General features: G+C 33.0%; 5 protein-coding genes, 1 long non-coding RNA gene and 1 pseudogene across 8 annotated transcripts; 3 read left to right on the top strand and 4 right to left on the bottom strand.

The window, feature by feature from the left end:
- The first annotated feature begins 8,777 nt into the window (after nucleotides 1–8,777).
- LOC133317629 (protein PIN-LIKES 6) lies at nucleotides 8,778–14,254 on the top strand. Of its 3 annotated transcripts, none has more exons than XM_061519488.1 (12): nucleotides 8,778–8,912; nucleotides 9,007–9,156; nucleotides 9,251–9,541; nucleotides 9,635–9,714; nucleotides 9,861–9,985; nucleotides 10,159–10,280; nucleotides 10,499–10,693; nucleotides 11,262–11,342; nucleotides 11,936–12,036; nucleotides 13,083–13,135; nucleotides 13,262–13,450; nucleotides 13,778–14,254. In XM_061519488.1, the coding sequence occupies exons 3-12, from the start codon at nucleotides 9,344–9,346 to the stop codon at nucleotides 13,897–13,899; spliced, it is 1,266 nt and encodes a 421-aa protein (XP_061375472.1). In that variant the 5' UTR covers nucleotides 8,778–8,912; nucleotides 9,007–9,156; nucleotides 9,251–9,343; the 3' UTR covers nucleotides 13,900–14,254. The 3 variants fall into 3 exon arrangements, with proteins under 3 accessions (XP_061375472.1, XP_061375473.1, XP_061375471.1); XM_061519489.1 differs by having other exon boundaries at nucleotides 8,841–8,917; nucleotides 11,268–11,342; XM_061519487.1 differs by having other exon boundaries at nucleotides 8,844–8,917.
- A 519-nt stretch (nucleotides 14,255–14,773) lies between these two features.
- On the bottom strand, nucleotides 14,774–17,452 carry LOC133317631 (uncharacterized). Its single transcript, XM_061519491.1, has 2 exons — nucleotides 17,325–17,452; nucleotides 14,774–16,604 (listed from the first exon to the last, which is right to left on the bottom strand). The coding sequence occupies exon 2, from the start codon at nucleotides 16,602–16,604 to the stop codon at nucleotides 14,991–14,993; it is 1,614 nt and encodes a 537-aa protein (XP_061375475.1). The 5' UTR covers nucleotides 17,325–17,452; the 3' UTR covers nucleotides 14,774–14,990.
- A 6,843-nt stretch (nucleotides 17,453–24,295) lies between these two features.
- Nucleotides 24,296–32,696, bottom strand: LOC133317633 (uncharacterized). The gene is made up of 7 exons (XR_009752347.1): nucleotides 32,463–32,696; nucleotides 29,692–29,795; nucleotides 28,386–28,426; nucleotides 27,369–27,495; nucleotides 27,176–27,281; nucleotides 24,494–24,598; nucleotides 24,296–24,425 (listed from the first exon to the last, which is right to left on the bottom strand). It is a non-coding gene; the product is annotated as an uncharacterized LOC133317633 (long non-coding RNA).
- Nucleotides 24,385–27,584, top strand: LOC133317632 (uncharacterized). Its single transcript, XM_061519492.1, has 6 exons — nucleotides 24,385–24,618; nucleotides 24,752–24,925; nucleotides 25,122–25,262; nucleotides 26,134–26,307; nucleotides 26,718–26,894; nucleotides 27,198–27,584. The coding sequence occupies exons 1-6, from the start codon at nucleotides 24,385–24,387 to the stop codon at nucleotides 27,582–27,584; spliced, it is 1,287 nt and encodes a 428-aa protein (XP_061375476.1).
- Nucleotides 32,697–35,660: 2,964 nt separating the features above from the next.
- On the top strand, nucleotides 35,661–39,737 carry LOC133317648 (uncharacterized; annotated as a pseudogene).
- A 912-nt stretch (nucleotides 39,738–40,649) lies between these two features.
- Nucleotides 40,650–45,654, bottom strand: LOC133317634 (uncharacterized). Its single transcript, XM_061519493.1, has 9 exons — nucleotides 45,261–45,654; nucleotides 44,552–45,171; nucleotides 44,276–44,352; nucleotides 43,990–44,158; nucleotides 43,388–43,476; nucleotides 43,006–43,170; nucleotides 42,255–42,332; nucleotides 41,325–41,428; nucleotides 40,650–41,108 (listed from the first exon to the last, which is right to left on the bottom strand). Exons 2-9 carry the CDS (start codon nucleotides 45,144–45,146, stop codon nucleotides 41,003–41,005), a joined length of 1,383 nt encoding a protein of 460 aa, XP_061375477.1. The 5' UTR covers nucleotides 45,147–45,171; nucleotides 45,261–45,654; the 3' UTR covers nucleotides 40,650–41,002.
- Nucleotides 45,655–53,016: 7,362 nt separating this feature from the next.
- On the bottom strand, nucleotides 53,017–54,225 carry LOC133317649 (uncharacterized). Its single transcript, XM_061519510.1, has one exon. It carries the CDS (start codon nucleotides 54,223–54,225, stop codon nucleotides 53,017–53,019), a length of 1,209 nt encoding a protein of 402 aa, XP_061375494.1.
- Nucleotides 54,226–72,089: the final 17,864 nt, after the last annotated feature.

Raw genomic sequence — 72,089 nt, forward strand, 5'->3', positions numbered from 1 at the left:
TGTGGACGCGAGGGTGTAGCGTATGCAAATGCAACCTTACCATTTCTCACTACTTTTTCCAAAACAAATAAATTATCTTTTCTTTTTCCTCTTTACGCTACTGGACCTTTTTCAATTAAATAAGTTTTTTTAATTTTAATTCTTGATGAAGGTTGTATTTACCATGGGCAAAGACAAGGTAATCTTGCTTCCTTTTCTCCATTAACTTTTATTGCAGATTTTTTTTCGTTGGAGGTTAGGATTTCTTAGGCTTCAATTTGTGTTTTTGTCAGATTAGGTAGAATTTTGATTTCATGATGGGTATAGTTGATAATGCTTGAGAATTTTGACTCCTGTCGCTAGCATTGTAGTGGGTAGCCCTTCTAAGACCATTTTTTTTGAGTTCCCAGTCTCCCAACGATTTGTTGAATGTCAATGGGAATACTGACATCAAATGAAGTCTTTTTATTTTTTGATATCTCTCGTTGTAGTTTCTTGATGTAAACTGAACTAGTTTCTTGATATTTGCTTATCCTCATACCTTATATTTGCCTTGTTGAAACTGCAATTTTTGTTTCACTGCAATTGTATTCATGCTTTAACCATTTAATTGAATTGAACCATTTTGTCTTACATCTGTTGTGCTTCTGTCTTTGGCAATTGTGTATTGAACCATGTTGGAATTTTCTCTTGCTGCCATTGGTATTCATAATAACAATGCTGGGTGAATTGGCATTACTAATTTTGTTTGTTGTGTATTCCAGGTTTAGTCCAGGTTTGAGGCGGATATAAAGCAACTTCCTGAACAGATTGATACCTCTACCTACAGTATGTTCCTCCTCATCCATTAATTTTATTTCTTATACTGGTTATTTGAGGTCGTTTAATATTATGCTTTAGTTAGATCCTTCACCAGTTTCACTCAATTGTGTATGTATGTCTTTTTCGTAGTGTTGATTTGCTGTGTTTCATCCATGATAAACTGGGATTTTCCAATTAATCATATAGCATGTTTCATGCTAGTTCATGCTTTAGTATGCATGTTTTTTTTTTTTTTTTTTTGCAGAACTAGTTTTAACAAAATGGAAGAGGGAGAGGAAGAGCTGGATGTTGGTGAGTCTGAGCTTAACACTCTATTAGATGAGGGACTTGACGGTCTTGATGATTTAGATGTTGCAGGTCCAGCAAAGAAAAGGAAGAAGTTCACATCACAAGTATGGAACCATTTTGATCATATTCCAGCAACCACAGATGGTGAGAAAGACCACTGCAAGTGCAAACATTGTGGAACGACATATATATCAGACCCTAGCTATGGAACTGGTAACATGAGAAGGCATATAGATAAGTGTGTTAAAAGGGATAGCAGAGATATTGGACAGTGCATGCTTTCTACTTCTAGTAACTCTATATCTGTTTGTCCTAGATTTGATTATGATAGATTCAGAGAGTTGTTGGTTCAAGCAATTATTATGCATGACTTTCCATTTCAGTTTGCTGAACTGCCAGGAATTAAGAATTTACTTTTGTTCTTGCGAGGAGATTTAAATCTAATCACTAGGAACACTGTGAGGGCTGACTGTATGAAAATGTATAAGAAAGAGAAAGAAAGATTGCATGCTTTGTTGAGGGGAAACTCAAGTAGGGTAAGTTTAACTTCTGACCTGTGGACTTCTATAAACACGGATGGTTTTATTTGTTTAACGGCACATTTTGTGGATCGTGGTTGGCAAATCCAGAAAAGAGTTTTGAATTTTAGTCATATGCCTCCTCCTCATAATGGAATTTCCTTGGCTGAAAAAATACACACTTTTTTGATAGAATGGGGCTTAGAAAAGAAGATATTTTCAATGACATTGGACAATGTATCTGCAAATGATTCATGTGTTGAGTTCTTGAGTAGTCAATTAAGGCTTAATGATGGACTTTTGTGTGCTGGAAAATTTTTCCATCTGCGTTGTTGTGCTCATGTTCTAAATTTGATTGTTCAAGATGGTTTAAAAGAGGTTGACACTTCAATTCTAAAAGTGAGGGAAAGTATTAAATATGTGAGGGGTTCACAAGGTAGGAAAGAAAATTTTTTTGAATGTGTCACTCAAAGTTCAATTTTGTCTAAGAAGGGTTTGAGGCAAGATGTTCCTACTAGGTGGAATTCAACATTTATCATGCTTAACAGTGCTTTGTATTATAAACGTGCTTTTGCGCATCTTAGATTAACTGATTCTAACTATAAGCATTGTCCATCTATAGAAGAATGGGAAAGGATTGAAAAGATCAACAAGTTTCTTCAGGTTTTTTATGAAATTACTTGTATATTCTCTGGCACTAAGTATGCAACGGCTAATCTGTATTTTCCCTTGGTATTTAAAGCACACTTGACATTACACAATGCTTTGCAAAGTGATGATGATTATATTAAGGAGATGGCTACAAAGATGTTCAATAAATTCAACAAGTATTGGTCCCAATATAGTATGGTGTTGGCCATAGCATGTGTTTTGGACCCTAGGTACAAGATGAATTTTATTGAATTCTGTTACGGAAAGTTGTTTGACGAAACTTCTGCAATCCAAGAAAGTGGAAAGGTGAATAGCAAGTTGTTCAAGTTGTTTAATGAGTATGCAAAGCATGGACCTGATCCTTCTTCAATATCTTCCTCAACACAACACACAGGAGGTGCAAGTGCAACCACTGATCCTAGCTTAGCTTCATTCTCAGAGGTTGATGATGATGTCTTAAGTGTAAGTTGACATATTATTATATCACCTTCTATTTTATTTGTTGCTTTATTTCTTTTTCTTTTTTACTTTAACTTAGCTTAATTTGTGTTTTGTTTTTGTTTAATTTTATTAGGAATACATGTCTTCTAATGTTGTTACTGTGCCCCTAAAGTCACAACTTGAGCTATACCTAGATGAGCCAAGGGTTGATGCAAAGTTCAAATTAGATGTATTAGCATATTGGAAGGGTAATCAATACAGGTATCCACAAGTTGCTTCAATGGCCAGAGATATCTTTGGCATACCCATCTCTAGTGTTGCTTCTGAAAGTGCTTTCAGTGTTGGGGGAAGAGTTCTAGACCAATATAGAAGTTCTCTCTCACATGATGCAGTGGAGGCTTTAATTTGCACTAGAGATTGGCTTTATGAAGCCATTGGTAATATTTTTATCTTATTAATGGTTGTGATGATATCTTTGGCTATCTAACTTTTTTCTCTAATTATTTTTATCACTTGTTTTATAATAGATGGTGAAATTTTACCTGTGGAAGATTTAACTGAAGACTTGATGAAGGACTTGATGGTGGAGGAACCCTAAAATGAACTTGATTCGTAAACTAGTGTTTAATGGAATTTGTGTTTAATTTAGAATATTTATTGTATAATTTTATTTTGATGAGTTTGTACTTTGCACAAGCCATGAGATATTTAGATTGATGATGGTAGGAAGAAATTATGAGGTTGATGATATTTGTTATATTCTCTTTTGGATTATTTAAGGTTGTTGATGTTTTTTCAGGTAGATGACAATTCATGAAATTAACTCATCATGTTTTTTTTAATTTGATTTTGGTTTATTATGTATGTATGTTATTATTATTATTATTTACTTTAGGTGCATATTTGTGTCACAATACAATGAATAAATAGATAATAAGAGAATATAGCTATTTAGAATATTTGTGTCATTTACATAGAAGGAACAAAAAATCTCATAAATCAGAAGCTAGTCTTTTTTTGATTTTTTGATTGTATTTAATTTTAAAAAATCGCATTTTTTTTAAATTTTAAATTTTGCGGGTCGTGTCGTGTCGACCCGTGACCCGTAGCGGGCGTGCCCGGGTTCGTGTTTTTTGACCCTTTTATAAAACGTGCCGTGTCCGGGTCGTGTCGAGTTCTTCACGTGTTGGGCGCGTGTCGTGCCGGGTCGTGCCGGGTTGACACGTATTGCCACCCCTATTGACGGGAAGCCTGAGTATGTAGCGCCATACAAGACGGTGTACCGGGGTGAATGCAAATGATACTTGCACGGTGTGTAGGTGATAGACGTATACCTGCACTGTCTCTGGCCAGTAGATTAGTATTGACACACATGACATGATTATCTGCTGCATTGCATTGTTTTTGAAATGATAAATGATAAACTGCTTTTGAACTTATATTGCATATGTAAGTGAGCTTGGGGTGGAAGATCCTTGAGGACTCACTGACTTGCTGAGATTTCTAGATTAGAGATCTTACCCCACGTTTGGGGAATGCTTATTTCAGGATCAGGTAGTATGGGTACTGATGCCTCAGGCGGCGGGAGGCCGGAGCTTAGCTGATTTTGTTGTTTCTGCTTATTTGTTAGCATGACTGAATTTGGATGCTGTTTATGTTTTCCGCTATTTATGATATGATGTTGTTGAGACTGATGTTGGGCATGTTGCCTTATTTGAGTGAGCATGGGGATTGTCCATGACACCTTCTGTTAGTACTTGTAGTTTGGAGTTGTATAAACTGTTAGATGGTCCGGTCTACGTTGTTGTAGTTCCGTGACTAGAGCCACATTTATATTATCTATGTTATGAGGTATTTCAGTTAGCTGTCTTATTGCAATTACATACAGACGATGTTTTATTAATTGATTATTAAGCAAGTTGGTAATGTTAATGGCATCATAATTGAAAAGAAAAAGTAATTCCGCATTTTAATTAAGCGCAGCTTAATACGATATTATGATAACATTACCGGATATATACGGGGTGTTACACATGCAATTTTGAGAGATTATGCAATGTTAAGCTCTTGAAAGAAAACACCATGATACCCTTATATAAAGATCTAAGTCTAGGAACTAGATATCATAAGAGCTTGGACTTGATCTTTATTTTACCATTGCTTGTGTTGCGATTCCATGTTTTGTTGTCCTTCATTATAGCCTTTTTTCTCATAGTTTTGCTCTTTAAATCTCTTCATGATTATTGGCCAAGTTTGATGCTTATTGCTTTTGGATTGTTATCTCAATGCTCTTGATTCATTGCTCTTGGTTTATTCTTTTTGCATTGTTATCACCATGGCTCTTATTTTATATTGTTGCCACTTTATTATCATCAAAACATATCTTTTATCTACATACATAAATGACAATAATGTGTTATGATCATGTGCATTACATATTGTTAGGGGTGATAATTTATGACACGACAAGATACGATTTTGACACAAATGCGAATACACTCAACGCAAAATACAATACAAATAAAAAAAAGAGTCAAAAAAATTCGACATTAACACGACTCACTTATTTTACGGGTTGACATAACACGACACGAATAACTTATCAACCTCAAAATGTGTCATTTATTATGCGAGTTGACATGACACAACACAAATAATTTGTTAACCTCAAAGTGTGTCACTTATTATGCAGGTGGACACAACACAACATGACATGAATAACCTGTAAAAAAATTAACGTGGGTCAATTTCGTGCTAGCGGGTCGACACACGATATGACATGAAGTTTTTTGTGTCAGATTTTGCCAACACACGCATAGCACTAATTTGAAAATGGGTCAACCTGAATATGAATTTTTGGTGTCATGTCGTGTAAAAATTTGCCACCTTTACATATTGCATTTTATCTAATATTTCATGAGAAAACTTATTACAAGTTATGTATTGAACCCATATTGGATCTAGCTACCAATCGGCCTAGTTACAAACCTTAAACCTATAAATACAAGGTTTTCACCCTTAGGTATGTACCTTTCTCCTATTTGCATCCCTCACCTCATTCATATATTTAGTTGAGCATTAGAGTCCTTGCAGGTTTATTGTTCCTTTGTTGCCCATCAGAACATATAGAGGAGCCTCACTCAGCAATTCAGCCACCAACAAAGAAAACTCATAAGCAACATCACAATTCGTCCACGTATTTCTAGATGAACATCTATGCTGCTTGTGGGAAGTCATAGACTTCAAATCCTACCTCCAAAATGGTGAACAAAAGAAGAGTAAACGTCAGCAAGAAAAACATGACATAAGGGAAGTTTACCCCTTATTTGGAAGGCCCTTACCAAGCTATTGGCAATAAAACTCTGAAACATACACATTGGAAAGCCTTTTCGGTGAAAAAATTCCCAGGAATGCGATCAACATGTGAGGATATTATAACTAACTAGGCCAGACTCTTTTATGCCTTTTCTTTACTTATAAATTCCTTTTTATGTTTCCAATTAATAAATAACAAATTTTTTCTAAGACTGTGTGTTTTTCAACGTGTCTACATCAACCCTCAATATGTCCGCTATAACTTTTCAAACACATTACCTTCAAGCTCAGCTAGTCACTGACTTGTTGCGATCTAAGAACTTGCTCGGCTGGGCCACGATCCTGAATGTGCAGGACTTATCAACATAATCCTTAAACCCAACCACTATGTCAACTTAACATGGTTAGGGGGACACCTCCTCAACTAAGGATCATTGTCCCAATGTGCTTAGGAGCTTCCAATTCTCACTTTGAAGGGCTCACAAACCCACGAGACTTACTAGACTTACCACAGTCCCAGTTCACTCTAGGAGATTCCTACGAATTGAAGTATCTAATTATAATCTTGAAGGGCTTCCACACTTAATGAAGGCACACACAAGACAAACTTTGGAAAATAAAATAAGAATGAGAGCATGTAAGTATCATAAAGCGCCATCACATTCGGCGAAAGCACACTCTGGACATACTTCAACTAATAAGAACGACCTACCATATTCTCAATTCACGTGTTGAGAACCTCATGAGCTCAATAACATCCAGTGGTGGAGTGAAAGGGGGCTTAATGGGAAATCGACCCCCCTTCACTTTTAAAACCAAGTATTGGTATTTTTTAGTGCTTGACTAGTCATGCTTAACACGATACCCATTATATTGTTACAAAAGTTGTTTGCTATGTTTTGCCATAATTTTGTTAAAAGGTAATGTTAATAGTATTAGTTTAAAAGATATAAAAATATGAAATATATTAAAAATGTATAGAAGAAGTAAACATACAGAAAGTATATTTAAACATAATAAAGTTGATTATGTTTTCTAGTCAATATCAAATAAATTTGATATCTATCTAAATATCAATATATAATAATTAAATAAGTAAGATAAAAATAATTGAACTATAATTCAAAAATTGGATAAAAAAAATAGATTTAAATATGATAAAATTAGTTTTTTTTTCTTCATTATCTCAAATAGATTTTATGTCTATCCAAATATTAATATATAATATATAAATAAAATAAGAAAAATAGAATTAGGATTTGAAAATTAGATACAAAGTAAATTTAAACATAAAAGTAAATTTATTTTCTAATCAATATTAAATATATCTGATGTCTATTTAAAAATCAATCTCAATATATAATAACTGAAATTGATTTTGTTTTGTAGTTAATCCAATTGAATTGAGTATTTATATTTATATTATTTTACATTTTTTTTTATTTATGTAATGAAGTTTATGTATTATAAGTATTTGTATTTAATTATACAATTTTTTATATTAATATTGAATTTTAAAATAATTATAATTTCCCCCTCCTCGTAAAAGATTTTGGTTCCATCATTGACAAATGACAACATCAACCACGATTTCTACGAAACCGAAACTTCCAAGTAAAATCTTCAAGCAAGTCCAATTAAGGCAAAGAATATAAGTCAAAAAAATAAGCAACCTTTCTTTCTTTTTTTTGTAAACAGCAACCTTTCTTACTATGTAGCGTGAACGCAGAATCAAATGAAAGTATCTTTTTCTTTTTTAAGCATCTTTTTTTTCTTTTTCTTTTTTGTAAGCATCCAACAAATTTGTAAGCATCTTTACGAGATAATATATATATATATATTGGTGAGCAGATAATATATATAATTATCAAATTTTAATGTTGACTCTGTACCCAAAAAAAAGAGAGTTTAATGTTGACTCACGGTCAACTTGAAACTTTTTATTACAGTAAAAATACCTTTTTATTATCTATTAAAAAAACCTTTTTATTATTATAATTATATGTTGCTAAATTATTAATATATATATATATATATATATATATATATATATATATATATATATACAGGGGCATTAACTGTTGATTTTAATGAATCCGTTGCTTATAATTTATTGGTGATACTTATTAATTAATTATTAATTATCAATAATTTACCTTCATCAGATTGACAGAAATCAACAGTTCAGACGGTATCAAATGATCATGTCTTATATATATATATATATATATATATATATATAGATAAATTATTCTATCTATTTTTTTTTTTTGCTTATCTTTATCTATCTTTTTCCAAAACCTTTAGATCATAATCTCAACAACCTTTATTATTTCTCTCTCTTATTTAGATTTTGATCTAATACTGTTGAGGTTCTGATCTAATAATGTTGAAGAGTGGTATAACCTATCCTATATAGATATACATGGCTTTAATATTTCTATAATAAATGTAGGTAAGCTATCTACGTTCACTCTCAAAACGACTTCGTTTTTGGTTGAAAGATTTAAAAATTATAATGATAAAGACTATTATAAAATTAAAATAAATTATAATTATAAAAATATTTTAATTTTCGTCCCAAAATAATATTGTTTTAGGTTCAAACCTAGATAATTTATCTATTGCTGAAAAAACGTGTATATTTATATTGCCTGTGAATACAAACATTTATATTAATAAATAAATCAAAATTACGTTGTTGATATTAAATTTATAATAGGGTAGGGAAAACAAAGAAGAATAGTTTAGGTAAAGTTCTAGTTGGGGATGGAATATTGATTGTTAACAAGGGAAAAAATATGGAAAATTCGTATAAATATGTGGGGTTCCGTGCCATTTTGGAGTGTTGTTGGTAACTACCAGTCCTTTTTCGTCAACACAAGTGAAGAAGTACAGGTGAGGTAGTAAATTACAGTTAGATTTCGATTTGGTTTTAGATTTAGTGGATTTGTGTTTGGTGATGTTGTGTCTCCAAATTTTGTTGGAACAGAAACAGAAACAGAAATTTGGAGACCTACGAATAGAATCGTATTCATATGCTGGTGCTGTTGATGTTGCTGCATGCCTACGCCTCATAGCATTAACGTTATATTGTCGTGTTCAGGACCGACAATAATCTTCTGCGGTTATTAATTTCAAGGTTTCATGTTTTTTTTTTTTTTTTTTTTGTAATTTTTGTTCTATCATATTGTCAAACAATTTCTTAAGGGGAAGATCTTTCAATCTTTGTGCAGTTTTTTCAAACAATCGAGTGTTGTCTTTTTCTTCTTCTCTGGAAAGGGTTTCAGATTGAGTTGTTTGTTGAACAAAAGCTGCAACAAATAACAATGGCAAAGATGGAGAGGTTTCTGTTGGCCCTGCAAAATCAGGGCACAGCAGGAGCAGGGGGACAATCCTTGTTGGGGTCCATCAAAATCGCAGTGTTGCCCATAGTTAAAGTGTTCACCATGTGTTTCTTGGGATTTCTTATGGCTTCCAAGTATGTTAACATCTTGAATGCTAACGGAAGGAAGCTTTTGAATGGGGTATGTATGCATATAATACATATGTAGGTTTTTTGTGTATGTTTTATGCATGTGGTATGTGATCTCAAATGCAATTTTTATTGGTTCTTGCAGCTGGTGTTTTCACTCTTGCTACCCTGCTTGATATTTTCCCAATTGGGACAAGCTGTTACCTTGCAGAAGATGCTTGACTGGTAAGTGGTAACGATGATCTAGTTCCCTCACTTTGAATTTCCCTTTATTATTTTGTATCCACACCACACACACACACACACACACACACACACACACACACACACACACACTAATTCATTGATCTTTCATTTTTTTTTGTGTGTAGGTGGTTTATTCCTGTGAATGTTCTTCTGGGTTCTATATCAGGCTCACTCATTGGTTTTCTTGTTGCCTCCGTCGTCCGTCCCCCGTACCCTTTCTTCAAGTTTACAATTGTACATATTGGAATTGGTAACCCAGTCAACCTGTTTTTCTTTCTTTACATTTGGAATCTTACTTGAATGTAATGATTGTATATGATATTGACTAAATAAAAAAGAAAAATTGGAGCAAATATTTTGAATCTGTGTTTCATGTCTTGGTTTTCCTTGTCTTAAATCATATCGTTGCAAATTACTATACAGGGAATATTGGGAATGTGCCACTTGTCCTGATTGCTGCCTTATGTCGAGACCAATCCAATCCCTTTGGAGACTCAGATAAATGTAGCACAGATGGAACTGCCTATATATCATTTGGCCAGTGGGTAGGCTCTAGATATCTTGTTCACCACTGCATCTTGTTTTAGTCGTTGATATCTTGTTCCTTGACTTATAATTCATTCACTTGTTAAGCAATTCACAATATGTAGGCTCTTTATTATTATTTAGACTAGTTTAGATATTTATATTGTTCTACATATCATATCCCAGTAAAATAAAAACCTATTGCTAATCAGGAGTTATTAATTCTCATTTATCTTAGGTTGGTGCTATCATCCTATACACATATGTATTTAATATGTTGGCGCCTCCTCCTGAAGGCACGTTTGACATTGATAATGAAAGCATTCTCTTAAAGAGTAATTCTAAGAGTGATGGTTTACCTGAACAAGTTCCATTGCTTAATCAGGCAGAGGAGGTCACTTTAACAGATCCAAATACTTCAAAGAAGTGGAAGGTGAGATTGATTTGATACACAGATGTTAAGTTTTCCATTTTTTGTGTGATTTGATGAACTAAAGATGAAAATTGAACAGGTTGTTATTTTATTTTGGGAGGGGGTGGGAGGAAGCATTGTTTCAGTATTTCCAAGGTGACAACTGTCATAACTGTCATATTGGGGATGTGATTTTCTCAAGTGTATTTTCCCTTAATCTAAATCAGCATTTCCCCCTTCTTTTTGCGCTTGTATTGAGTAGATGAAACTTGACCACTGTGCCTTGCAAAGATGGAAATTAGTACCAATGTGTAGTCAGATCATCTTCATGACTATAATGTGTAAAACTTAAGAGTTTATACAACTTCATGTTATTTTCATAGTTATGTTCTCAAATTTTACTGGACATGTATGTTATTTTGAACTCTCTTATGTCCTTCAGGTCCAACTTCCAAATCTTACTCTATTTGGCCTCTGAATTGTTGTTGATGGTTTAATTTTTATATTTGTGCAGTCAAATTTCAACTGAGTGCCTGTTTTAATTATCTCATTTGTATTTCATTCTTTCTTGGATACAATGTTTCCTCAGGTGAAGATTAAAGATTTCTTAGCCCACCTATATGAGAAGTTAAAGCTTAAGCAAATTCTTCAACCCCCTATCATTTCATCGGTAAGCTTCTCCTTATTGCACCTATAATTAGTATTTAGTTTTTCTCATTTTATATACTGCATTCTCTTCATTGCTTATCTATTTTGTGTCGGTGTGTGTGGTTGGAGGTCTCATCTTACTTGTCCTGATAGGGTTATCCAATTTGTGTATGATATGTTTTCTGCAATATCTGGTAGAAGAATTAGAGAAACAAATTTATGCACTAAAAATCCAGATTTCCTGTAGAGGCATTCTGTTAGTGTCCAGTTTTAGGACCAGGGCAACCTGGTCAAGAAGAGATTAGTTGTTTAAAGCATAGAGGAGAGTGGCTCTAAACTTTTTTCCCCCTCTTGTGCTTACCTTTTTCTTTTCCGCATTTTACTTCTCTGTATCAGCAGTATTAATGCCGAGTCTTCTATATAGTTTAAAAACACTAGGAAATACCTGTATAGGTTTACCTACTTTCATAATAATGAAATGCCCAGAGCAATGAGTTTGTTTAACTAGAAGTAATATTTGTGAACTAGTCTACTGGTATTTTGGTAAACAGATCATTATTATGTTAATATATTAACAGAATTGATTTTGATTGAGGTACTGCACATCTTTTGCAGATTCTAGCCATGGTACTTGGTGCAGTCCCATTTCTAAAGCAACTGATCTTTACACCTGATGCTCCGCTGTTCTTCTTCACTGACAGCTGCATCATTCTTGGGTACGCCCATTTAATTTTTAATAAAGTGGATGCTTTTACGTTAATATAGTTTGTGCTACAAAATTTAGTGTTTTTATTTTATTAAGTATTCTAATCTATTGAACAACATACCAACTTTTAGGATATAACATTTTTTGTGTGCCATGGACAATATTTTTGAAGGGTAATAACATATTGGCACTTATTGACACTTTAATAATTAATAGTACAAATCCTTAGTTTTGAGGGCGAGCCTTGAAGCAGTGGTAAAGTTGTTTCTTGTGACTGGAAACTCATGGGTTCGTACAATCGACCTTCTTCTCTGGGAAATAACCTCTTTGCAAAAATGTAAGGGTAAGGCTGCGTACAATCAACCTTCTTCTCTACCCTCGCAAGGCGAGGAGCCCTGTGCACCTGGATTTGCCCTTAGTACAAGTCTTCATTTAAAAGTAATATGGTTTTGGCAGTTGAACTAGTTTCTTTGGGAAATCGAAGCAACAACATAGTAAAACCTTTACTATCAAAAATAACAAAGAGTAGATCTGTAAATGACTGATAGTTTCACCTATTCTTCTTCTTTTGACTTATAACATCAAACTTTGGTTTACAGCTATATAAGCATTAAGCCTTTCAAGGTTAATATTTTCTTTCTGCTCATTTATTGGTATAGAAGAAGATATCTTATCCTTCTCCCTCTTACCCTTCCTCTTTTCTCTCTGTTAGAGATATATAAAATCATTAATGTAGCATCACCCGCCAGTTTAAACTTTTGGGTTGAAATGGTTCTTTACCCTCTGAAATCAACATTAACATCAACAACACTTTTATCCCAAATTAAAATAAAATAATTTATTTATTTTTAAATATTTTCAGGGAAACATTTCAATCGTGGTTATAAAGCAACCCATAAATAGATAAACTTACAAAATATTTGTTTTGGAGCTGAGTCAGAGAATTTTAGTTTTATAATACCGATATCAAATTATTATTTGTCAAGCAGAAATCATTTAGGGATACTTATGAAGCTATTATTGGTGATCCTGTCTAATAGTTCCTTTGGTGATCAGGGGGGCCATGATTCCTTGCATTCTGTTGGCATTGGGAGGCAACCTTATTGATGGTAATTTTTTGTTATAGTGGTCTCATTATATTTAATCAATGTCACTTATCATGTTTGTCAGAGTCAAATGATCTTTTGACTAAAACATTTAAATGAATCATGCTTGGCATTTTGTCTTGGTTGCAGGTCCTGGAAGTTCCAAACTTGGTTTTAGGACAACTGCTGCAATTATTTTTGCGCGGTTAGTTTTAGTGCCTGTTGTTGGACTTGGCATTGTCATGTTGGCTGACAAGCTTGGTTTTCTACCCCCTGATGATAAGATGTTTCGATTTGTCCTACTCCTGCAGCATTCAATGCCTACATCTGTCCTTTCAGGTATAGCACACACATCTATCCTAGTCCTTATCCTCACTTGTAGACATTTCTGAACATTTTCTAGGGGTTCAAAGTACAGGTTCTGTTTACCACACACATAACTGGCACAACACAGGTTTTTCTGGGTGGCCGTGGGTTGAAAATTGGGAAATAGTCGCTACTTTGGCCTTTTAGTCTCAAGTTGCTCTAAGGATTTTTCTTATTGGTAAACAAGATTGTTGTTATATAATAGTTAGTTAATAACAAAAAATGTTAAGCTGAACTTTATATGGACATGAGTTTTTTTATGTGTTGGTTTTTAGGCATAAATGTTTTACTTGTTCACAGGTGCTGTTGCTAATTTAAGAGGTTGTGGAAGGGAGGCAGCTGCTGTACTGTTCTGGGTCCATATCTTTGCTGTAATCTCAATGGCAGGATGGATTGTTCTATATCTAAACATACTATTCTGAGACTGAAGAGAGCTATAATGGTTTTATAGTAGTTTTGTAATTTAATCCCATTAATTTTGTCTAGTGCAGAAATACTAATGTTTTGTCTAGTGTGCCTACATATGCTAATCATGGTCATGATGTCTGCCGTCTACTGATTGATGATGTTGATTAGAAGAAGAGCTGGAAAACTTGTTCCCTCTTCAAAGTTTAATGGTTATTTTAAATCGTAGGTCTAGTTACTATTCCAAGCTGGTTTGGAGAACCCATTCTCTAGCAATATACTGGAATATTTTCCCAGTTCATTATTAGGATAGAGACAAAAGGAATCATCAATAATTATATTCACATGCCAGGCTTGAATATGTTCACATCATTGTCATTGATTTGATTCCTAATCTTTTCAAAACAATTTTTTACATGAAGTAATGGGGCCTGGGGCTGGGGCTGTATATAAAGTAATGGAAATTTTTATATCAACAATTTTTTGAGAAATAAAAAAAATAATCAATAAAGAAATTGAGATTCACATATAGATATAATAGGGTAACTAAACAAAAAGCAAGTAAATCTATTTTGTATAAAGGACATTGTTCTTGCCCTTGTCAGCGTTGATCCACTCCATGAGCTATTAAAGTAAATCTATTTTCTTATAAAAAAGAAGTAAATCTATTAAAAGGCTATAACAAATTTTAATTCACGTGGAGTTATATCCAAAAATTTCTGGTAGTAGTGACAAAACCTGCCAAACGGAGAAATTTTTGAAAAATTTGCAGTAATATCAGCTAACAATGTTCTTATGATAATGGTGCTTCCCAACCTAAGAAAACTTTAGTCAATAGTTTAAATGAATTCAGTCTAACACAGAAAAACATCAAGGATGGATCATCAAATATTCAGGCATTGGGTCCTCGAAGCACACAAACCAGGAAAAAAGAAAACAAGAACAAGAAAAAAGACCATGCTATAAGGTATTACAAACTTAATATTTACATGACTTCTGAAATTAGTGAGAACAAAAAGCACGCCATGAATACTAAGTCAGCTAAAAATTTCATCACAAGTGGCCATCATTAGGCATTATTGATGAACAATTGGAGAAGTACTTATACTTAGAATGGACACCACCATCTTCTGTTTCTACTCTCCCTTTGGTTTGGGGAGGCAAATACCACATGCTGATTTTGCCCAGACAAGTTGCGACCACCCAGATGTCCACTCCCTTCAATCTGTGAATTGTTACCTAACCACAAGACAAGAACGATGCCCACTAGACTAACAATTGGAGCTGCAGCAAGATAAAACCATCTTCCTCTACCACCTCTTGCTGCAGAAGAATTCATGGTAGAACCCAAGCTCACAACTCCCCTATGCTGTATTCCACCTTGACTAGTACCATCCTCTTCACTCACTTCAGCTCCATCGGAGGAACTATCATCCATCATATCTAATTGCTGCCTCTCATGAATCATATCTATACTACCAATATTCTGCTTTCCTTCTTCATAATCCTTATCATCAGTTGGAAGCTCATAACGACAAAGAGGGCATGAATTTCTTGCCCTCAACCATGGCAAAATGCAAGATGCGTGATATAGGTGAGAGCAGGGAAGCTGATTGACTTCAGTGCCAGGGGCCAAGACATCCTTGCAAATGGCACAAACTAGCTCGCCATGCTTCTCATGTTCCTTGCCAATGACTACACGGGGCAGATTATTCACAAAAGACACAGCAGCAGGAGGTGCTCCTCGTCTTGAGCTGTCATTTTCAGCAAGATGCTCAAGCAGGTCTTCAAAGCGTCTAGCATCAAGATAATCCCCCGAGTTTGCTCCATGAGGTAAATCAGCATCCTCCAAAGTTTGCCCCATGAGATAATCCCAATTTGAGGTGAAAACAATTTGAAGGCGAGCAGTGGCTACAGCTTCCTCATCCTCAGCTAGTTCCATTTCCTCCTCTTCATCCTCCTCCTCCTCCTCTTCTCCGTCTTCATCCTCTTCTTCCTCATTGTCTTCCATATCAGAGTTCCATTGGCTGAGGCCAGCATGCATTGGATCTATGTCAGTGTCACTATCAAACTCATCTCCCACATCTAGTAAATTAAACATTCCCGTGCCTACAAAACTGTGTCTATCCATAGAGATATCTGAGTCACCTCCATAAGCACTGAACGAGAAAGAATCAGTCTCGCCATGGGGAACCCTATACCGTCTAAGACTCGCACTTGATTCATTTTCACCATAAAGAGAGCTCCAATTATCAAAACCATCACTGTCGGTATCAGATAGAACCTGCCCCCAGCTTCTAGACCCACCAGGGGTAGTATGTGTACTAGAATACTGCAATGACCAAGCAGGGGAGTCACCATCTACAAGTTGATCATCCTCTGCAGATGCAGTGGATTGGTTTTGCCCCATAGTATTAACCATATAGGGGAGCTGTTGTGATAACATATTCTCAACTGATTCAGAACTGTTGTGCCTGAATCTTCCTCTAAGCCTCCTTTGAGAGCTTTGAGAAACAGTATGATTCCCAAAGTCTTCAAGTAATAAAAATTTACAATCACCACATACGCCACTGGTTGAAAGATCACTTGTAATCTCATTATCAGGTGATAGGGCCTTTTGGCAAAGAGAACACACTGCAACCTGGACAAAATCAGTGTCCCTGTGAACCCGTGAAGTAGACAGAGACGATACAGATGAGAAATTCTCAGAATTCGCAGCCATCTGAAACCAGGCAAAATCCAGATTATTAAAGATAGCAACATATAGTCAAAACAGGCAATCAAACAAGTTAGAAGATGTCAATAATGTGGCATCCAAATTACGCATCAACAAGCCATAATACTAATACTTCGCACCAGGACCAATAAAGGGCAACCTGATGCTATAAAGCTCCTGCTCTGGGCAAGGTCTACGAAAGGGCAAGACCCATTATATGTGTCTACAGTAGCCATCCTTTACCAGAATTGAACAGAACATGCCAACACTAACTAGGACCAATCTAAATCTTAAAATCACACAACACAATAGAACCACCAACATAATAAAATCATGTGAGTTGAGCTCATAGAAAAAGGTAAATTAGATCCTTAGCATTAATCAAGTATCAAATGTGATTAGAGAGATTGTTAATTACTTCAATTTCAAATTTTCAGCTCTATCTATCTATCTATCTCTCTCTCTCTAAACCACCTACAGAAGTACACATAACAATGATTGCATTGTGCAGCAACAGTGGAAGCAAGCAATCGAAAAAAGAAACTAAATTGCTACAACTATGAAATGCCCAGAAGATGAAAAGCGTTTATTAGAATGAGGGCAATGTGGGAATAGCGTAAAGGATGAATTTTTAACACGAACAGATAGCATCAAAATTGTGTATTGATGTCAGAAGCAAAAAAAAAAAAAAAAAAAAACATTAAAGAAAGAGTGAGAGAGAATGACCTGAGAGACTCGCGCGAACACGATGAAATTTGGATCTCCCAAGGAACGAGAAATTAGGGTCAGATTTGAAGGAAACACAAAAACACGTCGAATTTGAAGTTAAGCATTTTGATGGAATGGAATGAATTGGTTGCAGAAGCACAAAAACACAACTTTTTCTAACAAATTCTTAGCCAGCGACTTCGCCTCGTCAACATAACACACGCACACCACGACGACGACGTATTTAATTTTTTTTTTTTTCTCTTACTCTTTTACCATATTTTTACTGTAGATGCAAATGGGACTTACAGTTAAGTTTATATTAGATAAGATTTGATTTATTATACATATTTAACTATAGGTAGGTTATTGTAACAATCAATTAAGATTATTATTAATGTTAATGCCAATCAATTTCACCATTAGATCGATTATGTTGATCCAATGATTATATTTATTTTCATCTTTCTATGGTTATGATTCCTCATATTTAATGTAAAAGCATTAAATATGAGGAATCATAATCATATAAAGATGAAAATAAATAAAAATATTAAATATGGAAAATTATAACTATACAAAGATGAAAATAAATATAATCGTTGGATCCACATAATCGATATAACGGTGAAATTGATTGGTAGTAACACTAATTAGTTGTTACAATATCCTACCACATTTAACTCAAAAAAAAGCCTATTTAAAAAGTAGAATATAGACCTTCTTTTATCTGCCAGACCTATAAGCTTACTGGTTATAAATAAAATAAATAAATTATTATTTTAATGATTATAAATAATAAAATAATATTATTTTAATTATTTTTCTTAATTATTGAATGACGTTTAAACATGCTAACAGATCTAGGCTAAGACTTTTGTTTTTTAAATAGAGGTCAGACCAAACTTATAATTTGGACATATACGAGACTAATAAATCAGACCAGGTTTAAAGTATTTTACACATGCATAACTTATTTAAGTCAAAGTCTAATCCAGTCCAACCTATTTATACCTCTAATTATTATTTACAAAAATATTTTTATATTTTAATTTATTGAGTAAATACCCTTTTTGGTTCCTAATAAAAAATACGGTCCCCACTTTAGTCCCTTACAAAAATAAATTAGTCAGTTAGTTCCTCACAAATTCAAAGTAGACCCATTTAGTTGAAATCGTGGTCCCTCACAAATTCAAAAAAGACCCATATTCGTCCCTCAAAAGGACTAAAATGGGTCCACTTTGAATTTGTTAGGGATTAACTGACTAATTTATTTTTGTAAATGACTAAAGTGGGGACCGTATTTTTTGTTAGGGACCAAAAAGGCTGTTTACTCTTATTTATTTTTTTAGATATCAAAATAACTAATTTGGTTTCGGGTTTAAATCTTTCTGTTCTCACAAATTGTGGTTCGTAGAAATACAATCCATTTTTTTTTTGGGTAAGTATAATCCATGGGAAATATTAATCTTATGTGATAGAAGATAACAAATCTCTCCTACACACTCAAAAAGACGTGGTACCCACTTTAAAATCTTTTTTTTTTTTTTCTGCGCAATGGGATCCACATAAATTTGTGAGTGTAATATGAGATATCTTATCTCAATGTTGAGTAAGAAAATATAATCCCATAATCCATTACCTTTTGGGCAAATCATTTTTCGACTCTAACTAGATCGTCACTGAACCAACAATTCTCCGGTAATTTTTGTTTTCAGTTGAACCAATATAGTATTTGAAAACGGGAATAAGCTATGGTATGTGGACTTAGTTTTTGTGATGTAAGTTTTTTTTTTTTTAAATCTAGCTTGACTGCAAGACTTATTTAACAAACATGTTTATCTTTAAATAAGTTAACCAATCTTTAATTTAAATTAAATAGAGCAACAAGTCTTAAGTAGACCAAAAACAAAATCACGAAGGTCACCAAAATTAAATTAATAGTAGGATTGAAAGCATTAGAAAATCAGCAAGGATACACAACTTACATAATAATTTGAGATTTCTAAGCAAAGAATAGAAATGAATAATTATTCTTTCTTCAACCCAGCTTCTGGAAGTTTTTGTTTTCACATTAAAATCACTATTCAAAATGCAATTTTCATAGTTCTTATGTTGAACAAAACACATGGCATTCTTTCTAAGTAACAGATGATCGAAGTTTACTTAAAAGGAATTTCTAGAAATATGGTGTCAGTTAATCAACATCACTGTAAATTATAAGAATTTGTTTGCAAACTCAGCAGTTTTTTTTTTTTGGATGATTTTTAAAAAAACCCTCAGCAGTTTTAGGTGGTGGCATTTTGCTTCTACTTTTTGTTAGGACCAAAACCCCTTTGAGTCAAAAGTTTTATAGTATGTTTTGATGATTAAGAAATTAAGGGAAGGTTATATTTACAAACTTTTTATTTACAAAATCTTACAAATTACATTATATCTGACCGGTCATACACTCTTGATTGAAGTCTGACAAGTTATACTTAGTATAGTTTATAAGTTTGTAAGAATTTTTTTTTATAAATATAGGGTTCCCTTTTTGTCATTTGACATGACAAGAGCACTTTCCTACACACACAAATCAAGTGTGGGTCCCACGCTTAAAAAAAAAAAGTCAGACCAAAGTCAGGATAGGACGCCGTATCCTTAGGATAGGACGCCGTATCCTTGTTGCAGGAATGAACAGTGTCATTCCTGCAACATGATTCTTATATTTCCCATAAATATAACCTTCCCTGTATTGAAAATATATACTTAAAATGCTGCCTACTTGTGTTATATTTGCTAAAATCTTGTAGTAGGTGATACTCTTGCTTTTTAACTGGTTTATACACACTCCTTCATTGATTTTAAGAGCTATCTATTATCATACACACTCTTGCTCTTTTTGTTTAAGTGTCTCTTTGTTAAGCTGTCTCTACTCTTAAATCTTTCATTCATGTTATTTTGTTATGTTTCTCATCTCTGATTTTGGTATTTACAAGTTAAAAACTAAGTTTTCATCATGACTTACTCAACCAACTAAGGTTTAGGAAACTTCAGCTTCTACAAGATTGAATCTGTTTGAATCCAACTTTGAGGTGTGTGTTTAATTTTATAAGTTTCAAAAAGTGTTTTGGAAAGCCATCCATTCAAAGTTTTCACTCAGTTATATCTGTTAGTTAAATTTGATCAAGTTCAGAAGAGTAATAAGCCAATCTTCTTAGCTATGTTCATATTCTATTTTAACCCTTCTTAGCTATCTTCTGTGTTTGCTGTAATCCTTCTCAACCCCTTTTTCTTGTGTACTTGTCACTTCACTTTTCACAAAATGGCAAGCCCAATACTTGCACCATTGTTAGAGTAAGCTGGTCTACTTCAATACCATGTAAAGAACCAAGTTAACTCTAATACTTAAGGTATTAGATGAGGCTATATTAATGTTTTTATCAGTGTTTTAAAATTCCACCCCACCTCGGGGTTGACCCCTCCGGGTCACTGACTCTCTTTCTCTGAGAGTTCGGGTTAGTAGTTAGACCCTACTTGCATGTTGACCCCTCTAACCCCTGAAACATCCCGGTTGAACCCTTGACTCCCGGGTCATAAGGGTCAAAGGGTTACTGCATTTTTTTTTTTAAAACTTATACACAAAATGAAGTCATTTGATGTGTAAAAAAAAAAAAAAAAAAAAACTCGTTGTTGCCTAGATTTAGAACTAGACCTGAAATCTGAATCATTCTTCTTCTTCTTTCCCGATCTTCTCTCCCTGACTTAGACTCGGTCTTCCTGTTCTAGTGATCTCTTCCACCGTGCTGGTTCTTCTTTCTCCACCGTTAATTTTTCGTGTCGCCGTCTTTCCTCCACTATTATCTATTGAGTAAGGGATCTTCTTTCACATACTATTTTAGGAGCATAAGAAGAACAAGAAGAGCCTGAATTTGATGATATAACTTTTCATTAGCTCCATTGGAATATGTGTTTTATACTTTGATAGTTTGATTAGCTTGTGAATATTGATTTGTAGATGTAATTGGTTGAATTATGTTAACTATATTTTGAATCTTTAATGATTGGTGGTTTGATTTTTTTGAATGTTTCATATAGAATATATATTTATATTTTTTTAATGTATAAAATCGACCCCGTGACTCCCCGGTTGAACCCGTGACCCCATGACTCGTCCGGATTTTTAAACACTGGTTTTTATATTATATTTCTCTAACAAAGGAGAAATTAGATTGAGCAAAATGCAGTGATAAAAGTGGGATACACACTTAGAAGCATGAATATTTTGATCAATTTCCCTTTTTAATTTAATTTAGAGCAATCAAATTTCCAAACAACCAAATGGTAGGGAAGAAATGTTAAACTAAATATTATATTCATAAGCAGATGGCTACATGCTTGTTACATTCATTGACTTATAAAATAATTTTACAGATTATCAAGTACAAAAAACTGACATGGCCTAAATTGCCCAAGTCATGAATCTGAAGGAAATTCACAAAACAAATGGAAAAAGACTATACCATATCTAACCTAGACTGCTTGCTGCACATATGGAAATAAATAAATGAAAATGAAGGACCATGCTATATTAGAACTACTCAACCAACAGAGAATATTGTGATAAGAGGTAGTCACACTAACCATGATATCTGTCAAGACATATAAGTGGTAAGCATATGAAACTATGCTAACTATCAAGACATGTAATGGGAATTATATTGTACCTTTCAAAAACAAAGAAAGGCATAGGAGACACCAATTAACTCTCAAATATAGAGTTTTTTTTTTTGGCTTCAACCTACAGAATTTCATAATAAATGAAAAAAACAAAGGATAAAAAAAAAATAGAGGCAGAATGGACAAGATTTCAAAACTCTGATGCTAACAACATAAAGAAAAAACTGTTGGGCCTCATGCTTACTAGCCCTTTTTCTGGGAGTACATGAATAGAGTGATCACAAATGACAAAACCTCTTCAATGGCAATTCAAATGATTCCTTGAAAACTCAGTCAAACATTTCCTATAGCTTCCCTAACTATTCGTTTTGAACTGTTGTCAGAAATATGCCTGGCCTCAAATCTGTTGTGTCAGCAGAACAAATTATTTTTGTAATATAATAGGGCTTATCTAGTCTCATGTTGCATGAGAGAAGAAATCTTATGTTATAGACACACAGTGATGGGACCCACTACCTAAAAAATAAAAAAGAAAGAAAAGAAAAATGTTACACGGTTATCGAAGAGTGTGTAGAAAGAAAACTTATCTTATGTGACGTGGGATTAATTTTTTCCAATATAATATTATATAAAAATGATATACTAAAGCTTGTTTAAGTAATTTATGATTTTATGTAAATGCTTTATTAATCTTATGTAATAGGAGATCGATTTATGCATTTGATGCAAAATGTTCCACTTATTAATAAAATTTGAAGCAATGTGCTGTAAAAGTGTACTGAACTCTATGGAAAAGGTCTTTCAAGGCAATGACATTCTTGGCAGATGGGAAAGGCAAAACTAAAGTTGCTCATGGGAATATGGTTGACAGATACGACTAACAAGTCCTTTTAGTTGAGTTGTCACTGAACGCACTTGACCCTCTTCTTCATTTAATTTGTTTAAATTCACAAAAATAATAAAGCAATAATTTAAAAGCTTAGGCGTTAGCCCAAATGGAATTAATTTTGACACATATTACTAATATTGAAATCAAAGCTTATACCTTTCTAAGCACAAAGCATAAGAAATTAATATAACATGTACAAACAATATATACCACACTATAGTATATTGAATAACTATTTCTACAACATTTACTTCGACAGTTGAGTTGATCCGTCAACATTAATATCAATATCAATTTGACCATATTTTTTTTCTTTCGGGAGAAATGGAAGTATCAATGGACCATCCATCCATGACTATCTTGTATACATTGGAGAAAAGAAAAATAAAAATAAAAACGACATTCGACCTTTTTAACTATTATTACTAGGGAGATGATTTTCTCATGTCTGGTTGTTCTCACATCATTTTTTTTTTTTTTAAGTTTTTTTTTTTAAAAAAGATGTTTGAATCCACCATATAAATGTGTCTATGGCAGAAAATCAAAAATTTCCTATAACATGAGAGCTGATTTCGCCTTATTATTATGGGTGAAATTTTTTAATGTAAGACGCAAATTTTGTGTTTGTGTACATTAAAAAGTGATGCGGAAAAATTCATGTCGATTCATAATTGATCTATTTAAATCAAATAATAATTATTATATATTTACTCCTAGTTAGTTTATTTTTATTGAATGATTTAATATTATTTAAATAATTGTCATTCAAAAAATAAAATTAATAAGTTATTTGTATCATATAAACCTGCATAATAAACAAATCAGGTTAATACCGAGAGTTTTGACATGAATAATTATTAGTTCATATAGTGTTTGTAGTCAGAAAATTCATGTTCGGCTCCAATTCTTTGTCCCAAACACCACCCGCCAACTTGGCATTGTTACCAAAGTAATGGGATAATTGGAATTATGAAAAGAAAAAGAAAAGGGACAACACTTATACCTTTGTGATCTGTCAGTAACAAGCAATTATTATATTTATATATTTATTTTAAGAGATTAATATTTTTCATCATATAGGAAATAATTTTATCTCCGATACATACATAAAAAGTACATGGAGTTCATATTTTTTTTTTCTCCTTCTTCTTTTAATATGGTTTCACACTTTTATGTACATGTAGGAAATACAATTATCTCTTATAATAATAGAAACATTAATTCCTTACTTTGTTACATATTCATTATGGGAATATAATTTGTTAAGTTGCACATGATAAAATTATATAAAAAAGTCTATGGATCCATTGAGCAGAAGAAAGAGAAAGAAATAAGTGAATTTTATGTCTAATGCAACGTGGGATTATGTTCCCATTCATTATTGGTTGATACTTCATTTCATGACCGTAAGAAAAAAACAAAAGAAAAGAAAAAAAAGGGAAAGAGTTGGTTGTGGCAGTTGTTGAATCTGAATCAGAAGTTTCGTTCCTGGTTTTTGTGATCTCGCAGGTTGTGGTAGGAAATAGCATGGCATACAGAAGAAGACAAGGTCTATCAAGGGCTTCCACCTTCAAGGAAGAATTTCATGAATCATTGGATAATGTTAAGGATTCTGAGCATGAAAATGTGTCCCTACCTTCCTTCTCTTTATCTTCACCATCACTTGCTGCTCAAGCCATCAAAGCCTCTGCTGCTACGCATCAACCATCTCTTGCTTTTTCTTTCACCCCTTCCTCTGACTCTGATCATCAACGATCCAAGGTATTATTATTGAATGCTCATTGTTATGTCTTTATTTAATTAAGAAGAGAAAAAAAAAAAAACAACCATTGTGTTTATATTTATATATGTGTGTGTGTGTGTAATTTCTGGAATGATGAATGCATGCATGTAGAATTTTGATGCTGATGGAAATGGAGACTCCAAGTCTGGTTTCTGGGGTGTCCTGGCTCAGAAAGCCAAATCAATTCTGGATGATGACAATTCAACCCCACAACATGATAATACCATTCCCCAAACACTCAAATCACGCTCATTTAATACCTTTACAAGTCCTTCTGCAGCTCAGGTGATTATCATACATAAATATAATGCAACTCTTGTTCACTTTTTCTTATTTTCTATGCATGCATGCAGGGATATGATATGGTGCTGATTAATAATTATTTAATATATGTCTGTCATTTACTCAATCAGTTGAATTGGAATCAACTTAATTGTGTGGTGTTCTTTTTTTTCTTTTCTTTTTTCATTGGCATGCTTAGAACTTCCCTTCACAGTTCAAGCCATTATATCAACCCCCTGACTCTAATAGAAATATGGACAATCCTACATTTCGGAAGGGCTTGGATGCAATCACTTCTTCCCTCAATCAACTAGGTGACACCTTTGAGAAGGCTTTTGAGGTAACTCTGTCTGTATCATATATACTTTCATTTTGCAATTGGTTTCTCCACAATTCTATTTAGTATTATCCTGGAACACAATTCAGAAATGTTTCATGAACAGTAAAATATTCACATCATTTTTGTACTGGTTAATGGTGACTCAATTATTAGTTATCAAGGTGTATAAATTGGTTGATGTACCAATAATCAATTACTACTAAATTGGTAACAGATTACTAGTCCCTTAAACCAATCTATACTTCTTGTTAAATGTGAGAGAATAATATAAATCATTAAAAAGGCCCTCACCTAACACCTTAAGGTTTTGGGTTGAAGTGATTCTTTACATGGTATCAGTTAAATTTTTGGGTGAGGCTACATCAATGGTTTTATATATCTCAATACGCCCCCTCACACGAGAGCCCACTGGACTTGAAGGGTGGACAATGCACAGGCCCACCTACCTGTGCGAAGAAAGCAATTCCACTAGAAAAAAAGTGGGGGCGGTGAGGATTGAACCCGGTACACCGAGGCTCTGATACCATGTAAAGATTCAATTCACCCAAAAGCTTAAGCTGTTGGGTGAGGCTATATTAAGGATTTTATATATCTCAACATTAACCAATAATTTAGTCATTGTTAGCCAGCGTAAAATGGTGTGAAAATTGTTATACAAATGACAAGAGTTAAACACAATATATAACTGTTGACGAGTTTCTCTGAAATACATGTTTCAACAGTATATCAGATATTCATACCTCAGGCAGAAGTATAAGCAGACCTTTTTATTTAATTAGTTACTTTGCTTTGTTTTGCTAGCTTACTCACTAATGGCTTAATTAATATTATAACTTTCTTCAATTCAATGCTGCTTCTCTAATTCCTTCAGGAAGGCCGAACAATGGTGGAGAGTAAGACAGCAGACCTGAGAACTCAAATCAGAAGAAAAGGAAATGGCCCTGAGGACATAAACCAATTTTCAGATGTGAGGAATCCATGGCAGCAATCAGCTCAGACACAGAATCTATCCAGCCAAGAAACACAACTCAAGGCATCTCGCGACGTAAGGTGGCAACTATGCAGTCGTGTATCGTTGCCTCACTGGTTCATGTAGTGAAGGCATAGAATGTCTTAACATAACATTGGAGTTGTTCACAGATTTTATGTTAGTAAAGTGTGTTCTTAGTTACATGTCATATGATTAATTTAAACTCAGTCCACAAATGGCACATATATTGGACCATCAAAGTTTTATCAAGTTTTGAGGAAAGGCATTGATATAACAACAGCTAGTTAATTAACGGCTCCATGTCAAGACTTCACTCACTCTAAAACCTGTAGGCATTCATACATATTTTAGATGCAGGAAACTCAGTTTAAATTTTTGCTTCTGATTGTAATTATGAACATAAAATTGAATTTGTGATGGTTGTTTATTTGAATTAAATGTTTGAGCATAATTTCCCTTTGCAGGTGGCAATGGCAACAGCTGCCAAAGCAAAATTACTTCTTAGAGAGCTAAAAACCGTCAAAGCAGATTTGGCTTTTGCTAAAGCACGGTGTGCTCAGCTCGAAGAAGAAAATAAATTACTCCGGGACCGAGAGGGTAGCCAGAACCAGAAGGGACATAACCGTGAAGATGATGATCTGGTATTATTTTAGTTTTCTCTTCCCTATTTCAAGCTTGTGTTTAATTAGATGCCTAAGAAGCACTCACATGGACAAAACAAGATTTGAAGTGTCCTGTTATGTCATGTGGTGTTTTGTAGTATTAAGTATATCTAACATGAGTGTTGTGTCTGATTTTGACATGGATATATTCTCTATTGTAGCATAATGTATGTATGTATGCAGATGAATGTATAGTATGTATTCGACTACCTTGTTGTGTTTTGCATGTAAGAGTAGCTTCAAAAGATGAATGTATTTACTTTGTATTTGTGGTTTTCTCAGATCCGGCTTCAACTGGAGACACTTCTGGCTGAGAAGGCTCGTTTGGCAAATGAGAATGAGATATATTCTAGGGAAAACCGTTTCCTAAGAGAAATAGTGGAATACCATCAGTTGACTATGCAGGATGTGGTGTATCTGGATGAGGGCATGGAAGAAGTTACAGAAGTTTACCCTATAGATGGCAGTGGGATATCCCGTTTGCTATCAATCTCCCCGGGCTCAGCATCACCACCATCGCCGGATGAGGTTATTCTGCAGTCATCAAGTCCACCACCTATGCTGGCAAGAGAAATGTATCCTGTGCCAAAAGAAGATGATAAGGAACTTAAGAGTATACCAGAAGATGAGGCTCCTCCCAGTATTTCAGTTTCCCAACATGCAAAATAATCTTTTTTTCCTTCATAGCTTAGCCTTAGATGAGGTTTTGTTTCCAGGAAAATATGCATGCTTTGTAACATTTATTCATTTCTTTTACCTTTCCGCAATGTGAGGAAGAGAGTAAAAACCCATATTTGTTATTTTAAAATTATTGACTGATAGCAATTTATTGGATCTGGACTATTCCTAATATGACAGCTTCATTTTAACATTTTAAATGCATTAAAGAATAAGAAAGGAGAATTATCATACTTCTTATCAAATGTCAACTCAATTTATCCCCTTAGTAAGTAAAGAAACAATGCATTAGTAGAAGTGAGATGGTCATAACATAGTTATAAACCAACTCAATTCTAGAATCATACATTGTTCGAAACATGTTAACAAGCAAATTATTTCATAAAGCATTTCTAACAATTCCAAATAAATTCATGGCTTTCTTCTTTATCTGAATGAGACAGACAAGAATTAAATTGAACTTAGTATAACAGTCTTATTGATATCTCAATCCAAAACCCTAGGGCATTAGGTTATGGGTTCTTCCATTTATATGATCCACTTAGTACATTTTTAACCAACGTGGGAGTTCACTGCTCAAACTCATCTACGACGTAGTTACATGTTCTTCTTTAACAAAAATACATTAATGTAAAATATGTAAAACACATTCATACTTAAAATTGATGGTTGGAGTTGATTGTAATATTAATAGACATCTCCTTGACATAAAGATTCTCTAAAAACTCCATATTGTTTCATTAATCTAATTATAATTAGGCTCAAACAAATTAATGATGTAAGCTTGCTTACTTGTCCTGAGAAACTCCGAGATCATCTGCAACAAAGATCATCTGCGAGAATTTCCAGCACATAATCTTGGTCAAATTAACCATCACATAAATGAAACTAGTATCCACAGATTTACTACATGAACCATAACCATGCCATGGAGCAACACTCCTTGCGGGTGTGTTTCAAAAACCACATTTAGACAAAGGGATTAGTGTTTCTCATGTTATAGGAGATAATTTTATCTCCTACACACGCATAAAAGTATGTGAGACTCATATTTTCTTTTTTCTCTCTCTTCTCTTCACATTATCTCACATGGGCCCCATACACTTTTATGTGTGTGTAGGAGATAATGTTATCTCCTATAACATAAGAAACATTAATCCCTTAGATAAATTCGAAAATGAAAATTGGTTAAAATTGCTTTGATTCATACTATATGACATGACAGACTTCCTGTGCATTTCGGGGAAAGGGACCTTCATTCCTTGCAAATGAAGATTCACATTTAATTATATTTTCAATCAACTTCTTAGTTTACAAGGTCATTAAGATACACTTAACCTCTTACTAGTACATTATATGAATACGTGACCAGTTTAATTATATTTAGCTGCATTCATCTTCTCAAAGTGTACCCACAAATGCCTAAGGGGGTGTTTGGTTGAGGAGAAATTTTTTGAATACTAGAGAAATGTAATTGATAAGGAAATGGTTGGAAAGTGAGTTTGGTAGGAAAATGTAAAAAAAGTTGTTTGGTTGGAAAAAATTTTACCGGGCAAATTAGGTAAGATAAGGGTATTACGGTCAGCTTTTTGGTTGTCTTTTACTCATTTAGCCGTCTAAGTCACAATACCACGTTCAAAGTGGAGAAATTGAACAGTAACTTTCTTTCCATTTTACACACAAATATTAAAGTCTAGGGAAATGTGTTTCCTATCAAAATTTTGTAATATTGTGAACCAAACATGGAAAACAAAGAAACCCTATCTATGATGCCTAGGTATCTCCTAAAAAAACCTCAACCAAACACCACCTAAGATAATCAGGAACCAGAAAACATAGAAGAAAGAAAAATGTAGTAACAAAAAGGAAGCAATATAAAACCTGCTAACCTCGGTACTAAAATAAATTAAAATAGCGTAACATGAATTTTATAGCAGACAAATATGAAGCAACCAATAACTACATCTGAAAACCACAAGATTACAAACTCACATACTGGTAATTAGGAGAGTGTTGAGCATATTAAACTGAAATGTAAATGACAATTTCAGATCATTATGCAGACCAGTACGTAAGACAACAGCAAAGCAAGTCTCACCATTCTGATACACAGTCTTCGCAGAAAATGTGGTTACAACGAAGTAAGATTGGGGCATGCATCTTCTCCTGGCAAATAGCACAGAGATCACCAGCTGCATTGACCTGCCATCAGATAAACTACTTAATTTGCATAAACAACTTGCGGATCCAAGACATGCATGTAGCAGGCTATAAAGTACTTAACAACAGACTGTGAAGTGTGGTAAGTGTCTAAAACTCAGATCTCAGAATCAACTGGACCACAAAACTTCAGAAGCAATTGACCATCCCTAATCAATTTCTACTTAAAGTGTGTTCACAAGCCTACAGCCATTGGATTGGACAAAATGAAAACATTTCTTTGACTCATTTGATGATTAAGATGATTTATAAACCTTTTATTCAGTAACCTGTTAATGGAAGCCCAATAATAAGTCAAATAAATGAACAACCACTAGTCAAGGAAAAAGACTCCCTCTCCTAACCCAGCTACAATTAAGGTTTCATAAATTGCTCATAGGTTTATAATGTTGAATAGAGTGTTATTTTAACCAGACTCAAAGTGGAATCGGCCAAAAAAATAATTTCAATTCCTTATAAAATGATGGCGCAACAGTTTTCTTCTAAAAAAAAAAGAATGATTTTAAAACTTCAATTGTTACATTTCATTAGGCTGCCAAAACTTCTGAGATTTAGGCACAAGAAACTTTCTAACAACAAAAGATTCATAATATTTGGCTAAGCGAATGAAGAGAAATGAAGTTGTCTGCTCTGAGCTCTTACATGGAACTCGCATTAGTGATTCCTTTCAAAACCGGGAATAACAAAAGCTCCCAAAAATTCTCATATTTTAATATGTTAAACTAAGAACCAAGAGCTTTTCCATAGACACCTGAACCATTATTTTTGGATAAGTGGTTAGTGAGATAAAACTTTTCTAAGTTGGCTGTCCTGTCCAATTAACAAAAGCAGAAAAATTTCTCCAATTTATAGAATTTTGGAGTGAGGCTTCTTAGGCTCAATTCCTTTCTATAAAAACAGACTCTAAACAACTGCAAAAAAACTAGAACCCCATAAATTCCTTTATTCTAAAGTTCACTTGGCCACTTGCTTGACATTAATAAGCTTAATCAAACACATACATTTTTTTTTTTTTAATTTACATAGACACATAAGGAACAAGTCTTAGATTACTAACCCATACAATACTACATTCATGACTTATATCCACAACCAAAAGCACAATCTAATCCATAAGCAAATGGTACTTTCCATTACAAGTCATTACTATGATAATTCCAGTGTTCTTACATAATTAACTAACATACAAAATATACATAACATAAGTTGTGAACCAACTACTCCACCACAAAATTCACAAGTCATCACTTCTCAACTTGAATGATCAAAGTAGAACATAATTGCACCAAAACAACTAAACAGCCAAATTTAATTTAGTTGGTACTCCTTCGGCCTTGATCAGCTTCCTTGCTACCAAATCCTGAAATGTTAGCCCCAACAGGGGGGAGACTTGCACTCCAACAAAGTGAAGAACTTCTAACCTTTCCATGAATCGGCTATCAAGGAATGGAATCACGACATGCAATTACATAACATTGATTTACAAAATCAGAATCACAAATTTACATCAGAACACTTCGCTGCCAATAAAACATATACATGTGTACACTTATATAATTATAGTATAACTTCCAATTTATCAATGTGCCCCAATTGTCAAAAGTAAGTACTGTGCATTGAGCTCAATAAGCAAGTCCGATAGGCGTCCCATTGTGTGACAATTGTATATTTATATCCATTTTCCGTTTGGCACCTGTTATGAACTCATATACGATGCTCATCTAATATACAGCCCAATAAGGTGCAATAAAAATAAGAATCTAATATAACCAAAGGAGAATATTAATCCAAGATATTAATCTTAATACGACAACATCGGATTTGGGCTTGGGCTTCTAAAAGAGACACAAAAGGTCTATAATTCCAATATCCACAGGTAAACTCTATAAATAAGAGGTAAAACATTCAAGTATGATTCATTCTCTCTCTTTACTGCTATGCTGTCATTGTGGACACACACCACCCCTTTGGCAAAAGCCGTTACTATTTGTGCATAGTGTTCTGTTATACTCAAAGGTATCTAATTCATAGATATCTAAGAGACAGCACCTAGATCCAAGATAAACTTACTAGTCTTTTGGGCTAAACATATCTGTCTTTAGGACAGAACAGCACCAAAGTCCCTTTTCTTCTAGTAAGGATCAACCTTCTTCAAGAATATATTATGCAAGAGTCCATAAACATTGCACTCCATAATTCATCGTGAATTTACAAGCAATTGTATCCATTATCAGATGAGTTGTTTACCTGGAATGGCCTTAATCCTTTCATGGTATTATATTACTACTCAACACACTAACCAAAAATCTTACTTACTCGAGTCACAGTTTGAGGGAAGCCAAAAGCAGAAATTCATTTCATTCTAAGTTCTTATGCAGTCAATACCAGCATACCCATGACACCTCACGAAATTCTTGAGTGATAATTCTGTTCAAAGTCAACAATTCACATCACATTCAAGACATCATCGCAATTCTTGATACATGCATGTCATCACCATTCTATTAACCACATAAATTTCAAAAGCAAGCATAATATTTTGTAACTTAACACCATGCAATTACAAACACAAAGTTTGTACAGCTCAAAGACTCCACATATAGAACCAACCGTAACATTCAAGAAGTGAGAGCAGTTCCACCACTTTACCTAGTTGCTCTTCTCCAATTTCACCAAGTTGCTCTTCTCGATTCAACACCAGGGCTTTAACAAAAATATATATACCTTCATATGGTGGGTTAAATTCTAGTCCCTTATTACTGTGCAACAACAGCCTTTAAAGTTTAGGCAAGGGGGTCTTACATTGAATTTTCTGAACATGCAAGTGAGGAGTATAGAGATGTACTTACTATTTTTATGAAAGATACGGTGGTAGGAGACTGATTTCGCCACTAGCTTCAACCCTTTTTGCAACGAAAGAAAATAAGACACATTATATTATGGCAAATATACTTTTTATGTTGATTAGAAATTTTGTAGCAATACATAGACTTAGAATCCGAGATTTTTATTTTTATTTTTAAATGCGAGGATTCGCATGTGTAAATATATTTATTGCAAAATTTCTCATCTATTATTGCTGCCGAAGTAAGAAACCCTTATATTATATGCATCTATTGTTGCCAACCTTACCTTGTGTGTGCAATCAGAATTGAACCTCTAACCTACCAATAAGGAGTATGTAAAAGAATCAAAAAAATTGAATTGAACTTTGAATTGAACCGAACTGCACTTAAAATAATTGATTCTTGAAAATCAATTCATGAATCGAATTAATTTTTAAAAAATTACTTCAAGAACCAAACTGATTTTTTAAAACAAGTTATCGTTTTCGAATCGAATTGAACCGTTTTATTACTTTATTTTTATTTTTTTTTATTTTTTCAGAATAGATTTGGTCCAAATAAGTTTCGAACCGAATCATTTCAACTAATTCAGTTCAGTTTTTTAAAAAATTCAGTTCAATTCGACTCATGCACATTCCAACAACCTATGTAGCACCGATACGACACGTGACACGACACTCCGACACGTCAATCTTAAAAAATTATGAATTTCAACACGTTGGAACACGTTTTAATATTAAATAATATTTTTAATTTATATAGTGTATATTTCATTTAAGATTTAATAATTTAACAAAAAAATGAAACTAAATTAATAATACCCATCAACACATTATAAAGATGGAAGCTTTAATAAAAAATAAGAACTGAGATGAGAGAGATATAATATCAGATAGAGAGATCAAATCATATTAGAGAGAGATCGGAGAGAAGGAGATACAACAAGAGCATAATAAGAATTGACAACAATGAATGATGCTGAGATGATATCTTATCTACTTAAGGAGAAAAAAGACAAAAAATAACATTGATATGATCAGGTGGAAGCTTTATTAATATATTTTGATTTTTTTTTTAAAAAAAAAATTTAAAAAGTAAAAAAAAATTAAAATTTTTTTTAAAAAAAAAATTACGAAAATGCCATTTGATTGTGTCGGACACGGTCAAATTCGCGTGTCGAAATGGTCAACGTGTCGGAAAAAGTTGACCGCGTGTCCGACACCGTGTCGGAGCGTGTCGCCGTGTCGGAGCGTGTCGGACACGACTCTTCCTATTTTTACAACTGTCTGTACTTCCTTGGTGACAACACTAATACTTATCACTAAGACTAATCAACATCTTAAAATCACACCACACATGTATTTTTTAAATATAAAACACAAAATAAAAATAAAAACAACTAAGACATGTTCTCTAAATTTTCTATAAAAAAAAAAAATTTACAATTTTTAATTTTTTTTTAACAAAATAGACCCTATCAAACAAATTTTTTTTCTTCTAAAAACCAAAATACTATTTTTAGAAACGAGTTCATTGTTAACTACTTCAATTTTCAGTTCTCTTACTCTCTTTCTCTCTAAACCACCCACATAAGTACAGATAACCAGCATTGGTGGAAAGAGAAAGCATAGCAACACGCAAGGAAGCAATTGAAAAAAATAACTAAATTGCTACAACTACGGTGGATAATTGGGGGAAATGAGTACAACCTTTTTATAAATTATTATTATTATGGATAATAATTTTCAATAAAATTTGTGTGCTCGTATTGATCAAAAAGTGATTAAAAAAAATCCGTGCGTTCGTATCAATCAACAATTGATCCGTTTAAATTAAATAATTTTATAATTACATATTTATTCTAATTTATTCCATTTTTATTTGATAATTTGAGGTAATTTAAGTAAATTTAATTTGAAAAGTAATATTGATAAATTATTTGTATCATGTCAGCTCAAATAATCTTAATATTTAAGATTTTGATACGAATAATTACTCCTATCAGGATATTGTGTTCTCGTCAAATATGTACAAAAAAAAACAAAATGGAGACACCGCTGATTAGCATGAAATGTTATGCTTTGCGTAGATATGCCTACGTAAGAGTGTAAATAGGCCTCACCTATTAGACGTACCTAAAAAATGTATGTTTTACATGAATTGTTACTTTATATAGGTCCAAATTATAAGTCTGGACTTTATCTATATTTAAAAAATAAAAAATTTGGTTTAGGTCTGTTATTCTGTTTAAGGCTATTAAACATTCAATATTTAAAAAATAACTAAAATAATATTACTTTATTATTCAAAATTAATGAAATAATAATTTTATTTATTTTATTTAAAATAAATAATATGATATAGGCCAACATGTATGCTTATATATGAAAAAATATCTATGGTCTGCTTTCTAAATAGGTTTTTTTAAAAGTCTAAATATATTCTATTTGACTATTTGTAATAGGACAAGTCTATTCTAATATAGGCGTCATAGGCCCCTGTAGGCCAGCCTAGTTCGTTTACATCTTTGTGCCTATGTGATTGGTCATTAGCAAGAATTTTTTTTTGGTTAAACCACATGTATTCTTCAAAAGAGTCAATCCTGCTCGAGGCAGGTCAATCCTGTTCGGAGAGGGTCCAGAATTAAGGGTTTTAAACCCCTCCTTTAAGGCGGTTTGATCCCCACATATCACTTTTGGGAGGAGTTTAAATATCTTCATCATCTCTGACCCACCCCGCACTCCGAATTAGTCTCATAACCGACTTAAAGAGTTGAAGCTTGTAAAAATATCGAAGAAGCCAATTCTTGAGTTAATTAGGGTTGGGTTAAAAAGAAATTATTATATTTATATATTTACTTTATTACATATTCATTTTTGGTTGATATTTCATTCCATGACCAGAAGAAAAAAAAAGGGAAAGAGTTGGTTGTGGCAGTTGAATCTGAATCAGAGGTTTCGTTCCTGGTTTTTGTAATCTCGCAGGTTGTGGTAGGAATAGCATGGCATACAGAAGAAGACAAGGTATATCAAGGGCTTCCACCTTCAAGGAAGAATTTCATGAATCATTGGATAATGTTAAGGATTCTGATCATGAAAATGTGTCCCTACCTTCCCTCTCTTTATCTTCACCATCACTTGCTGCTCAAGCCATCAAAGCCTCTGCTGCTAGGCATCAACCATCTCTTGCTTTTTCTTTCACCCCTTCCTCTGACTCTGATCATCAAAGATCCAAGGTATTATTATTGAATGCTCATTATTATGTCTTCATTTAATTAAGAAGAAGAAAAAAAAACCATTGTGTTTATATTTATATATGATGAATGCATGCATGGATGCATGTAGAGTTTGGAGGCTTATGAAAATGGCGACTCCTCCAAGTCCGGTTTCTGGGGTGTCCTGGCTCAGAAAGCCAGATCAATTCTGGACGATGACAATCCAACCCCACAAGAAGATACCATCCCTCAAACACTCAAATCACGCTCATTTAATACCTTTACAGGTCCTTCTGCAGCTCAGGTGATTATCATATATAGATATAGAGATTATTGTTTCTTAGGAGATAATTTTATCTCCTACACACACGTAAAAGTATGTTGGGTCATGTGAAGAGAAGAAAGATAAAAAGATAACATGGGTCTACCTAGCAGATAAAATTATTTCATACAACATAAGAAACATTAATCCCATGTATATAATGCAACTCTTGTTCTCTTTTTCTTATTTTGATGCATGCATGCAGGGATAGGATAGGATATGATATGATATGGTGGTCATTAAAATTATTTAATGTAAATAATTACATGAAGTATAAAACTGTGACTCTTGATTTTCTACAATAAATATCTGTCTGTCATTTACTCTATCAGTTGAATCAGAAACAACTTAATTGTGTGTGTTCTTTTTCCTTTTTTTTTTCTTTGGCATGCTTAGAATTTCTCTTCACAATTCAAGTCATTATATCAACCCCTTGACTAATAGAAAAATGGACAATCCTACATTTCGTAAGGGCTTGGATAATAAGTTTGGTACCAAACAATTTCATCGATATACATTAATTGGCTGCCTTCCTCTTTAATAGAGGGAAGCTGTTACATAAGCTTACAAAAAGGATGTCAACCAAAAGTAACGTGAAATAAACTTAAGAGATATAGCCTACGTAACAAACTACAAAACAAACACTATGAAAAAGCTAAATGATCTTATCTGTACATATTCAAAATGTAAAATAATAAAATATAAGCTATAACAAACTGATAGGAAACTAGATAGAGATTTAGTACTGTAATACTCCCCCTTCAAGTTCGAGCAATGGCGGAGCCACTTGGTAGTCAGTTGGAGCCTTGGCACAAGCTAATTTTTAAAACTGGTACAGATTTTCTTTAAAGATATGGTACGGTCTTACCATTGGTTGAATTTTTAAATTAATACAACCTTGACACTGGCTAAATTCTACCTGGTTGGGTCTTTTAGTACTGGCTGGGTTTTTCTTTTGGCTCCGCCACTGTTGGAGCATGCAGACATGAAATACCCAACTTGGAGAGAACATGATGGAAATAAGCACGACCCAAAGCTTTGGTGAAAACATCAACTGGTCGTTCATTAGTACGAAGGTAGGCTGTAGTAATGTCCTTAAACAAGAAGTTCAGCTCAACATACTTGGTACATTCATGAAATACGGGATTTGCATTTGCTGCAATATGGATGGCATCTTGATGTATCAATAATCAATTACTACAAAATTGGTAACCGATTACTAGTCCCTTAACCAATCTATACTTCTTGTTAACCGATAATTTAGTCAATGTATGCCAGAGTAAAAATGGTGTGAAAATTTTGTTATGCAAATGACAGAGTTAAACACAATATATAACTGTTGATGAGTTTCTCTGGATTCCATGTTTCAACAGTACATCAGATATTCATATCTCAGGCAGGAGTATAAGCAGACATTGCAATTTTATTAGTTACTTTGCTATGTTTGCTAGCTCGCTCACTCCTGGCTTAATTAATATTATCACTTTCTTCCATCAATGCTGCTTCTCTAATTTCTTCAGGAAGGCCGAACAATGGTGGAGAGTAAGATAGCTGACCTGAGAACTCAAATCTGGAGAAAAGGAAATGGCCCTGAGGACACAAACCAAGCTTCAGATGTGAGGAATCCATGGCAGCAATCAGCTCAGACACAGAATCTATCCACCCGTGAAACACAACTCAAGGCATCTCGCGACGTAAGGTGGCAACTATGTAATCGTGTATCGATGCCTCACTGGTTAATGTAGTGAAGGCATAGAATGTCTTAACATAACATTGGAGTTGTTCACAGATTTTATGTTAGTAAAGTGTGTTCTTAGTCAAAAAGGGTGAGCTTGGAGCAATAGTAAAGTTGTTTTTTTGTGACCGAAAGATCACGGATTCAAATATGGGAAACAGCCTCTTTGCAAATATGTAAGGATAAGGCTGCGTATAAGGATTAACCTCACTCCCTATCCTCGCTAGTCGGGATTCTACGGGGAGTGGTTTTAAAGTGTGTTCTTAGTTCCATGTCATAAGATTAATTTAAACTCAGTCCACAATAGCACATATATTGGACCATCAAAATTTTATCAAGTTTTGAAGAAAGGCATTAATATAACAACAGCTGGATAATTAACGGCTCCATCTCTAAGACTTCACTCACTGCAAAACCTGTAGGCATTCATACATATTTTAGATGCAGGAAACTCAGTTTAAACTTCTGCTTCTGATTGTAACTGTGAACATAAAGTTGAATTTGTGATGGTTGTTTATTTGAATTAGATGTTTGAGCACGATTTCCCTTTGCAGGTGGCAATGGCAACAGCTGCCAAAGCAAAATTACTTCTTAGAGAGCTAAAAACCGTTAAAGCAGATTTGGCTTTTGCTAAAGCACGGTGTGCTCAACTCGAAGAAGAAAATAAATTACTCCGGGACCGAGAGGGTAGCCAGAACCAGAAGGGACATAACCGTGAGGATGATGATCTGGTATTAATTTAGTTTTCTCTTTCCCTATTTCAAGCTTGTGCTTAATTAGATGCCTAAGAAGCACTGACATGGACAAAACAATATTTGAAGTGTCTTGTTAAGTGATGTGGTGTTTTGTAGTATTAAGCATATCATGGATATATTCTCTTTTGAAGCATAATGTATGTATGTATGCAGATGAATGTATAGAATGTACCGGACTACTTTGTGTTGTTGTGTGTTCAATCTTAGAAGGATCGAGACATCCAATCAGAAATTGGTACTTTTCTATAGGATCTAGGTGCCCTTTCTTAAGTATCTATGGAGGGAGATATCTTAGAGAATAGCGGATCACTGTACAATATGATAACGGCATAGACAGGGGATGGAGAGTGTGCACAATAACAGCTAAGAGAGAGGGTTCAGAAGTGTGCGTACCTATAGACTTTATCTTTTATTTATAGAGTTTACATGGGTACAGTGAAATTTTAGACGTTTGATAAATTTTTTGGGGTTCAATGCTTAATCCATTACTGTCGCACTAGTATTAATATAATTAAGGAATCTTTCCTTAATCTGTGGACCTTTATGTCAGGTTCATAGCATTGTGTTTTGCATGTAAGAGTAGCTCATTAGAGAGTAAAACAAAACAAAGTTCACTGTTGTTAAAGAATTTAGTTATTATATATTTGTGGTCTCATCAGATCCGGCATCAACTGGAGACACTTCTGGCTGAAAAGGCTCGTTTGGCAAATGAGAATGAGATATATTCTAGGGAAAACCGTTTCCTAAGGGAAATAGTGGAATACCATCAGTTGACTATGCAGGATGTGGTGTATCTGGATGAGGGCATGGAAGAAGTCTCAGAAGTTTACCCTATGGATGGCAGTGGGATATCCCGTTTGCTATCAATCTCCCCACGCTCATCATCATCACCACCACCGCCGGATGAGGTTGTTGTGCAGTCATCAAGTCCACCACCTATGCTGACAAGAGAAATGTATCCTGTGCCAAAAGAAGATGATAAGAAACTTAAGAGTACAACAAGAGAAGATGAGGCTCCTCCTAGTATCTCTGTTTCCAACCATGCAAAATAATCTTCTTTTTTTCCTTCATAGCTTAGCCTTAGATGAGGTTGTCTTGTTTCGAGGAAAATATGCATGCTTTGTAACATTTATTCATTTCTTCTACCTTTCTGCAATGTGAGGAAGAGAGTAAAAACACATATTTGTTATTTTAAAATTATTGAACGATAACAATTTATTGGATCTGGACTATTCCTAATATGACAACTTCATTTAACATTTTATATGCTCTAAAGAATAAGAAAGGTGAATTATCATACTTCTCATCAAATGTCAACTCAATTTATCCCCTGGGGGAAAACAGGGTCAAGTGTATATGCTCACATAAAATACTCCAAAGTAAAGAAACAATGCATTAGTAGAAGTGAGATGGTCACAACATAGTTAGTTATAAGCCAACTCATTTCTAGACTCGTACATTGTTCGAAACATGATAACAGTTTAAATCATGATCCACTGCAGCAAATTATTACATAAAGCATTTTTAACAATTCCAAATAAATTCATTACTTTCTTCTTTATCAGAATAAGACAGACAAGAATTGAACTTAACTGAACTTAACTTAGTATTACATCCTAATGTAAAATATGTAAATCACTTTCATGCTTAAAATTGACGGTTGGAGTTGATTGTAATATTAAGACATATCCTTGACATCTAATAAAGATTTTCTCGAAAATCCAGATTGTTTCATTAATCTAATTATAACTAGGCTCGAACAAATTAAAGATGAAAGCTTGCTTTCTTTTCTTGTGAAAATCCAAGATCATCCGCGAGAATTTCCATCACATAATCTTGGTCAAATTAACCATCACATCGCATAAATGAAACTAGTACCCACAGATTTATTACATGAACCATAACCTTCCCATGGAGCAACGCTCCCTGTGGGTGTGTTTCAAAAACCACATTTAAATAAATTCGAATATGAAAAATGGTTAAAATTGCTTTGATTCATGATATATGACATCATAGACTTCCTGTGCAATTAGGCAAAAGCGACCTTCATTCCTTGTAAATGAAGAGTCACATTTAATTATATTTTCAATCAACTTCCTAGTTTACAGGATCATTTAGATACACTTAACCTCTTGCTAGTACATTATATGAATAGTTGACCAGTTTAATTATATTTAGCTGCATTCATCTTCTCAGAGTGTCCCCGCGAATGCCTCCGGTGAATTTTACATGTGTTGACGTATGTAGATCAGGACTGCTGCTTCGAAAAAGTAAAGCTTCAAAGCAGAAAAAACTTCCTGGCTTGTATGATAAGATTTCAGAATAGCTGGAAAAACAAACTAGTAGAGCCATCACCAAAGGACCTGAGGTCTGCAGGCTTTACCAAAGCCCTGCACAATGGGCAGGTCCTTTCCCTCTCAAACCTGGCAAAATAAGATAATCAGGAGCCAGAAAACAGAAGAAAGAAAAGATATAGTAGCAAAAAGAAAGCAATACAAGACCTGCTAACCTCAATACTAAAATAAATGAAAATAGCATAACATACATTTTATAGCAGACAAATATGAAGCAACCAATAACTACATTTGAAAACCACAAGATTACAAATTCACAAACGTAATACAACACCAAAGTCTCACCACTCTGATACGCAGTCTTCACAGAAAATGTGCTTGCATCGAAGTAAGATTGGGGCATGCATCTTCTCCTGACAAATAGCACAAAGATCACCAGCTGCATTGACCTGCCATCAGATAAATTGCTTAACTTGCTGCTCTCAGACATGCATATAGCAGGCTATAAAGTACTTAAGAATAGACTGAAGTGGGGTATGAGTCTAAAACTCCGATCTCTTAATCAACTGGACCCCAAAACTTCAAAAGCAACTGACTATCTCTTAAGCCTACGGCTATTAGACATAATGAAAACATTTCTTTGACTCATTTGATAGTTACAACGATAATTCATCCTTCTATTCAGTAACCTGGTAATTGGCAGTCCAATAGTAAGTCAAATAAATGAACAACCAGTAGTCAAGAAAAGAATCCCTTCCTCAACCGAGCTACAATTAAGGTTTCATAAATTGCTTATGTTAAGAGGTTTATAATGTTGAATGAAGTGTACTTTAACCAGACTCAAAGAGGCACCCACAATGGAAGTACAAAGCCCCAAAAAAAAAAAAATCCTTATATGACGATGTCACACAGTTTTCCTTTTCAAAAAAGTATTAATTAAAATGACTTAAAAACTGCAATTGTTAGAAAAATAATTAGATGTTCCAAAAAAGTAGAAAGTGTACAACTGTACATAAGTTACGGGCCTTTGTAGCTAATTTGAAATGACAATTTGCTCACTTTTTAGTTGTAGTTAACAACAACATTAGGGACTTTTAGAAGAGTGCATACTGAAGACCAAGTGAGGAAACTCCCTCTCTATAATAGTATAGATGATCACACTAACCAATGTCCCCTGGGGGGGAAAATTATGTAACTACCAAAACAGTAATTTGCAGTAAAAATGGAAACATTGGAACTTTATAATCAATGATCAAAAGAAGGCACCCACAGTACCTGCTCTGATGTTGCATAAGCCCCATAGTGCACTTCTTTTCGCGACAATGCCTTCACTGCAGCAAAGAATGATTGCACCTGAAAACCACACACAGATAAGAGAACCACCAGATGCAAACCCATGCAATACACAGATAGTTTAAAACCACAAACTAAGGAGTACTTCATTATGTCCAAGCTAAATGACTCCATTATAGTTTGGTTTCTTTAGGAATTTCTCACGAATAACTAAAACAACTACTAAATTAACAGACAACAAAACAGAAAAAGTTCTTCCAAACTTCTCACTTTATTGGAAAAAGCTCTTTATTTCCTGAAACTTGGAAAACATTTGGAAGTTGAAAAATTAAGATTCTGAACAAAAAACAAGAGAGAGATAATTTCATCCTTTTTTCCTGTAGCTGAAATTTTTAGCTTTAATAAAAGGACTTATTTCTACAAACATGACATATTTTCAGCGTGAAACATCCAAAAAAAAAATGAGAAGCAAAATAACTGAACTAGTTTCATAGTTGTTAGTTGAAAACAAAGAAAGAAAGTTAGTAAAGAAAAAAGGTTTACAAAATGGAATTGTGCACAAAATGAAGAACATTACAGTTGCATGACCAGCAGATAATACAACGGGTTGAAGAGACCAATTTTAGATATTAGTGTGAATGATTTAGGGGAGTGAGAGAAACAAGGAGGTTAGTCTTAGCAAGCTACATTCAAACAAAATAGAATCTACGTCTATTTTAAAAGACTAACGCACCTTTTCAACAACAGATGTGAGCTTAAATGTTAGATACAATCCTGTCATCAGTGATGAAAAGAGGCTTCCATATTCTTTGTTCAGGAAGAAACGATACCAAACCGGTGTTGGCAACAATGCACGGTAAAGCAGGAGGAGGTATTCAACTAAAGTCAGCATTTGCCCCTGACGAATAAATGATAGCACATTCAGAATGTAACCAAATGCGAAAGAGTAATATATATCCTGAACCAAAAATTCTTGGAAATCTTACAACAGAGGCATGTCGGTCCCAATATAACTTTAAAAGAAGAAACAAGCCATCTTAAAATGTTCCTCTACTCCCCAAAACATAAAACGCTCAGCTTAAATTTCTATAGTGCTTTATAATTTATTACCTCACCTGCTTACGATAATTTCGGCCTCTGCTGTTCTTGTAATACATTAACAATATACACTTGAATACCATTGCAGCCTGGCGGACCAAAGTATCTGAAATTTTAAAACACAATTGCAAGTGAATGAGATTAATCTCCCCAATGAGTTTCAGCCAAATAAATTCATAATCTGAAACAAGTGTTTCCATCACAAATGTAGTTCCATGCTAAAAGGGTAATGCATACATATATCAGTTGAACAACATACAAACAGAAATGAATTAAAAAGAAGCACAAATCATGCTTCTAGAAAAACATGGACAAAAGATAAAAGTTATCTCCATACTTTTAAACCTCTCTGCCACCCTTATTAGAATAAATTATTCTGAGACACGAAATAACATGAGCACTCATGAAAGCAACTTCCAATTGTGACTTTGAATGTATATTGGAGAGATGCTTAGAAAGGAAAACGTAAGATACATTTGAACTATTTTTCATGAATACACTCAGCACCAAGTCAATTGCAAGTTAAGAGAAAAATAGCATGAGATTAACATTTTCCACAACGAAATACAAGTATCATGCAGTGAGAAACCTAGCCAGTCATTAGGTGGGAGAAACACACCATTCACCATGATGATGAAGATAGCATGCCAGAAAGGTGGTATATCTTTGGGAGGAAGCATGACCAACGGATACACAAGATCATCATTCTGATACCACCAATAAACACCAACCACGTGAAGTGCGAATGCAACAGAAATTCCAATCAGAATAGGTATTTTTCTCTCTCCCTGCAGCCCCCAAAAACAGACAGACATAATAAACAACACAATTTTTATAAATTGACAACAACAGATTGTTTTTCAACATCCCATGTAAAAGAGATACAAAACTATGAACTGTCACACCTTCAGGGCTGTTTGTTTCCGTAGAATGTCATTTGACTTGAAAAGGACAGCAGCAATCCAAATTGTAACAAAAAAGCCTGCAATAACTTAAACATCTCCAAAAATCACCAAACTTGAAGAACAAAGAATTAAAAGGAATGAGCTAATCAACTAAACAACCCCTTTGGATGGGCTTGTGTGTCACCAAAAAAGGAAAAAAAATCTAGCTTCTAAAACAAAAAGAACCAAAAACAAGTCGTTTTCTTTATCAGCTGAAGTTGGGAATGGATAAAGCACCTTGCAAATGCTGCCGGATGAAGACCACCAAGAGAAGCAAAGAAAAAGGCAAGACCTGCTCAATCCACCTGGCTGCATGCTGAATATCATATCTCTGGTAGGAAGAATCCCTCCCATTGGGCCCAACTCCATCGCCACCAGCTTCAGCGTCAACATTTTCATTTCCATTTCCATTTCCCATCTGTGAAACACCTTCTACATCTCCCTGAGGAGAGGAAGAGAGCAACGCGGCATCATTCTGGGAATGGGAAAGTCCCACCACCAAACCACCACCACCACCAGAAGGAGGTTGTGGTTGTTCCTCTCTATTATGATGGTCGTGTTCCGCCGGCCCAATGATCCTAATGGAGACCTCACCGTCATTGGGGGCGGCATCAGGGTTAGGTTGGTGGCGATTAGACCTGGCAGCGGCGGCGGCTGTGGTGGTGGTAAGAATACCGGAATACTCCAACAACGCCGATAACGGTGCCTGAATAATGTTGGACGCAGATAAAATTCCGTATCTTCTTGAATTAGAAGAAGAAGACGACGGCGATGACGATGCTCCCGCTCCCAGAGAAGCTCTGAACATGTCAGCGTTCGTGTTCCCTTCCATACGAGTCAATTCCCTAACCCTAACTCTAAAAAAATCAAAGAAAACAAAATTCCAATAAATTCGAATTAAAAAAAAAGAAAGAAAAAATCGATGATGATAGAATGAGTGAGTGACCTGCGAAGGCGAAACTCCGTAGAGGAATCGAATCAAACGATATGCGGCATTTGCCAATAACGAAGAAGAACGAAACGGGGGGCTAGGGTTTGGGTTTGGGGGGGTTTGATAATGAAAATGAAAATGAAAATGAAAATGAAAAAAAGAGTAAAAGAAAGAATGGGATTTGAAGATTGTTGAAAATAAATAACTAATAACTAACAGTAACGGTGTTGTAGGTGCTGGGTGGGTCAATAGCTCTTGTTCTTCTTCCTCGCTCGCTCTCTGCTCTGCTATGTCAGGGAGAGGGAGAGAGAGAGAAAGAGACAAAAAGATTGGGTGACTAGAGGACAAACGATAAAAAGAAGAAGAAAATGAAGCAACTATTTCGGATACTATACTTGCTTTGCTTTATCATCCCCAAATTCCTTCTTTTATATCATACATAGTATAGAAAATGCATATACATACATATAACCATTCATGTTTCTCATCTTTACCAATGTTTCTCATTGTTAAGATAGTTTAGCTGGCGAAGATAGGTGGTTGAGAATATATATTTGATTCTTTTAGTATTGTTTTTTGGATGGCTTTAAAATTTTAATCTCGAGATTTTTCCGGAATTAGATTAGTCGTGAAGCAATGAATCGATTGAAATATCTTAAAAAAAAAATGTTTGTCATCTTGTAAGAGATAATTGTATCTGCTACATACATGTGGAACCATATAAGATTATGTAAAAAGAACAGAGAGAGAAAAAACGAACTCTACGTATTTTTATATATGTAGAGGAGATAAACTTATCTTTTATAATATGAGAAGAAATATTAATATCATACATATATCAACATTAACATCAAAATATAAGAAATATTTTTATGTAATCACTCAAAATGAACTCTACGTATTTTTATATATATAGAGGAGATATCTCTTATAATATGATAAACATTAATATCATACATATATCAACATTAACATCAAAATATGGGGAAGGATATTGTAACAACTAATTAATGTTACTACTAATGTTACTACCAATTAATTTCATCGTTAGATCGATTATGTGGATCCAACGGTTATATTTATTTCCATATTTGTATGGTCATGATTCCCCATATTTTATATTTTATATTTATTTTCACCTTTGTATGGTCATGATTTTTCATATTTACTGCTTTCACTTTAAATATGGAAAATCATAACCATACAAAGATGGAAATAAATATAACTGTTGGATCAACATAATCGATCTAACGGTGAAATTGATTGATAGTAACATTGATAATAACACTAATTGATTGTTACAATATCTCATCCCTCAAAATATAAGAAAGATTTTTGTATATGGCAAAAAGATTTTTATATAATCACTCGATTAATGCTTATTTCAAATTGTTTCCCGAGATAATACAATCATTTACATATAGGAGGGATGTGTAATTAATTTTGTATAAATGGTGCGCAATTGCCAAGTGGCACAATCCACCCTATACCTCATATATAACTCGTCACATTATAGGCTTTTTGATTATTGTGTCCTTTTTTATCAAAATAAGTACCACTTTGCCTCTGTTCCATAACATTTCATCAATTGTCCTTATTTGATCATTGACTGTCCCATATACTTGAGTACATGACCTTATACTCAGTATGTTTCGTATTATGAGGTTTTTTTAAAATTGACTCAAGTACATAAGCTCGTGGAAAAAAAAATTCACGAGATTTTTTAGATCAAACAAGTTTCTATAATCATATACTCATAATATTGTGGACTTGACTCGGGTAACCTGAGGGGGAGCTTTGTGGGTATCACAAAACCTATTGACTTACAAAATTTTGGAAATTTTAGAGTAAAATTTCAAAAAGCAATAACTTTTGATTCGAGTGTCCGAATCACGTGATTTTTTTTTATTCCACATAACTATTCAAGAGCTACATGTTGGAAAATTCTCAAAGAAATTTTTTTGAACATTTACTCGAGTATTGACCCATATACTCGAGTATATTGCGTGGAACAACAAATACTCGAGTATCTGGGTCCTATACTCGAGTAAATGTTCCAAAACTCCCAGAATACGAAATATACTCGAGTATAAGGTTATGTACTCGAATATATGGGCCAGTCAACAATCAAACAAAGGTAGATTGATAAAATATTTTGGAACAGTGGCAAGTGGTACTTATTTTGCTCAAAATGGAAACAATGGTCAAATAGCCTCACATTATGGTCTTGTGTCCCAATTTTCATTACCACACATATTTATTCCTTCGCTTTACCTAAAGTATTAATTAGCGTCAGAAAATTTTTTTAGTTAAATAATAAGGGTTTAATGTTTCTTTTGTAATATCAAATAAACTTAGGCTTTAATGTTTCTAAAGTGAATGTAAATAAGTCATCTACATTTTCTTCTAAAATGACGTCATTTTGGGTTGAAAAATTAAAAATTTATAATGAAAAAGACTATTATAACTCTGAAATAAAACTATAATTACAAAAATACTTTGATTTTTGCCTCAAAACGATATCGTTTTGAGTTCAATGTAGATAAGTTATCTACATTAACTGTAGAAAAAGTGAACCCATAAACTTATCTCATGTAATATAAAACAATGTCATTTTGAGGGGTTTGAAAAAAAAAAGTATTTTAATAAAGGATTTAAAGTTTCTAAAGTTAACTTAGATAACTTTATTTAATTTTCAGAAAATCATACACACAAAAATATGTGGGGTCTATTCGGACTCATGTGAAGAAAAGAGATAAAAAAAAAATATGGGTCTCAGACTCCCATACACTTTATTAGGTATAAAAAAATAACTTTAAAAAATTTAAACCTTTTAATAAAATTACATGACACAAGAGAAAAGTAAACTTACTAAAATGTCCTTTATTTTTTGTTTCCAAACAAAAAATGGCATCGTTTTATAATTGTTGGATATAAATTTATTCCAAATTACAAATTTGTTACCATCAATTACAAATTGATAATTAATTTTTTTTCATTTTCGCCAAAAGAGTTTAAATACTAGCTAAATGACAATTTGAATGATTTCGTCATTAAAAATTAAAAAAAAAATCTTAAATGATTGATGATAATAACCAATTATCAAGTCATGGTTAATGATAATAAATTAACATTTCTAAATTTAAAAAATTAATTATTTCGTCAACCAAGATTGTGCCACATAATTAGTTGCATATGGGTTCAGTGCAATTCACCCGATGGTGTCACGTGGCAATTGTGCACTCCTCTTATATGTTATTGGTAATGCATCCCTTTTATATAGCTGATTAAATTATTTTAAATCTATATTGATTGAACAATATATTTTTAATTTTGCATTAATGATATTATTTTCCTCTTATATATTGTCAGTAGTTTTTTTTTTTTTTGTAGACATATTGTCAGTAGTTCAACTTTATCATGCCCACCCACATCCTACTTCGATCCATGGTGGATTTGGTTCATGATTCATAAATGAATACTGAAATTTATGGTTAAGACGAAGGTTCCACTATGTTGCTGTATTATGAAAATATTTAATACCATCATTTTTATTTTATTTTTGAATATTAGGCAAAGTAAACGAAATTACAGATTACCTAAGGGCTGTGGGATGATCAAGATCTCCCAGCAAGTCCTTTTCTACCAACAACCTACAATTAAGGGGAACATTAGGGATAATATCAACCTCCCAAGAGCTGTGATCCACCATAGAAGCCAATCGATTGGCCACTTCATTCCCTTCCCTGTGTATATGAGTTATCATGACTCTCCATGGTCTAGCAACCAAAGCTTGAATTTTGCCAACCAAAGAACCAAAAGATTATCGAATGTACTCCCTTCCAGAATCAATTGAACCATTTCTGTTGAATCACCTTCAAGATGAACCTGCCTGAATCCATGATCCCAAGCTACTTGAAGACCCACTAAAGCTCCCCATAACTCAGCCTTTAGAGCATTTCCTTGACCCATCTTCTTCATATATCCCAACACCCATCTCCCATAACTATTCCTCAAAACCCCTCCACAACCACTATGTGTTCCATCAAGAGAGCAAGCACCATCAGAATTTACTTTTATCCAACCCTGTAAAGGAGGCCTCCATTTGTCAAAGACATCTTCTCTTCGTTTTAAATTAATATCAGCCACTTCCAGCATTTCCTCAGTATGAAGTACATTATGAACATGCATTCTGATCTTATGACACATAGAATCAGTACTACTCACTACCTTTTTAAAAACTAAATCATTTCTAGATTTCCACAACATCCAGCAAGTGACACCAAAGGTGAGACTCCAATTCTGAATTTGAGTGTTATTCCTCCTTTTTAACAGATTAAACTGCATCCAATCCAAGAAACTTCCAGAGAAAAAAGAATTATACCTGGATTTTGCAATTAGGCCTCTCCAAATTTGTTTTGCCCAGTAGCAGTCTCTCATCACATGACAGCAGTCTTCACACGGATAGAGGCATCTTGGGCATTGAGCAACATCCCCCATGTGTCTTCGGACTCTGTTATCATTTGTTAACAGGTTATCTCCTAAGAGAAGCCAAATGAAATGCTTGATCCTCTCAGGGCCCTTCCAATCCCAAGCCAAATTCCAATACTGATTCTGATTTTGCAAACTGGCCTTTTCATCTCTAATAGCCAAGTAAGCTGACTTCACAGAAAAAAGACCATTACTAGAATGTTGCTATATGATCCTATCCTCGCCCTCTTCCTCCTTTGGAGGCTCAATCTTGGCTATAATATCACAAACCTCTTCAGAAAGGAAAAAATTAATTTTGTCCCAGTCCTAGTCCCCCTCTTGATTCACACAACAAGCCACATCCCATAAGCTAACATCATCAGGAATAGGTCTAATAGCTTTCTCTCGAAGCTTCCCCAGACCAGGCAGCCAGTTATCACACCAGAATTTCACTTTCCTACCATCACCAATCACAATTTTAGATCCTGCCAAAATGTGTTCCCAGGAAGAGCAGATGCCTCTCCATATATTACTAGCATTAACCTGTTTTGAAGCATGAGGCAAGATTCCATCCTCCAGTTTATATTTATTTCTCAGAATTCTGGCCCATAAAGCATCCTTGTTCACCAACAACCCATAGCCCACTTTCATCATAAAAGCTTGATTGAAAGCCCGTAAATCCCTCAACCCAACACCACCATACTGCTTAGGAGAGCACATTCTGTCCCAGCTGACAAGATGGACTCCTCTCCTTTCCTTGGAAGAACCCCAAATGAACCCACAAGTAAGCTTCTCAATGTTGTCACAAACATTTTTTGGTAGCCTAGCAGTTTGCATGGCATAAGTAGGCATAACAAATAACACAGATTTTGCCAAGGTCAGTCTCCCAGCTAGAGATAATGACTTAGCATTCCAAGCACTCAGTCTATTTTTCACCCTATCCAAGACATGTCCAAAATAGGTACTAGAAACTCTAGAGTGATTTAGCATCACTCCCAGGTATTTTCCCAAATCTGGAGTAATTCCAATTCCAAGGCAGTCACTAATCTCCTTAGCTCTGCTAAAATTCACATTCTTAGAGAAAAAGACTCTAGTCTTGTCCTTGCTCACTCTCTGGCCAGAACTCAATGCAAACACTTTAAGGACCTGATTGATAATATGTGCCTGATCAAGAGAAGCTTCAGCACATAATATGATGTCATCCGCAAAAAATAAGTGTGATATAGGAGGCCCCTTCTTCCCAAGAGAGATTAGTTTCCAAGCTTTAACCTCAATAGCAACTTGGATTAACTGCGCAAGTCTTTCCACACAAAGAACAAAAAGATAAGGGGATAAGGGATCCCCTTGTCTTATTCCACAGGAAGGTTTAAAAGTACCTAGTAGGTTGCCCATTCCACAACATATTGAGCTCACTTGTCCTGACACATTCATCTATCAAAGAAATCAATTCACTTGGCAGCCCCATATCTTTAATTGTCTCATGGATGAACTCTCAGCTCAGTCTATCATAGGCTTTCTCCAAGTCAACTTTGATCATCATCCATCCCTGTTTCCCTTTCCTCCTTTTCATTGAATGAATAATCTCCTGAGCCACTATAATATTATTTGCACCCTGTCTTCCTTCTACAAACGCACACCGGTTAGGAGTAACCCAATTAGGCATCCAACTTCTTAAGAGCAATCAGCTTGGTAACAATTTTATAAGTCACATTACACAAGCTTATGGGTCTGAACTCTTTCATACACTCAGGGTTTTCCTTCTTAGGAATCAAACAAATATGCGTTGTTGATTGCATGCACCTTAGTTGGATCCTAAAATATACCCTTGACAAGATCACACACAGAATTACCAACTACATGCCATTGGGTTTGAAAGAAAGCTGCATGCAATCCATTAGGGCCTAGAGCCTTAAATCTGCCCATTCTAAACACCACTCTTCTGATCTCTTCTACATCTGGAGCCCTGGCTAAATACTTCAAATCTGTCTCCTCCATCTTAGGAAAAATTCCCTTTATAGGGAACCCCTCATACCCATCATCTTCAGCATGAAATAACTTTTCAAAATAATTCACTGCTACATCCACCATCTCCTTTGTATCTGAGGTCCACTCACCAAGCTCATTTTTTATTGCAACCACTTTGTTAAACCTTTCTTCTAGCAACAGTAGAGGAATGAAAAAACTTTGAGTTTTTGTCCCCAAATTTCAGCCAATTGACTCTAGATCTTTGGAACCAATTAAGCTCTTCTCTAAGCAGAATTTTCTCCAAATCTTTCCAAAGATCTCTCTGCAACCTCTCAAGCTCTCTGTCATATCTATCTTCCAACTGCAAATTCAGACCTTGTAATCTAGCATAAATTCTATGCTTCTGTCTCATTTCCTCCCTAAAAATGTCATGGTGCCATCTAACTGCCTCTTCCTCAAAACCATCCCTAGCATCCAACCAATCCACATCCTTCTCCCAACACTTCTTAACCAAGTTTCCAAAGTCAGAATGTGTAAGCCAAGCAGCTAAGAACTTAAATTGCTTCCCCCTCTTATTGTCATAGAAATCATTGCAACAACTTAACAGCATTGGCCTGTGGTCCGAGTTGAAGAAAGGAAGATGCCCTAACACTCTATTAGGCCATGCTAAATTCCAATCCTCATTAGCAACAGCTCTATCAATTCTTTCTTGTAAACTTCCCCTTTTCCAGGTAAATCTTGGCCCTTTAAACCCTATATCTGACATTCCACAGCCCTCAAGACAATCATACATCTCCTGAACACTTCTCCAATAAATCTCTTTACCTCCACACTTCTCAGAAGGGCCCAGTACATAATTGAAGTCTCCCAGGATCACCCAGGGAGAATTAATAGCACCAGCCAGCAACTCCAAATCCTCCCATAATCTGATCCTCTCAACCCTCATAGGGCCCCCATAAACAAAAGTAGCTAATTCTCACCTCATATCTTCAATATAAACAATTCTGGTATGCACATATTGATGGTGAGATTGAATAATCTCCACCTCAACATCTCTGCTATCCCACAAAACCCAAATTCCTCCAGAAAAGCCCACAACTTCCTGTTTGAAAAACTTAGAAAACCCCAACTTCTGTATAATTGTATCCCTTCTATCACCCTGAATCTTAGTCTCTAATAAGGCCAACACTTTAATATTGAACCTATATTTCATATCTCTAATTAGAGCAGGGAATTCTCTTTTCCCTACTACTCTACAATTCCAAGAGCAAATATTCAAAACGAAAGCTATATACAAAAAGTGACAGAACCTGACCTTAGCTAACCAAACCATTGGTTAGTTACTGATGCCCATGGCATTTGTGATGTCATCCAAAGTCATATAAGCTCTCTCATCTAGACAAACACCATAATCTGCACTACTTCCATCATGGGGATTTTCCTTATGACCAGGGACTGCTTGGTTAGATATCTCCATCTCATTCCTCTGTAACAGAACAACTCCTGAACTATTGGTTGATACTTTAGCTCCAGAACCAGTCTCAACCTGCATACTCCCTTTATTCCTTCCCCTTTCAATCAGAATAGCTTCCCTCAGAGGCTTCTTCTGTGTGGATCCCCTAGAGTTCTCCTGAGGAACTGAGCTAATTGGTTTTTTCCCCAAACCTTTGGCTTCATTCTCTGTACTATTCTTCTTTTTCTTCCCACCCTGACTTTTTTTTGGTTGGCTCAATTCACCAGGAATCTTGCTATTACTCGTGTCAGCCACATTAGCATTATCATTACTTCTAAGAGCTCTCTCTTCTGACTCACCTTCCAAAGGACCAAATCTAGAACCAGTGGCACGATCCTTAGCTGGGATGCCATTCTCCTCTGGATTAGACTTCTCCTTTCTCACAGGGCCTTCCTTGGATTTTTGGTACTGAGCAGGTCTTTTGAAATTTCTTCTCTGGATTGTCATCCAGCTCCCAAAGCCATCTACTTCTTGACTTTTCTCAATTCCTTCCTTGGGTTCAGCCTCATTCTGGTTGTGATTCGAATGACTACAGTGGTCCACTCCTCCAGCAGCTTCCTCTACCTTCTTCAAATTGTCAGGATTCATCTGACATTGATCCTTCCTATGCCCATATTGCCCACATAGGAAGCATACTAAATGAAGTCCCTCATATCCAATATACAACTGTCTTTGGCCTATTCTAAATTTTGAGAGTAGGTTTTTGCTCAAGTCAATTTCCACGCAAATTCGGGCAAACCTTCCCCTATCAGTGATCTCTTTAAGTTGACCTTGACCACTAATCCTGAGAGAACTTTCGTCAATCTTCAGGGTTTTCCCCACCATATTCCCCATTCTCCATAAGTCTTTATGAGTATAGAACTCCCTAGGAACCCCTGGCATTCTGATCCAAACCGCCATCTTCCTTACTCCCTCATCATAGGGATCAAAGTTGGGCCTCCATCTCTGCACTATGAGATAATGATCAGCCACCACCCACAGCCCCTGTTGTTGAACAAAGAGATAGTCCTGTGATTTTTCAAATTCGATCATATATGATCATTCTCCAGATCCAGAACCCTATACTCCCCTTCTAGGTTCCAGAGCCTATGCAACCTATTCCACAAGAATTTTGCACCTAGCCGCTTCCCCATAAGCTTGACTATCAATGCCTTCCTCTATCGCTTGCATTGTTCGAGTTTCTCCAGCACATCAAACTGATAGAACGGATTTAAAGGATCATCCTCCCCGTTCTGCTCATACGCCTTCGTAGCCTTTTCTTCCTCGAGCTCCTCTCTTTTGGATTCCGCAAGCCAGTCGTCCTCTTCATTCTCAAGACAACCGTCCCAAACTCCATTGACACGAAGGAGTTGATCCTTATAGGAGACCAGCTTCCTAGGATCTCTCTTCACTTCCTCCTCCGCTTCGAAACCCGCTCCAGATCCTTCGACCTCAATCAGAATAGATTTGTTTCCCCCTTCAACCTCCATTGTGCCCACAATCAGAGGTTCGACCTGCATCTCCAGATCCACCACCGGTTCACCTTTCGCCTTCTTAGAATCCCTGTTAATTGATGAATCCCCCTCAGATTTGGGGATTCTTCCCCCTTTTCCCACCATAAAACGCGAAGAACCATAGCAGAACAAAATAAAAGATTCTCACGCGCCTACGCGCTCCACTTCTCTCATCATGCTATCATTGTTTTATTTATTAGTAATTGGATAATAAAGTTTTTTGAATGTTCAAATATAATTTGACTATTCAAAAAGTTGATTTTATTATATTTCTTTTACATGTTATGTTTTTCTGAAATCTTGTGGAGTCGTGTTAATTTATATTGAATCAGAGAAAAAATTAATCATAAAATTATACCTACTGACCTTTATATTAAGAATGAATCGTTATTTACAATCCAGTTTGTGATAATGTTCAACAAAAATTTATAATAACCTAGCATTTTAACTCATTATATCTCAACAAATCTAATATGAACGGAAAAATATATTAGTGTTTAATATACCTATTTTTAAATTATAAATGTTCTAGATATTTTATTTTAGTTTAGGTCCATTTCATTCGTTAAATGAAAAGTCTTAAATTAGGAAACTCTTGGCAGTCGTAATATACTAGAATGCACGGAAATGTCTTTTTCTTTTTTTAAATTTGCATGTCGGATACCCACATGCTCCGACACGTGGTTAATATTTTGGTACATGTGGTCAACACTCCAACACGTGTTTCTGACATGCAATTAATTTTTTTCGACACGTGGTCAACACTCCGACCCACATCCGACACTTTTTTTTTAAGGTATAAATTTTATTTTATTAACTAGAAAAAATTAATTTATAAGTCAATTTTTTGTTGTTGTGGAATTTGACATAAAAATTAACAAGGCATGAAAAACTACTTTTGTTTTATATTTATGTTATTGAATTTGAATATTTGATTGATTATATGACTTGTTATGAACTATTTTATGTATTAAATTTAAATTATATTATATATATTAAAAATATTATTTAATATCAAAACGTGTTCTAACGTGTCGAAATATGACATTTTTTAAATTTAATGTGTCGGCGTGTCGTCTTGTATCCCGTGTCGGTGTCGGTGCAATATAGGTAATATATGAGGGATATTTATCTTCTCTAAAAATAAAAATAAAAAATAACAACAACAATAACATAACAACGAAGGTGTCTTGTAGATGCACCTAGGCCATGGTAACTCAAGCACAAGATCGCATTATATTCAAATAAGTTTGAACAATAACAATAAATTTTGATTACTTACGTTATCATTATAGTAGCATTTATTCAACTTAAGATTCAATTACGAGATAAAAGTTTTATTATATACATATAGTGAAATCGTTTATCAATACAGTATTGAATTTATACATGTAATAAAATTATATGCAAAAATTTAGGGTATGATTGAATTTTGTTTTAAAAAAAAAATTAAAATTTTCAGAATAATAAAAAAAAACCTATTTGATGATGTTTATTTTGTAAAAATAGTTCTAAAAATTATATATACTTTTTAGTTTTTAGAATCAAATTTAGAAAACATATTTTAGTTGTTTCTATTTTATTTTTGACTTTTAATTTTCAAAACAAAAAAAAATACAAAAGAAACATATATTTCATTGACTACTCTACAAGATAATTTTAAGAAGAAAAAAAAAACATATTCAAATATATCCTTAATTTATTGACCAAATCAAATGATAATAGAAGAAAAGGAGAATTATGCTACAGAACCATGCAGCGTGTATTGGCTGAATCACTTTCGGGGCGTTTGGTATAGGGAAAAAAAAAATTTAGTCAGAAATCTCAATTTTAAAAAATATGATTTTTACATTCAGTTTATGATAATATTCGTAAATTTAAAATTTAAAAAAATTCAGTTTCTCGACATTCTTCAAGAATCCCGCATACCAAACGCTCCCATGAAGTATGTGAATGAGTTTGAGTCAAAAAAGAACGGTAGACACACGCTCGGGCTTTTCTTAACAAAGGTCCTAAGAAAAAAAGAAAGTTGAAAGCGAAATAGTGATTATTGTGTATTGAATTCCGAGGAGGAGTGTAAGAGACTGTCCATATCCCATAATAATGTAATTAATGGCTGGTTAGTTGTTACCGCATTTGCATAGAAAAGTCAGAGACAGCTCAAGCACCATTGGCAGATTGACCATTTTATTGCAAATCCCAAAATTAATTACGTCTTTGGAGTAGTTAGCAAGGTGATGTAGATTGGGTTTCCAACTCAAAAAAAAAAAAATTGCAAGCACAGTGCACCACCTAAATTCTAATTCTTTTTCATAGTCAATATGTAATATAATCTTAAATTTTCAAAGATGTTAGTGGTTTTCTCTTCCTTGCATGGGAATGTGACTTCCCTTAATTTTAACTTTTATCAACATAAAAAAATTCATAATACTCATTTTTTTTTATCATTTTCATCCCTCAACACCATCATTGAAGATATTACCATTATTGTTAAAATCTCGATTTATCACTACGATTTTACGTTTTTACGATTTTTTTCATCAAAATGATTTTATTAATATTTCAAACGCTTTTACGTTTTTACGATTTTTTTACATTACGATTTTACGTTTTATAATTTTTTAATCCCCTTCTGATTTTACTTAAAATCTCAATTTTAACAACATTGCATATTACACTACAACTACAACACCACCACACCAATCCGCATACTTCATTAATGAAGCCTCAAAGAGGTTGAGAAGTCTGTCCTGACAGATATCAGTGTCTAACTTCACCTAAATTTTTAAATAAAAAAAATTAAACATTAATAAATTATTATTATAGAAGAAAACAGGGTTGTATCATGTTGGGGAAGGCGCCAAAAAATTATTTTATGGCCTTGTTCCATGCAGTGTCTTATGAGATTTCACAAGGATTGTGGTAAAAAAATGTTAATTGTATTTTTTAACAAAAATAATTATTTTCAAATATCCCTTTAATTCATTTTCCTTAATTTTTCTGGAAATTTTTTTTCATGCAAATTAACCTTTTTTTCAAAAGGAAACCAGTTTGTGTTGAAGGTTATATGAAAATAGATTTTTCTAAAAGTTAATTGGTACCTTTGGTAAGCTTTAGAAGGAAAAAAAATATTTTTGTACTGATTTCTTTTATAAGATACTCTTTTAAATTTTTAGAAAGCATATTAAAACTAGTTTTTGTAAAAAATTTAACTTATTTAATTATCATAAAAAACTTAAACATATTTTTTGTTAAAATTTTTTATAAAAAAATAGAAACAAATTAACGGGTCCAAATGTGAGCATTTTGATTATTGTTTTTAGATAATTTCAGTAGCTTTGATAAATAATATTCTATTGGAACCCAACAATATTTCAACCATTTCATATTACTTTTAGTACTTAATACATTGAAATGATTTTTTTTTACACAATTCAAACAAAAGCACTATCTTAGAATTGACAATAAATTAACTCATTCAAATATAAATTAATTTTCTAGCTTGAAAATTGATTATGCACATTATTAATTTCTATCATAATCTTTTTTTTTTTCACAGTTAGTCCAAGCATACACTTACTCTATTTGTTTTAAATATCATTATGTTTAATTAAGGTAATACTGCAAGAATTAAAATATTGAATAAAAAAAATTTGTTACTTTTTGTAAATTTGTTTTTGTATACTTAAATATTTTTAAATTAATATTTTATCTCATTTTATTTAATAAAAAAGCCAAGTTTGTTATCTAATAACCCAGTACTTTAGTCTCTTTTATCTGTTTTAAATATTATATATTTGTATATCATTATCCTTCTTCTTTTTTAATTACTATATCATTATCCTTCTAATTACAATAATAACTACTATTTCGTCATTTCTTTTCTCACATTCTTAAAATTCAGAATAATATTTCTGCAATTACTGCATATAAGTTATCTGCATTTACTCTCCAAAATGACGTCGTTTTGGGATTGAAAAATTAAATAATTATCATTATAAAGACTATAATAACCCTGAAATAAATTAAAATTACAAAAATACCTAATTTTTGCCCCAAAACAACGTGATATTAAGTTTACTGTAGATAACTTATCTGTATTAACTGCAAACGAACATTTCTTAATTATGTTAAATTGAAGCTCAACCATATCACAAATTTGGACAATATGTGGCTGCCAGGTTGTTCGTAGATCGGGCCCTTGAGATTTAAGAAGCCAATTAGAATCTAAAACAGTAATTAGATTAATGGGTTGGTATTTTTAAATTAAAATATAAGAAATAATTTGTATAGAGAGAGAGAAGGATTATAGAGATTGAAGTTTATCATTCCCCATTTAATAATAATGTCATTCTTAATGGAGATTTATAGGACAATTCATAAATTAGAATTGATAATGATGACTTATTTGTTAAAAAACCAGGACCAATGTTGCTCCCTCAACATAAATGACACAAGTCTGAAAGGATGGAAGAAAATTTTGAGTCACAGCGGAATTAGGAAATTTTATAAAGGGAGACAAAAGAAGCAAAATTTATACTAATTTAGGCAAAGTAACACGATAAATTTTAAAACAGGTCAATATGTAACTAAATTTGAAAAACTCTGATTACAAAAAAAAAAAAAAAAAAAAATTTTTGAAAAACTCTCCAAATTTTATGCATACATAAGAAATAGGTGGCGGTTATAGTTACTATAATTTTAGTCTTACTATTTTTACTATCTGATTGATTATTATTGGATCAATTTGAAATCAATAGTTAAAAAATGAAAAAAAAAATTAACTATCGTTAATTTTAAATTGATTGAACGATAACCAACCAGATAATAAAAGTAATAAGACTAAAATGATAATAAATATAAACTTTCATCCCCTAAGAAATAATAACAAAACCTCCAAAGTTGCACTTGAGGAGAGAGCAAACTTATGCTACACAACTTTTTTATTAAGTCTAAATGTATTATAAGACTAAAGTTTGCATTAATTTAAGAGGGGACGAATTCCCCTCTCTAGGAGGTGGGGATGAAGTAGTGTATAAGTATTCTTCATACGTTAATTATGCAATTTTTTTGCAATAACTTTCATACTTACTAACATATTTTTTCATGGACCCATATGTGATTGTGAATTTCATCATACAATTTCTTAAGCAGGTTGTTTTCCCTTCTTCGTTCCTTGCCATTGATCTTATTCAATTTCCTCTCAATCCATCGGTTTTAATGTCAACGTTGCCTATTTTATTGAGTACTTCTTTCTAAAACGCTTTTTAGTTCAATCTTTTTCTTTGTCATGAAGCTTGGCAAAAGAAATGTAGGGTAGCCTGCCTCAATGGACCAAGAAAGAACATAGCGGCCTTTAATTTTTTTCTACAACGACCCACAAAATGGTTACCCTTAATGCCGCTTACCTCTTTTATACCTTTGTAGGGTAGGGTAAAGCAACCCCACTTTCACTTCCACTTAATGCAATGGCTACCTTATCAATTAAGCTTATTCATATTATTTCTTCTCATTAATTAATTCTGGATCATAAATGTCCAACAGCTACTATTCCTCCTTCTCTTAGACCCAGATATTGTTGTTTGTTATATTCAAGTTCAACAACTAGTAATTAAGATCTCCATTTATTACTCTTACTACATATGGTTTCAGGTTTCAACCTTAAACTTTTTACCTAAGGATGGGTCACTTCATGTAATAAACTTTTATTATATTAATAATCCAGAGTATTTTTCTTAAGCCAAACAAAACGTGACATGCAATAATATAGCAAAAATATAAATTATTGATTTTAAAAAATAAAAAATAAAAACTAACTGCTGAACACTGATCATCCAACATGTATTAAAAATTTGCTTATTATGCTTTGGATTCTTTCCATTTCACCAAACATGAGGGAAAGGAGAAATTAAAGATACTTTCTGTCCTTTTATGTTATTGCTTTGAAATTAAAGCATGAGACGACAATAATTTGGAAAACTTGAAATCTTCAGAAACGCGTTCATTAATCATTACACTAGCTACTTGTTTTTTCAGCCAGATCCTCCATCCATAAATCATAAATCTTTCTTGCTGAGGACGAAACACAAAAAGAGAGAGGAAAAGTCAATGTTTATTTACTCACTATTCAATAGCAACCTTCGTGCCAAAAGATCGACATTTGTTTATAAACAAAATATTGATTTGAGTTTACATAAAAATGACTTTAAAATAATAAAAAAAAATTATTTGAGTTGGTTTGGATTTAGTTTTAAAAAAAAAAATTTGGTAATTTGAAACAAATCAACTTGATTGGTTTCGATCAGGTTAATTTTCAGGTCAACATATGTATTTATATTTTGAAACAAATTAAAAATTAAAAAATAAAAATACATTATGAAAATTTAGAAAGAAGTATATATTGAGTCGGCCGGTCGGGTTTTGCGGCTTTCTATTTTTCTAATTTGAGGCCTAATCTGACTCTACTTATTTAGGTCAAGTTTATCTTCTTTTCTCTTTTTTTGCATTACTATCTTCTTTTCTCTTGAATGGAACCTTTTGTCTGAATTGAATCGATTTTTTTGACTTCAGGTTAACCGGTTCGTAGGTTTACGGCCCAATCTTGCTTATCCGTTATCCCTGCTTTTTAAAAAAAATAAAAAAAATAAAATCATATCTAATACACAAGATATATAAGTGCATAGATAAATTACACATAACCGTATGAATTTCATTCTTTTTGTAACTAAGTAGATTAGCACTGGTATATATTAGATATGATTATAAAATATATTATAATTAGGATTTACTTTTCATTATATATAAAATTAATAAGTAATAATTTGAAGTTTAAGTTTTAAGATTGTAAATAAATAAAACATGCATAAATATGCACACTAAAGACAAATATCATTAAATGTATATAAGTAATTAAAAATATAAATCATGGGTCAAGTATGTGAAAAAGGTGTAACAATTGTGATCCAATTTATGAAAAAAAATCATATTTTGAAAGAAAAAATATATCACCAAACACATGCATGTATTAATTGGTAAGATCAGTTGTTTTACCGCAATGATATTGAGTTCAAATACTTTTAAGCTACGAAGCACCGACACTCCAAAAATCTTGATGTGTTGTGTCCGATACTTTCCGACACTCTCGGACACTCCGACACTTCCCGACACTCCAACACGCGTTATAGAAATTCAAAAAAAGGTTTAAAGGTTACGTTGCGTTGAGTTTTTAGTTCCAATTATTAGATTCGTTGTATTACGATTACCATTTTATTGAGTTTAATATAAATATTTGGAATATCTTATGTTTCTTTGCAAAATTTATGAATATTATAAGATTAGATTCATTTTTTTATTAAATTATTGAATATTAAATATAATATTCACTACATAAATTAAAAGTATTATTTAATATCAAAACGTGTGCTAACGTGTCAAAATCTAACATTTTTAAAACTCAACCCTCAGTTATTTACTTTAATTCATTATATGCATCAAGGCTCCACTTTTAAGCATTAAAACTCATTATCATGGTTGGTACAACTTACCCAAGCTTCAAATAGAAACACAAGGTGCTCTTGGATCTCACTTGAAGCTCCCAAAGTCAGACTTCACAAAGCAAACGAAATGACACTCCCAAGGTTGGTTCTTTGCACCCAAAGATGGCTCTTTGAAGCTGAAAGAGTCATCACCAAAGGCTCTCACAACCCCACAACAACTCAGCAACTAGAAACCACCAAGACAGTAGCAAGAACTCAGAAATGGTGACCCCTCACCACACACAAGCAAGCTCACACAAGACCAAGGTATTTTGTGAAGAAACTAAGAGCAAAGGTGCTCACTTTGGTTCACCAAGTGGAGAAGAAAGCAATGGAACAGTAGCAAACTGGTCAGCTCCTCCAAGAATGACACGTAGCAGCTGGTGTGTCTAGGGTTTTAGGCCAAGTTATGTATTTATAAAGGTTTAAGTCATTAAACACACAATATTAGCATTAATTGCTACGCTTAGCATTTTAATCCCAAACTTAGGATTCTGAACCCACTCATTTTTGTAAGATTTATCATATTTTTATTTTATTTTTCGCAGCACCTTTTCAGTACGCGATTTTCCATAGCCAGTATCAGTTCTGGCACCAGTTTTCATTATTTTGACTTGAAACTTGTTTTACAAGTCCTATATATTATTCTAGTAATATTCCCACACTTATTATAATTTTTAGGGTACGCATTTATACCGAGTAGCAGAACCGGTATCTACACTATTCGTCCAAAAAGTGACTTTCAGCATTATTACTCACTTATTATAATTATCCAAGCCTCATAATAATTATTAGGGTCAATTATGGAATTATTTCCTAATTTCTCATAATTAATTAATTAACTTCCTTAATTAACGGTGCAGGTTTTTACAACTTCCATATATAATTTGTGTAAAATTTAGTCCGTGTCTGGCACATATTGTGTTAGGCAAGATATACATCACTTCGCACACGTTTAAATTGCACACATCATATATGTACATTAATTTTATGAGAAAAATTACTCTTATGCAACTTAAGAGTAGTTTATCTCCAATAGACTCATCAAAAATTATGATATTTTTTTTCTTTTTTTTCTATTTTATGTAAATGGTGGGTCCCAACTCCCACCACATATGTATTTAAATCTTCTCTCATACAATATGAGATTAGGTTAACCCTAATTTATTTGCATATAACGGATTTAATTTATTAAAAATAAAAATAAAGTCTTTTTTGGGTCCTAACAAAAAATACGATCCTCATTTTAGTCCCTTACAAGAAAAAAAATAGCCGTATGGTCTCTATGAAATTAAAAGTTGACCCATTTTAGTTCTTTTGAGAAATTAATGTGAGTTTTTTTTTGAATTTGTGAGGTTCCACGATTTTAACTAAATGGATCCACTTTAAATTTCTTATGGACCTCGGGAGTCGGGACTATTTTTTTTTTGTTTTTGTAAGGAACTAAAGTAGGAATCATGTTTTTTATTAGGATCCTAAAAGAGACTTTACTCTAAAAATAATAATTTGTATGAATCGTTAGATAGAAATAAAATTAATGGTCAATATTAAAGTAAAAACTCTTATTCTTATACATTGTTATATGTTTCATCTCTGCCCTGTCAAAATTTGTATTGTGCTTGCGTGTCTAATGTTTGTTTTAACATCAATGTGTTATTTTCATGTAAACCATAATTACAAAGTTAAGGCGACAACTAACTACTGTAGAGGGGATAAACTCAGAAATTGTTAAAATACATGGTGTAAAGTATAGTAATGTTATCAAAAAATAAATAAAAATAAAGTATAGTAAGTTGGTAACATACACAACATATGTATCGACTTCTACTTGATTTAACTGAAAATATTAATGGTAACTGCTTTATTTTCTATTATTTTTAGTTGATATATTTTTATTAGGATAGGTTATTCTATCTATATTTTTTTCTACCTATCTTTATCTGACACTCTCAACATCGTTACACCAGAATCTCAACAGTCCAACACCTTTAGAATAGAATCCCAACCACTTGTTGAGATTCTGATCTAACGGTGTCAGAGAGTAGTAAACAAAGATAAGCAGAAAAAAATACAAATAGAATAACTTATCCCATTTTTACTAAATTTTTTTTTTCAACTTAGTTTTTTTTATAGATAATTTAGAGGTATCCCACACAACCTCCTTCAATCATCTTATTCTCGGGGTATGGTCCTTAAGAAGTACAAAAATATGGATTAAATTAAAAAAAAGTAGCATTTTTATATATTAACAAAAGAATATCAAATATAAACAAAAATAAAATTAAAGTATTAACATTTCTCGTATTGTAGGAGATAAAATTATTTGTTATACACATATAAAAATATGTGGGCCATTGAAGAGAAGAAAGAGAAAAACAAAATATAAACCTCATACACTTTTATGTATATAGAAGATAAAATTATCTCATACAACATCAGAAACACTTATCCCAATAAATAAATAACAAACTAAACACATTTTTTAGCTTTCAATGTCAAACAAATTTAAAGAGATTAAATTTTATAGCTCACGTGATCTTGTTGGACTTAAATTCGGATTAATCGAAATCGTCAATGAACGGATACCAGATAATTTAAAAAAAAAAATTAAATGATAAAAGAATAACAATTTAAGAAGCGAGTTAACTGGAAGATAACGAAAGTACATGGAGTGTAAAGAACATTGAGATACACTACCCCAAAAGTTAGCTCAAAGGATGAGAGTGCCCAAGACCTTATAAACTCCACATTAGTTGTTCTTCAACCAATGTGGGACTATATATCCCAACATGGAGGTTATGTATAATTTATTTATAAATATTATGATATCTCAGTCACAATTAAGATTGATTAACTAATGTTAAATAATGATTATTTCAATTTTTTTAATTTAATACTATGTACTATGTTTGGTATATTTATAAGCAATAAGTATATTATAAACTTGCTATTTCTAGAAATAAAATCAAGCATTTCGTAAGTAAACCACACGTTTGTCTTTTTGTCTTGGAAAAATTCTAAAGAAAATGGGAGTGTGGATCCTCTCACGTGAAAAAGTGGTCATGTGATCATGTTATTTGACCACAACCACTCATTGATGATGAGTTAGGAGAGAGAAAAGTGTATAATTTTTAAATGAATAGTTGTGATCGAATAACATCACCACATGACCACTTTTACATATGAGAGTATCCACTTCCAAAAGAAAAAGAAAATAGAGTTGTAAACGGAAATGAATCTGATGGGTCTTGAATAAAATGAAAAGAAAATCTGAATTTGATTACCACCGAATACATTTTTATGAATGGACGAAAATATAACTATAATTAAATTTTAATTAAATTAATTTTATAGCCTTCAAAAAATTAATTAGAATAACTATAAAAAAATATGTGGCCACGTGTTTTGATAATAGACAGTAATAAACTAATAATATATTATATATTATATATGCACATGAAATTATGGACACGACACGATAGTGGAACCCGCATTTTGGCTCCTGCACCCCTTGACAAAAATTACAAAACTCTGCTAAGTGCTAAACTTTAATCCCACTGGGGCACTGACACTGCTAAACTTTATTGGCTGTGTTATAGTTTCTCTTAATTATGGTGTGACTTAATCTAATTTTGCTGAATGTAAAATAAGATTTTACGTTCCATCAAATGATCAACCTGCTTGAGCCATGGGAATCACGTTGCATGGTTTGAAATTTGAATCTTTCATCTATATATATATATATATATATACGGAGAAACGAAGAATAATATTTGGTAACTAATATAAATATATAGACTTTCTGAGAATGTTACTTGCATATAAATTGTTGTATTCTATTAATAAATTAGTCGATAGATTAAAAATATTTTTTTTTTTGGAATACAGATTAAAAATATATTAGTATAAGCTAAAAAAACTCATTAATAAATGATTGAATTATCATTAGCTATAGTGTACATGTAAAAAAATTATAACACCAATGAATCATCGATAATTGGTGTAAAATTATTGTACAACATTTGATGTACATATAGCAGAACTTATATTATATCATTGGTGCCAAAATTTGTTATAAGGTCCAAGTTTGGAATAGTTTAGAGTTATATTTTGAAAAGGTACAGAAATTCCAGACAATATATATAATTAGTATCGAGTGCAGAGGTTGAACAGAATTGGCAACAGATGATGGTTGGGGTCAACTTTAGCTCAACTCGATCTGCATCTGGGCCCTTCTATTTCCATATCCATGTTTTGTTGGTGTCTCGTCAGAACTGAGCACTTCTGAAGCTGCATCATTAACGTTAACGTGTGCCAGAACCGAGTCTCTCCATTTTGAGAAAGATAAAAAAATAAATATGCACAACATTTGTGAGTAAATAATGATACATTTTTATTTTTTTGATTAATTTAAATAAAATAATCTTAACCCATTAAAATTTAAGAATTAATATAATGTTACTTACTTTGGAAATAATCTTGTTTTAGAGAAAATGTTGCTGCAAATAGAGAACAGAGGTAAGACGTAAGAGGTTCTCAGATCACATGCAATTGTCAAATGGCAAGGGTAAAGGCATGTGCACTTTAGCGCATTGTAGCATCTGCTGCGCATGTGTGCTCCTCGTTTCCTTCAACATAACAATAATAATAACAGAGACAGGGTCCTTTGACATCAGTGTCAAATTTGAAACTTGACATCTCACCTGATAGTCATTAAATCAAAAAAGATCAATGATGTCACATGCTTACAAATCAGAGTCGTTGATTTTTTTTGATCTAATGGCTCTCAAATGAGGTGTCAAATTTCAAATTTGACACTGGTGTCAAAGGATCCTACCTCATAATAATAATACGGTAAATATTACTCTCATTTTAGGTGAGATAGTTATCTCATTTTCTCTCACTTCAAAAATCGCACCCTTTTTTTTTTTTCTTTTTTCGTTTTTTGCTTTTTAATGGTGGACCCCACTTAAACTCTTTCTATAACATGAGAGAACTACTCACATGTAACATAAGACTAATATTCCTCTAATAATATATATATCATGCTGCATTGCTGGCAATATGTGGGTACTCTTACTTTTTCTTTTCTCTTTTTGGAGGGGTTGTTAATTTCTTCTTTGTTTGTTCAATAGTCTATACTAAAACATCACTTGTCATAATTAAGCTAAAACAAAACACCAAAACATTTTAATTCAACTTTAAAATATACCAGTTCCGCAACTGCATGTGTATTAGTCTTAGAATATTATTATACCTAACATATATGAACATGTGCATAAATTAGTGTAAGTATCACCTCTCTTTCATTCTGTCATTCTCTCACAGTTTGTTCAACTATTGTTTTTCAGACCATCGAGTATATGGATTAGCTCATAAAAGATTATTCCAGCTTAATCAATAGATTCGAATTTGAGTCTTGTGTATGTATTTATGTTAAAGTTTTGATAGAAAGAATTTTGCCACTCTTGTGATCCTGTATAGCTCGAATCGAATGTTAGTCAGGTAACGAAAAACAACAAAACTACTGCTTGAGAGTCTTGTGATTTTGAGTCCAATATCTGACGGTTTATATAAGTTTCCTTAAATCTAATTCTACATCAGAATAAAGCTTATTAAATTGATTTGCTTCACAGTCACTATTATAATATCTATTTTTGGGCCCATATGGTTCTTCAATATTCACTTTCTTAATTGAAAAACGAAATTGGCACATTAGAGAATAACATGCGTTATAATTGTCATGATAATTAATGTTGACACGAATATAAATACACTCAATATAAACACGACATGAATTTAAAATGAGTTAAAATATTCGACACATATACAATTCACTGATTTTAAAGGTTGACATAACACAAATAATCTGCAAACTCATAGTGTTTTGCTTATTATGTTGACACAATACGACATAATGCAAATAAAATGTCAATCTCAAACCGTGTTACTTATTATGCGAGTCGACACGACATGAATAACCTATAAGAAGATTAATGTGGGTCCATTGTTGAAATACGACATAACTCAAACTTTTTCGAGTTGATTTTTGCCAACATAAACACAGCAAAAATTTGAAAATGAGTCGACACGAACACAAATTTTTTATATTGTATCAACAGGTCATGTTGAAAATTGTCACCCTTCATTATAATCATTGATTAAGAAATCAATAATTAAAATTAAGATAAAATACATATCTAGGCTAGATGTGGCAAAACGGGTCTAACTTATTGGGTTGACCCGTTTAACTTGCCACAAATGGCGGGTTGAGTTGAGATTTTCAATCCGCCAACCCGCTTAAGGATGGATCGAAATGGGTTCAAATTGTGGTGGGGCAAGTTGACCCAACGAGTTTTTTTTTTTTACATCTTTTTTATCTTCATTTGATACCTTTTATATTTATAGGAAGTATAATTTTTTAATAAAATTCTCTTTTTAAATATATTGGCGGGGCGATGTGGGTTGAAATTTTTAACCCATTTTTAAAAATGTGGCGGAACATGTTGGGTTATTTGAAGGCTGGGCGAGTTATAAGCTTTGCCATTTATAATCTCCACTTTACTCTTTAAGTTGCATCTCTCATTTTATAGGAGCCAAATTCCTAAAAACTATCTCAAAAACCATTTAAAAATGAAAAAAACAAAAACAAAAATTGCTTAACTCCTAATTATTATTATTTCTTTTAACTTGATTGCAAATACTTATATCCTTTACATTTTTTTAAACAAAGTGAATTAAAATAAAACGCAAAGTTTTATTGTAGTGAAATTAAGTAGATAAACTTGAAAACAGAGAATAGCGAATCATTCACTCATTAGTCATCACTAAACTGATATGTTCTTAAGAGTGGTAATTTTCAAACCCGACACAGTACGGTAAGATTATATTTGTGTTGGTATCGTGTCAATAAAAATTGATGGAAAATAATTGTGTCATGGTTATGTTAGGTGTATTTTTTTTTGTGTTGTGTTCATTCCGATCTGTAATTGATACATTTAAATTGAATACTTATATAATTACATATTTATCCTATTAATCCTGTTTTTGTTTATTAATTTGAAATTATTTATGTAATTTTTATTCTAAAAAGTATAATTGACGGAAATTTCGTGTTGTTCATGTGACGTATTAACGTGCATAGTAAATGAATTGTATTAGGGCATGTTTGGTGTGACGTGTAAGACATGATAGTATAAGCTTATATTATACGTTATGACATTTTTAGTTGTTTGGTGTGATCACCGTATAGTATAAGCTTATACAACATAATCCCTTAATACATCAAAACGATGTATAACTTAATCCGGCCTAAGGGTGAGAGATAAGACCTGATAAGAGATTGATGTATTAACATCGTTGACCAATGTAATTCCCAAAAATTAATATATTATTTTAATATTAATCTATTAAAATAAAAATTTATTTTTCAATATATTAATTTTTAAAATATTGAATATTTTTATTTTTATAAAAATTAATTTATATTTTGGACACACTGATCAATAAATTTTTATAAAAATTAATATCATATGACATTTTTTGAAGAATTATATAAATTCTTTATTAAAGGATATTTTTATTAAAAATATTTATTTTTATTATATATAGTATTATACAGTGCATTACCAAATATTAGATGATATTATCTTATATAATATATTATTTTATACAATACGTGTCAAACGCTTGATAGTATTAAAATTCAATCAGATCTTATACAACTAGGCTTTATCCTATACTATGCATCAAACATGCCCTTGCTGTCAAAAGTTTTAATACAAATAGCGCGTGATTGGATTGAGTATATTCATGTTCACAAGGATCCAAACACGATCTCCGAACCCAAATTGACACGATGCTTTTGTATGAAGAATGGAATAATTTTCACCTTTTCAGGAGAATTTTAACCATAAATTTTAACGGTAGAGATCATCGTGAAAGAAGAAAAACATTGCTTCTAAGAGCTTGCATTAATTGTTTTTACTAAACTGCACTGCCATTATTTATTTTTACTTGCATGTTGTTATTGACATTGGTATCTCCTAATTGTTTCAGAAGTGGCCCTGTACTGTACAACATAATGTTTTCTCAATGAGCAATGTGATATTACTTAAATAAATTATTATGTCGTTTCTCAATTACTTAAAACAAAATGTTAAAAAATTAAGACATTACTTTGCTCTAGAAATTTAAATAACATTTAATAATACCTTTTAAAAATAATTATTTTTTTCCTATTGTTGCAACCCAATAACCAACCACCAAATAAATAAATAATGTTTGGAGTCATTTTGAACTCGGGTTAGTAGAAATTGAAATATCTTTCAAAATAAGGTAGGCTCATTACCGTCAAAAGGCTAAGGAAAATATATATATATATATATATATATATATATATATATATATATAGGGGTAGATCCTTTGACACTAGTGTCAAATTTGAAATTTGACACCTCACTTAAGAGCCATTAGATTAAAAAAGATCAACGACTCTGATTTGTAAACATGTGACATATCAATTATAATATATATATGGCTTTAATATTTCTAAAGTGAATGTAGATAAGTTATCTACATTCGCTCCCAAAACGACGTTGTTTTTGATTGAAAAACTAAAAAATTATATTGAAAAAGACTATTATAACTCTGAAATTAATTATAATTACAAAAATACCTTGATTTCTGCCTCAAAATGACATCGTTTTGGACTCACTCTAGATAAGTTATCTACATTGACGGTAGAAAAAGTGAACCATATATATATTATAATTACAAAAACACCTTGATTTTCGTCTCAAAACGACGTCGTTTTGAGCTCAATGTAAATAGTGTAGATAAACTATCTACATTGACCGTAGAAAAAGCGAATCCATATATATATATATATATATATATATATATATGGGATTTGCATTCATCATTTAACATGACTACAAAAAATTTCTTACACACACAATATTTTGTGGGGCCCGCAGCAAAAAATAAATAAATTCGGCATACAAAATGAATCTCTATAACATAACACAATCACTTTTCCTACAACATAACTCTTATAGAACCCTATATATATATATATATATATATATATAAGTTTTCAAATTTTGCTTTTCTTGAACCTTTGAAATGTCATTCGAGCATAATAAGCGTTATTTCAAGGTTTTTACTTATTTGGAGCGAATCAGTTTTTGGATATTCTCATGATCCTACAAAAAAAAGGAGATTTACAGACATAATCTCAAGTCAAGAGCAGCGTAATAATTATGTATGATAATCTTTAACACAATTTGCAGACATGAATCCTGCATTTTCATGTTCGTGTAGGGAAATACCTGACATGAAAAAAAAATCGTGTATGTTACATGTTATTTATGTCTTAAAAATCATGTCATGTTGCATTGCTATTCATGTCTTATCATATCTTATAAATTCGTATAATAAAGAACATATTTTGAAGTTGAAAAATTATTGATATCATATCAATCTACAAACTAAACAAATCATATCAAAATTTTGATCCATTTTAAAATTTATATCATATTGGTATTAATATTCGTATTATTAAATTTATTTTGAATAAGATCGTATCAGCACTGATTGTCACCACAGTGATGATGATTACCCAGCTCAAAAATATGTGAGGCTCGTGTTACCATTTAAGCCAACTAATTTTTTAAGGATGATAAAACTTTAAAAGAAAGGAAACAATTTTTTAATGGGTAAAATGTGTGTCATTATTTTAAAGAACGTAAAGTTGCGTCATTTTAAGAGAGAGAAAAAGATAAATAAAAGAGGAGAGAGAATTGACCAAAAAAATAAAGATGTGAGTCTCGCTTTCTTTTTGAAAGTGAAATGATATAAGTTATGT

This window comes from Gastrolobium bilobum, unplaced genomic scaffold (genome assembly GCF_033153095.1).
Source record: "Gastrolobium bilobum isolate Gb01-03AN ecotype WA unplaced genomic scaffold, APGP_CSIRO_Gbil_v1 utg356, whole genome shotgun sequence".
Lineage (NCBI taxonomy): Eukaryota > Viridiplantae > Streptophyta > Magnoliopsida > Fabales > Fabaceae > Gastrolobium > Gastrolobium bilobum.

Bases quoted from the DNA above. Each gene is read 5' to 3' on its own strand.
- LOC133317629 (XM_061519488.1), top strand. From the start codon at position 9,344: ATGGCAAAGATGGAGAGGTTTCTGTTGGCCCTGCAAAATCAGGGCACA. The intron at 9,715-9,860 runs GTAAGTGGTAAC...TTTTGTGTGTAG, and splicing joins TTGCAGAAGATGCTTGACTG to GTGGTTTATTCCTGTGAATG. The intron at 11,343-11,935 runs GTAAGCTTCTCC...CATCTTTTGCAG, and splicing joins AACCCCCTATCATTTCATCG to ATTCTAGCCATGGTACTTGG.
- LOC133317631 (XM_061519491.1), bottom strand. From the start codon at position 16,604: ATGGCTGCGAATTCTGAGAATTTCTCATCTGTATCGTCTCTGTCTACT.
- LOC133317632 (XM_061519492.1), top strand. From the start codon at position 24,385: ATGGCATACAGAAGAAGACAAGGTCTATCAAGGGCTTCCACCTTCAAG. The intron at 26,308-26,717 runs GTAAGGTGGCAA...TTCCCTTTGCAG, and splicing joins AACTCAAGGCATCTCGCGAC to GTGGCAATGGCAACAGCTGC. The intron at 26,895-27,197 runs GTATTATTTTAG...TGGTTTTCTCAG, and splicing joins ACCGTGAAGATGATGATCTG to ATCCGGCTTCAACTGGAGAC.
- LOC133317634 (XM_061519493.1), bottom strand. From the start codon at position 45,146: ATGGAAGGGAACACGAACGCTGACATGTTCAGAGCTTCTCTGGGAGCG. The intron at 44,353-44,551 runs GTGCTTTATCCA...AAGTTATTGCAG, and splicing joins CATCCGGCAGCATTTGCAAG to GCTTTTTTGTTACAATTTGG. The intron at 41,429-42,254 runs GTACTGTGGGTG...ATCTGATGGCAG, and splicing joins CTTATGCAACATCAGAGCAG to GTCAATGCAGCTGGTGATCT.
- LOC133317649 (XM_061519510.1), bottom strand. From the start codon at position 54,225: ATGATCGAATTTGAAAAATCACAGGACTATCTCTTTGTTCAACAACAG.